The sequence below is a fragment of the Panthera leo genome, chromosome E1 (genome assembly GCF_018350215.1).
Source record: "Panthera leo isolate Ple1 chromosome E1, P.leo_Ple1_pat1.1, whole genome shotgun sequence".
Lineage (NCBI taxonomy): Eukaryota > Metazoa > Chordata > Mammalia > Carnivora > Felidae > Panthera > Panthera leo.
In genome coordinates, this window is record NC_056692.1 from 31999959 (window position 1) to 32072047 (window position 72089).

General features: G+C 38.5%; 1 protein-coding gene, 1 long non-coding RNA gene and 1 other non-coding gene across 3 annotated transcripts; 1 reads left to right on the top strand and 2 right to left on the bottom strand.

Moving 5' to 3' along the window:
- The first annotated feature begins 17072 nt into the window (after positions 1-17072).
- On the top strand, positions 17073-34000 carry LOC122206082. The gene is made up of 3 exons (XR_006196360.1): positions 17073-17188; positions 17397-17464; positions 33914-34000. It is a non-coding gene; the product is annotated as an uncharacterized LOC122206082 (long non-coding RNA).
- LOC122207454 lies at positions 31743-31871 on the bottom strand. The gene has a single exon (XR_006196866.1). It is a non-coding gene; the product is annotated as a small nucleolar RNA SNORA31 (small nucleolar RNA).
- Positions 34001-48996: 14996 nt separating the features above from the next.
- On the bottom strand, positions 48997-51302 carry KIF2B (kinesin family member 2B). Its single transcript, XM_042916956.1, has one exon. The coding sequence runs from the start codon at positions 51172-51174 to the stop codon at positions 49108-49110; it is 2067 nt and encodes a 688-aa protein (XP_042772890.1). The 5' UTR covers positions 51175-51302; the 3' UTR covers positions 48997-49107.
- Between the last annotated feature and the right edge of the window lie 20787 nt (positions 51303-72089).

Consider the following 72089-nt stretch of genomic DNA (forward strand, 5'->3'; position numbering starts at 1 on the left):
GCAACCTTAGATGAACTAAATTAAGCCTCAGTTTCCTTATCTGTAAAGTGGAGACAATAGTATTACTTACCTAAGGTGTTGTGAATTGTTAAGAGAAACAAGATACGTAAAATTACTTTTGCAAACTCTAGATCCTTGGACAAATATAGTGTTACTGTATTTTGTAGTTGTAATCCATGGGCTGGAAGGCTCGCAAAATCACAAATCGAGAACTATAGAATCAGAAAGGACTTGTTGGCAGGCAAGGTTATCTAATACATTCACCTGGAAAAATAATGGACTCTTGAAAAAAAATTTGCCTTGGCACCCACTGGACAAAAAGGTCACCTTCCTACTTAGTTAATTGAATATTCTGGCACACACTGACACCCGTGTCAGCTTCTTGCGGGGGCTACAGTGACAGAGACTTCTATCACAGGCAGAGTTTAATAATAAAAAACTGAGTCATTTAGATTTTTATTTACATTAAGCCTTCAGGCCAAACCAAAATTCTCACTACCTGTCAGCAGTGTCAGTTACACAGAGGAAAATATTCTAACTACAATTGCTATCGTTCATACTATTTTGTTATTTTAAAGAGTCATTCTGGCAGGGATTCAGCCACAAGATAGGAGAAATGCATCTAAAACAATAACCATAAATAAAACATGAAATCTACAAAATAGAGTGTTTGATGCATATCTGACCTGACTACTGCATCAACCTTGAGCGAAACAGCTGGATCACAAAGCATCTTGTTGTCACACAAAATAGAGAAAGGTAAATTGGGGACAGATTACTATTGTTCCCACTTGCAAATTTTTCATTTATATAATTTCTACAGTGCAATTCTGCACAATGCAATTCTGCAAGTCCCAACTAAGTGAATTTTAGAACTTCTCTTCAGGAGAGCTGGTAGCAGATAATCTGATAGAGTTATACCTTTAAAGGAAGAATTCCTATTTTTTAGTTAGTGCATTGCAGTTTAGATTTTATGTTAAATGCATTAAATATAAACATACAAAATATCAAAAATACAAAATATCATAAATGCAATTATATATGAAGAAAAACCACTGCTAAGAGTATATAGGTGATTATCATCAACATTTTTGCGTGTATATTTTTTTTCTGGATCTGTTTTTCTACTTCTCTCAACATTTATGTTATATACTTCAACATGTATGTGTAATATGTATTTTATATATTGTAATATATATATATTGAGAGAGAGAGAAACATACTGACTACATATTGACATATATATACATATGTATATATATATACATAACCTATATTAATACAGTTTAAAAGGTGATTTTCAATGGCTACTTAATATTTTATTGTATAGATCTACAAATTTTAGTCAATTATCTCCTTTTTAAGGCATTCTTTTCTGTACTAATTATTTTATTTTATTATTTTTTAATGTTTATTTTTATTTTTGAGAGAGAGAGAGAGACAGAGCATGAGCAGGGGACAGGCAGAGAGAGAGGGAGACAGAATCCGAATCAGGCTCCAGGCTCTGAGCTGTCAGCACAGAGCCGGATGATGCAGGACTCGAACTGGCAAGCTGTTAGATCCTGACCTGACCCGACTGAGCCACCCAGGTGCCCCTGTACTAATTATTTTAAAAGTGTTTCAAAAAAATATTTTTTACATGGAAACGGAGATTTATTTCCTTAGGTTGAATTTCCTAGTGCTATATATCTTGGGATGAATTCTTTAAGGGTATTTGGTACACAAGCTTTTACTTTTTATATAAAATTATTATAGAATAAAAAGAAAAGGTACTAAAAGTAGATGTGTAATGCCCCCGAGTTCGAATCCGAGAGACCACCAAGGAGCCGATACCGATGCAAACGCACAAGGATTTATTTGCAAACTCGAGCTTGGGCCCAGGTATACCCGACACAGTGAAGCAGGGACTTGGACCCCTAGGTTAAGAGGCAGGCGTAGCAGTTTTATAGGGGCCAGTGGCCAATGAGATTGTAACACACACAGAAAGTTGCATAGTCATGTCAGTCCACACACAGGTGGCCAATTGAATTACAATTTACCCTAGAGTAACTGTTTGAACTAGCCTACACTCTGGTCAGAATTGGCAGGCAAGTTTGGCGGGCAAAAGGCGGGGTTTAAGAATTGGCGCGCAAGTTTAGCGGGCAAAAGGCGGGGTTTTCATTCTTTGGTGGTTAGGGGTTCCATATTCCTATATGAGCCGGTTTCCAGTAAGGGTGTGCTCAGTGGCTTGACTAGGGTGGGGGAGTGTCTTAAGCAATAAGTAGGTCATGTGGGGGTTATACATGAGATGGTGGGTGTAGCACAAAATGGAGTTAGTCTTGCTCTGCTTGTCTGGGGTAGGGGATTTTTGTTAAATTCCTTGGGTCCCACAGATGGAGCCAGGTGAAAAGGAAATAATTTACTTTTGATAAGACAAGTAGGATCAGCTAGATCAATAAGTCAGGAAGGACATTATCAATATTGGGAGAAACATCTGGTCCCATAAGGAAGACACAGAAAAGTTTTTTAAATGTTTTCTTTCCATTTGAGGTAACTGGAATCTGGGCATGCTACTGTCCAGAAGGTCTGCTTTCTAAAGAAGGTCTATGTTCACGTTTCTGATACTTGAAGGCAATAGAAATTTTATGTTTTTAGAGTTTGCTCAAATGAACAAATAGAAAAGTTCACAAATTTCTCAGAGCAAAGTTTACAGAGTCCAGACTTACCAATTCTGAGTATATAGTTGTATTCAATTCTGAATATTTAGTTATCAATTCTGAAGATGTAGTGAAAATATAGTGACATGATCATGGCAGGAAACGTAACATATTTGGAAAAAATTATCGAAAAAGTTTTATTTTTTAAGTTTATTTATTTGTCTTCAGAGAGAGAGAGAGAGAGAATCCCAAGCAGCCTCCATGCTTAGTGTGGACCTGACTTGGGGCTCAATCTCACGATGTGAGCCAATATCAGGAGTCTGACGCTTAACCCACCGAAGCACCCAGGCACCCCTGAAAAAGATTTCGATGAAGTAACGAAGTAACTGTTTCCAGAGTTTTGGCAGAGGCAAGGGAACCAACAAGGCTTTCGAGGAAGCGGCCAGGTATTAGCAAGAGTGGAACTCGTAACTCGGGTTGGGAAAGTTCAGGGGAGGAATCCTGTTGCCTGAGCCCAATTCAGAGCTGTGGCTGCCGTAGGGAAGCTGTTGTCTGAAGATGCAGCTACTGTCAACACCTGAGCTCCAAGAGTGGGACTGGGAAGAGATATGGGAGTGTACCTTGATGTCTCTTCCTTGCCTTCTTATTTCTTGCTTGTCTTTTCTATTGTTGGAATCCAGCTGGAAGCTGAAGTGCAGTCAACACTTATCTTTAGGGGCTCCTGGGTGGCGCAGGTGGTTAAGTGTCCAACTCGGTCTTGGGTCAAGCCATGGTCTCACAGTTTGTGAGTTCGAGCCCCACATCGTGCTGTGCGCTGATGGTGTGGAGCCCGCTTGGGATTCTGTCTCTCCTTCTCTCTGCCCCTCCCCTGCTTGTGCTTTTTCCCTCTCTCTCAAAATAAATAAACTTAAAAAAAAAATACTTATCTTTAGACTTGAGCTGTCTTTTTTTTTTTAATTTTTAACATTTATTCATTTTTGAGAGACAGAGAGAGAGACAGAGCATGAGTTGGGGAGGGGCAGAGAGAGAGAGGGAGACACAGAACCTGAAGCAGGCTCCAGGCTCTGAACTGTCAGCACAGAGCCTGACGTGGGGCTGGAACTCACAAACCGCGAAATCATGACCTGAGCTAAAGTCTGACGCTTAACCAACTGAGCCACCCAGGTGCCCCTAGACTTGAGCTGTCTTGAGCATACACTGGGGCAGAGAAGAGTCAGGAAAAGGATGGGTATGTTGGGAAAGATGTTAGTAAAAATAACAGCACATGAGGAAAAGCAAAAAGGTAATTTATATCAATGCTTCTTAAGCCTTAATGTACATACAGATCAATTTAGAATTCTTTTAATGTGCAGATTCTGATTCCGTAAATCTGCAGTAGGCCTGAGCTTATGCATGCTGACTAATTCCAGGTGATCCTGAGGTTGCTGCTCCTGAGACTACACTTTAAGAAGTAAAGGCTTGTAACATTATCAACATTGCCTCCACTTAGGCATTTTAAATGTAGATTTCAGTAATTTTCCAAGCAATTATCAGAAATCAGGAATGGTGTGATGTGCATTTCATAAAGCATCACAATTTGATCTGTGTAACAATCCCATAAAATGTGGGGATCCTGTCAAGATGCAGGGTCTCTTTTGTAGGGACTATATCCCTTTGGGATGATGGGGCCTACAGATAATATAGACCTCAGTCCACGTCCAGATTCTGAGGTGACTTCTTTGATGGGAGAGCTGCTCACCACACCTTGGGAGCAAGGCTTAAAGACCATATTCCAAGATCAGAGGAGAACACCTACAATAAGGCTTGTAAGAGCCACAACAATATACCCGACTTCCTCTCTGAAAGAGCGCAACTACGCTGACCGACTCCATCTTGTTCTGTGTCCTCCACCTTGAGTGACTAGGGCTCTGACATGGCCCCCTTTCCAGGAAATTTGCAGAAACCTCAGACCACGCCTCCTCCCCTTGAGTAACCTCCGGCTCACCCGTTCAAACTTCCCGATCAAAACATGCCTGGCCACCTGCGTAAGGGGACTCCCACCCTTCCCCAGCCAATCGGCTGAGGCCACGACCCTTCCCCTGCCAATCGGCTAAGGCTACAACCATTACCTCACCAACTGCCCCTAGACCCCTATAAAACCTTTGTGCTTTTGAAACTCGCTGGCTCTCTCCAGCATCTCACCGCTGCGTCGGTGCAGGTAGGGGATTGAGCTCGAGCTAGCTCTAATAAAGCCTCTTTGCTTTTGCATCGGACTCAGCTCCCTGGTGGTCTTTGGGGATCGCGAATTCTGGGCATAACACTCTCCTCATCATTAATAATCCACATTGAAGGACAATCAGCAGAGATTTCATCAGGTGAGATGGGAGAAGCCAAGTTCCTAAAGCAATCTCCATTTACTATTCAGAGAGAAATTTCCAGATAGATTTTGCTTAAGTTTTGCACCAATAAAATTCTTGTGTTCACCTCTGTCAACAGATAAAAGAATATAAAAAGTATGTATATGGTTAACATTATTGTGCCACTGTTAATTTATTGGCTTTGATAAACGTGTCATGTTTATATGGGATGTTAATACTAAGGGAGCTGGTGAATGGAGTATGGGAATACTGGATTAGCTTTATATCTTTCTGTAAATTTAAAATTATTTAAAGGTAAAAATTTAAAGATGATGTAAATACTATATGTCATCCAGAGAAAAGGGAAAGTGAAGTACTCTGTGACAAAAAAGGTAATTTATTCTCCTGTCTCTTTATAAAGAAATGCACCTTGAAAGAGAGGTATGGAAGGTTTGAAAAACAATAATTATGTGCCAAAAATAGACAGTAAAATGGGTAGCTTCTAGAATCAGTGTGCTTGGGTTCAAATCTCAGCTACCCACTGACATATAGACAGGGGGACATATAGACATCCTCATAAACAGTGTTGTAATATAGTGATTTATAATAAGAAGTGTATATTTGATCTCTGTCCCCATTTCTTGATAGAGCTCCTAAAACCACTGGAATCTCTGAAGTAATGCATTTCCTTTTGTTTGTTAATAGACACCTGACTGGTGGCCTGGGGCTGCAGGATAGTCTGGGGATTAAAGCTGGTTGCCAGGGAAATCAGTCAGGTGATTAGAGGGTTGCAACTTTCATTCCCACCTCTGGGGAGGTGAAAGAAGAGGGGCTGGATGAGGAGTTGAGTTAATCACCACCGGCCAATGGCGTAATCCATCATATCTTTATATAACAAAGCCTCCATTAAAATCTCACAAGTGTGGGATTCCCATCTTCCAGGTTGCTGAACAATGAAGGTCCTGGGGGTGGGGCTTAGCATGGCTGGAGGAGACAAGGAAGCTCCACACCCCTTCCCTCATCCTTTGCCCCCTGCTTCTCTTCCATCTAGCCGCTCCTCAGTTACATCCTTTGTAACAAACGGGTGGTCTAGTAAGTGAGCCATTTTCATGAGTTTTGTCAGCCTTTCTAGCAATAGATCAAACTTGAGGGTGTAGTAGGAACCTCTAATTTACAGTCAAAAAGCACAAGTGACAATCTGGACTTGTGGTTGGTGTCTGAAGTAGGGCAGTCTTGTGGGATGGAGAGTTTAGCCACGGTACCTGGCAATAACTCCAGGTAGATAGTGTTAGAACTGAGTGAAATTGGAGGACATCCAGCAGGTGTGTCAGACAGTTGCTTGGTGTAGGAAAACCCACACACATTTGGTGACCAGACGTGAAGTGTGAGTGTTGCATGTAGAGAAGGAAAACCAGAGGTGTTTTCACTTAACTGTGGTATTAAGACTTAATAAAATCACATATTTAAAGCATTCATACTGCCAATAATAATGAGTGTAATAAATCTGCTATTTTTGTTAGTATTAATGTCATGTTTATTCAACTACCTTTTTTCTAAGATCTCTACATCTTAAGTGGAGGATCCAGTAGATGTCCCCTAATCTGGCTAAAAACGCTATTAAAATTTATTAAACACTATTAAAATTTAGCATTATTTTCAGAACTTGACAAATGAGGCAACAGGGAGTGAGGGAGTTGACATTTATTGCTCAAGATTGTCCCCTCCATCAGTACATAGTGGGACAGGACCCCAAACAGGTTGCTCTGACTTTTAGCGCTCTTGCTGTCTTTTTTATAGTGAATTCTTGCCCTTCTTTGCAAAGTGCAGACATATAACCATTCCACATAAAAATATTACCCAATAGCTGCTTGGACCTCCCCATCACTTCCAGACACCTATGTCCTGAGACTCAGCAATTCTCCGGCTATTTACTCAAGAGAACATAGAAATAGCTTCACATTCTCTGCAGAGCCTTAGACAGAGAAAACAGATTACTTCGGAGCTGAAGGGTTTTCTGAATATCAGTGGAGGGGGATATACCTCCTCTCCACTATTCTATTAATGACATGCACAGAGCACAACACCTAGACAAATTAGTCATGCTACAAGACCGGCACCCCACTTTGCTTAATTGTCAGACTATAGTACCCAGGGGAGATGCATAGAGGGCCTTGCTACTTAGCAATCTTGTCATCCAATTGCCAATCACATATTCAAAGCTAACAGAAAAATTCCTCACAGCTGTTCAGATGGCTTGTTCATCGATTGCCAGCAGTCATTGCCACAAAGTGAAGAGCTGAGCTCTAGGGTGTGTTGACCAAATACTGTGTACAACTCTTCAGTTAGAGTGAGGGAAGATTCCCAACCATTCCTTCCACTTGTCTGCCAGATGGTCTCTATATTATTTTTTGTCTGGGTCCCCTCAACCCACTCCTGTTGCCAAGCTTTTATCACTGTCACTTGTAAGTCTCTGTTCATCCTCGTGGAGAGCACTGTTTTGATACTTCTTCACTTTATGATGTGTGTTATGATACTTCTTGGTTATGAGAAATGGGCAGTTGCCTGGTAACTGAGGTGTCTATCAGCATCCTGGAAAGGGGAAGCTTATTAAGTAAGGTACCCATTTTTACAGCATTACAAACAAAGTGGCTACTTTTTTTTCCTAGATGTTTCAGGCAGTGGAGTTCTTTGGAATTAGACCCATATCTTCTGATAAGACCAAAGCAGTGAAATGAAAGTCAGGGAATTATAATATAGTTAACTTTCCAGTGGGTATGTTTTAGTTCATTGATGTTGTAATGCTGGGAAAGAGGAAAAGAAGCCATCTCGGGTACTAAAGTTCCTGTGTCTGAATTCATAACTTGAATTGATGCATTCAGAGTCCCTTAACACCCATGGCTGAGATACATAAAAAACCCAATTTTGCACCAGTTTAATTATGAGACTATTATAGTGATATTCCACTGTTCCAAAAACTGGACATTTGCTTTGACCCCTGCAGCCAAGGACCTGTCTAGTACGAAGTTCCTATAATGCCTCTGGTTTGCAACTCCTACTTTGTGCCTATCTTGATTTAACTAGTTGGGGAATTAAGCAAATGCCAGAAACAGCAGAAGTACTAACATAAAGGAATAAGAAATCACTGTAGATGTATGTGAGTATGTGTATGGGAGGTACATAAATGTATACATATATTCATGTAATTTTATATCTATACATCTATTCATTAGTTTATTCAACATCTTATTGACTGCATACTGTGTATGTTAAGTCTAAAAAACATGAGGATTATCAGAATAGAGAGAGGCCAGGCCCACACTGAACTTAAACAGCTAGAGAATGACAAGATAAGTAGAGAGGCAAATATTATATGCTATAATAAATACTGACGGGGAAAAGAGGAAAAAGAGTCTGATGGCTCAGACTGCAGACTTGAGCAGTTGGGAAATGCTTCTCATTTGGCCACTTAACCTGAGACCAAAAGATGAGGAGGGGAGTAACTAGAAGAGAGGAATGTTGGGTAAGATTTCCAGAAAGCAGGGAGAGAGAGAGAGAGACTATAAAACATTTCTAGGCAGCATTGAGAAATCTCTTATAAGTCCTAAGTTGACTGTGTGATTTTCTGCTGAAAATTTTATAGCCTGAATACATAAATTGGGAAGAACTTTGCCCTTGGTATATGCTCTGTGGAGATGCTTTCCTGTTTTCTCTGTTAGACCTTTTTATCTTCTTCCAAGTACTTTGTCCTGTAGGAAGCTTTTCCTAATACTACTGGCTGGTTCTTGTCTTTCTTGGAACTCCTGCAGAATCCATGTTGCAATGAAGTATCAGTGTATGTGTCCGTCTCCCTATGAATCTGTGAACCCTTTGAGGGCAGGACTACACTAACACCAGAGCACAGTTCTTGAAAATCAACATCGATCTGAAGAGTAGCTCCTTAGGTCATCAGGACTCTTCAACTCCTGCAGATGCCTTAGATCCTCATCCAAGATTTTCCCACTGGGGTAATGGGAGTCTGAAACATACTTCTTGTCAGGAGATCCACCCAAGCAGTTGACCACTCTGCACTCAGATGCAAGTTCCTTCTGAGCTGAAGCCAATGATTAGTCAATCTTTCTTAACCAGACAAGCTTAGACTAATGATGACCTACTTGCTTCTTCCCTGACGAATGACTTTACTAGATAACTGTGAGGGCAGAGTTCGTATCTGGGGCCAAGCAAACCTTTTAACAATAACAAAAATGGAGAAAGATAACTGAAAATAACTCTTGAATAAACATTGACTTAGGATAACTCTGAGTAGGAACAATTTTTAAATTCATGTCTGAAGTTAGTGAAACTGAGGTTCAGAGATGTAAAATCAACTGAAGTGAATTCAGTATTGGGCTGGTCACAGATGAATAGCTGTCTGACTCCAAAGCTTGATCTTCTTCTACTCTGATAGACCACACTTCCTCCCAAATCAATTAGCTCAGCCACCTGCTCTGTAATGAACAGCTTTATCATTGCAGCCTGATTGTGTTAAGCTTGGGCCTTGGCAGGCCACAGAACAGGAAATCTCCAGAAATCCTGACCAGAGGAAACTGTGTGTGCACCCACATGTACATGTATTCCTCCGTGTATAAGGGCTTCTGTGAGAGCTGTGGGGTGTTTCACTCTTTTTTGCTTCTTCGGCATATTTTATAAATAAATTTTAAAGAATAAGTTGTGACATTTTCTTTCTTTGTGAGGCTCTCAAGTGTATAAGAGCCACTGCCTGGCTCAAACATATTTGATCCGTATTTGTTGAATAATTAACTAATCTTATGCCCTCTCCTTACTAAATCTCTTTTTTTGATTCTCTTTTTTATTCTGTAGGAAAAATAAAATAGGAGGGAGCCAGCCAAACTGCCATTTATAATGTTCTCTTCAAGACAATTGGAAGAAACCTCTAGGAACAAATTTCAGTAATTTGAGTAAAATTGATATTGACATCAATAAATTAATAGGTAAAGATTACCAGCCTGTAATATTTACTTCCCCCCAAGACAATTGACATTACATAAACTTATGTTGAATATTTCTCTCTTACATGGTACTTATAGGTTATCAGGGAAAGCAAATGCCAATATTTAAGGCTTGAAGTTAAGAATTATCATCTGTGAGATACTAGTGGCAATCCAAGATACCAGTCATTCAATCTTAGACAAGCCCTCGTATATCTTTCTCATCACTATCCTAGGCTGTTAGCATTATAAATAATTAATTGTTAGCACATTGATGGTAAATTAATAAATTGATCAAACTGTTAGAATAGTGAATATGTCTTTTGTAAGATTTTAACCAGTAAGTCTGTACTGAGACTTTAATAGAATTATTAAATATAAATAACCTTATCATATATGTATGGGTCACATATATATGTATGTGTGAGTGTGTGTTATAATTTTTGTATATAGGGAAGGATGTTAAATTACATTTTCTGCATTTCATTTAAGAAAGTACAGAAGAGCTTAAAACATCTGAGCATGGCCTTTAATAAAACAGTTAAACTTTAAATTTTTTTTTTATTTTAGAGAAAGAGAGTGTGCATGATGAGGGGAGAGGGGCAGAGAAAGAGAGACAGAGAGAGAAAGAATCTCAAGCAGGCTCCATACTCAGTGCAGAGCTTAGAGCCTGATGTGGGGCTTGACCCCACAACCCCGGGATCGTGACCTAAGCCAAAATCAAGAGTCTGATGCTCAACCAACTGATCCTCCTAGGTGCCCCTAGGCACCTAGTGGTTAGATTTTAAAATGATACTCAAAAGGAGAGCAATCATGAATGTGAAGAACTCATAAGTTTACATGATGTTACTTCTGTCCTACGATGTAATCATGTTTGCAGGGCTTACTGAGCAATTAAGTAGTATTTTTGTCTTTTAACCAAAATATCTGAGGTTACTATGCTTTTATAGTTTTTCTTCAACATCAATTCCTTCGTAGCTCTTGGTTTATCTTACTACATCCATTCTGCTACCTAATTTTTTCATTTGCTTAAAGGAAGACCTGAGTGTGTTTCCCCTGAAGTTCTTTTATAAATATTTGCTCCTCAGAAAACCTTCAGTCTACTCCCTTGTAAGTTTACAGCTATGCTATTCAGTATTTGTGTTGGTTGAGTTCAGACTTATATGTTAACTACCAATGTGACTATAAATATGTCTTTAATCCCTATCTTTAACTCTCTTGGGCAAATTTGGATTACTCTGCACTAAAAATATTTCTCAACAGGGAAGATCAGTCCAGCACAATGTTTTCTAGCCTTGGCATTGTTGACCTTTGGAGGTTTTTCTTTCATTGTAGTGTCTGTCCTGAGCACTGTAAAATGTTCAGCAGCATCCCCAGCTCTGAACCACTAGATTCCAGTAGCAGTCTTGGAATTAAAATTGCCCAGTTGTGGCAAATAAAAATGTTTCTAGATATTGCCAAGTATGCCTTGACGGGGGTGGGCAGCAAAATCATCCCCAAATAGGAACCACTGAAAATCCTGGAATAAACAAACGTGGGTGTTTTTTTTTTCTTCTTCTAAGTTTTTTAATCTTTATTTATTTTTGAGAGAGAGAAAGAGAGACAAAGTGTGAATGAGGAAAGGGCAAGGAGAGGAAGACACAGAATCTGAAGCCGAATCTGAGCTGATTCTGAATCAGAATCTGAGCTGTCAGCACAAAACCTGATGTGGGGCTAGAACTCACGAACTGCGAGATAATGATCTGAGCTGAAGTCGTACGCGCAACCAACTGAGCCACCCAAGCACCCCCTAAACAAACGTTTTATGATGAGTTATTTGCCTGAGACTTGTACCTTTGAAAGTGAGTTGCTTTCATCATGAATCAAACATCAGTACATGGTCATGTAAACTGTTATTAATTTTCCAGAATTCTATTTTATGTTTAAAGGTACTGTTTTCTTTACATTTCTGCCCAGCTCTTGACATTTGGCTTGCCTTCTATCTTCCATCCCTGTAACTGAAAGTCTCAAGTTTCTTTAACAATATTGATTTATTGCACTGATGGTGTGAATTCTTGGCTTTCCTAAATCTGGTCTTCACAATGTGACTTTACATCTCCCCCGACAAGAAGTCAAGTCTATGTTCTCCTCTCTTAAATCTGGATTGGATATGTGACTTGTCTGGTCTACAGAATGTGGCAGAATTCATAGTGTGCCAATTCTGAATTTAGGCCCCAAGACGCTTTACCTACTCTGCTTTCTCGTGAATCCCCAAGCCTGTCATTTGGACATATCTGGACTTACCTGCTGGAGGGACGGGAGGTGTCATAAGACAAGCCATCTAAGCAGAGGCCATCAGACACGATCTCACTTTGAGCCAACAAGCGTGCTGACTGCAAAATCATGAGCGAGTTCAGTTGAGATCTTTCAAATCCACATCAGAGGAATCACTCACCCAACCCAGAGAGACTCAGGAGCTAGATAAATGCTAATCATTTGAAGCCACTAAGTTTTGAGGTGGTTATTATGTAGAATTATTGATCAATTGATATATCTACTTATCTTGATTTCTCAGAGTATCTCTAAAACTTTGGACCAGTTTTATTCCTTTTACTCATTCAGCTGTAGCCTTTCTAGGTAAGATCAACTACTCATCCAGCTTTCATCCTCAACTGTAGCCCAGACCCACTTAGTGGGACCCTTTCCTAAGCCCTAAAAGGGACAGTGTGGTCCAGTAATGGACTTTACTTTTCATATTCTTCAAAATAGCTTATCTTGGTTCATAATAACTATAGTTTTGATTAATGCCACAATCTGAAAAGGCCTTTAGAATATCTAGTAATGATACTTATATAGACATGTCCAATTTCAAATAAATAAATCATTAAATTCATAGTTGTGACCTGGCCAGACTTTCCAAGATTTAATTTTTTAATTAAATTTTTATTTTGTAATTTTTTAATTAAAATTTACATTTATTTATTTATTTATTTATTTATTTATTTATTTATTTATTTTTAGAGGGAGGGAGAGAGCCATGCAAGCAGGGTAGAGGGGCAGAGGGAGAGAGAGAGAGAATCCTAAGCGGGCTCCACACTCAGTGCACAGCCTGATCCCATGACCCTGGGATCATGACATGAGCTGAAATCAAGAGTTGGTCACTCAATTGACTGAGCCACCCAGGTACCCCTCAAGAAGATTTAAAACTTGTGGCCCTTTTCAGTTTAATGCATGGAAAACTTTGGGGAATTATTCATACGCTCCAACCATTTTGGCATTGTTTGGGTCTTGTACTGTAAATCGAAAGTTCAGATATGTTAGGCTTACTGGTGTCTTCAGTACTTTGTTCTATCTGATTAAATTTCCTGAGTACCCTAGTATTATCGCGCCCCCCCCCCCCCCCACCTACTGCCTCCTCAGGTTAAAAATAGGTTAGTTTCTGGAATTTGTTTTTTGGGTTTTTATTATTATTATTATTATTATTAGAGAGAGACAGAGTGCAATCGGGGGGGGGGGGGCAGAGAGAGAGAGAGGGAGAGAGAGAGACATAATCCAAAGCAGGCTCCTGGCTCCAGCTGTCAGCACAGAGCCCGATGCGGGGCTCGAACTCAAAAACCGTGAAGTCATGACCTGAGCCAAAGTCACTTAAACGATGGAGACACCCAGGCACCCCTTAGATTATGTAATTTGGCAGATGAATAGCCCACAGAGGTGCAGGATACAAGCAAGTGTGGAACATCCTCTGGGACTAATTTCAGAAACTGATCTCTTTGGGGATCTATGAGTCAATTAAATGTCCATTTTATTCATTATTTATATCCACTTATGCTATTTAAAGACTACTTAATATCCAGTTAACTAGTATTAGAAGAAATGCACTCACTTTTTTTTTTTTTTTTAACTTTTGGACACTTGCTTAATTAAAACATGAATACAGGTTTTTCCCAACACCTGAAAGTAGAGTATTCCTATGAAACATGTCATAAGCCCAGATGGCATAAAGCAAAGAAACAATTGCCAATAATTTATATGAAAATTTTTTGGGTGTTCTCACATGCAAAAACTAACCTCCGTTAGGCTTTTCTGACACTTCAGGACACATCTTAGTAATGGATGTACAAAATAAAGCGAGACAAAACACAAACGCTCACAGACACAGTCCCAAGTTAGGACAGCTTGATGCTGACATGTGATGTAGCTCCTGGGGAAGGAGCTCATGGGGCCTCTTGCTGGCTGTCTGGGGTGCACACTGTCTCCAGAAGGGCTCGCTGCAATACAAGTGCTGAATGCTATTTTTGCTTTTCACGTTTTTTTGTAGAAGCAAAAATCCTCTTTGGACTTGTTTTGGCTTGCGAAAGCAGGTACCGATGTAGGTCTTTCTTAAAAGTAAACTGGCATAATGCAAACTTTTGAAAAGCAGAACATACCTGTATATCCAAGAAGATGAGAAAAGGGAAACACGTGGGTCCTCAGGACTGAGACATGTGCATGAGTCCTGTGCATTAAATAATTATCAGAGGTGATTGTCCGAGGACCATAAAAGAAACTTTCTTTGGTGGAAAACAGAGAAGTTGCTAATCATATAATCAGAGAATCCACTAATGATGTAACTGTGAATTTCAACAGTGAGTGTAATGATAGTTCTATTACATAACCATCTACTGGAAGACAGGAGATGTGTTTTCTAGTTCTGTTTCTGACATGCAGTGTGTAAACTAGGACTGTATACTGAAGGTCTCTGGGTCCCATGTACCCTCTGTGGCTTCTCTAGGTTCTAAATTCTACCATCTGTGTCTTCTTCAATAATCTATACTGTGTAATGATCAGAGGATTAATGCAGCCCTAAAATTCAACTCTAAGATTATTTTAGAAAATAAGCACATTGCAATATATCTGATCAGAGTAATAATCACAAACCAGCAAACTGTGGCCAACAGTTTGAATACTCTGCTAATAAACTGCCAGGTGACATGATATAATTGTTCTATTTAGTGGGATCATTAAGTCAATAAATACACACTTGGAAATATAAGCACTTCAAAATAAAGTCAATTTCTGGTAAATGGTGTGGTCTTTCAGTACTTTATTCAGAAATCGTATTTATTTCTTGTTCTATAAAACTCTGAAAGGGAGTATTGTAGCTTAATTTCTCATCAGGAAAATTCAACACCCCCAATAGAGATTTAAAATTTACTTGGGCATAGTCTCCTTTTGTACTTTTGTCTGCCTGTTACTTCTATTTTGTAGTTTTCCCTGCCCTCCTAGTAACAACATCCCTTCTTAAGTAACATACTATCTCAACTGTTTCAGTTTCTTTTGGGAGGAAACATGTACCTTTAATTGGAATGTACTACAACAGAAATCACACATTTTATTCCTAAGTAATGGTTTAACCATAAGATGATGGCTCAAATCCATGCCTCTAAACCATTTTTTTTTCCTGCCAATTTTCCAGACTTTTGTATTCACCTACCCACTGGGCTTTCCACCTGGAAATCTGATGGACACTTCAACCCATTCACGTTTAAATTTGTCCACCTACCCCTTCTCTTCATTATTCTCGATATATTTTTGGCATGTTACTATGGGCATCAAACCCAGAAACCAGGAACTAATGGATGCATTTATCCCTACCCCCATCCCCCATTCTCCCTTATCTGTCCTTTTCCCAAATCTTATTAATCCTACTTTTTTTAAAAAATCTAGCTCATTTATTTCTACCCCACTACCATTGCCTCCTTAAAAGCTTTACATATTGGGGTTCCTGGGTGGCTCAGTCCGCTAAGTGTCAGACTTCTGCTCAAGTCATGATCTTGAGGTTTGTGAGTTCGAGCCCACATCAGGGTGTCTGCTCTCAGCCCAGAGTCTGCTTTGGATCCTCTGTCTCCCTCTCACTCTGCCCCTCCCTGATTCACATTCTCTCTCTCTCTCTCTCTCTCTCCCTCCCTCAAAAGTAAACATTAAAAAAACAAAACTTTATGTATCAGTGCTTTGAGAGTGTCATCGTCCAGCCTTCTGTCCCATTCTAGACCATTTACTATATTTCTTCTAGTGATTTTTTTTAAAGCCATACACGGAATTCCCTTGTTTAAGTATTTTTCATTTAGGGTGAAACAGGGTGGCAGATGCCTACTTAGTTCAACCAGGTAAAAAATGTAATGAAAAAAGCAAGCAGATTTTGGCCACCTGGAAAGCATATGTTCCACCTCAAGAGGGCAGTAATTACTCAGCTCCAGACAATTGTCATATAGAAACATGGGCCTGGTGTGGCCAGATGGTCTGATATTTCAAGAGAAGCCAGAAATTTCTGTGAAGTCTCCCCATATTTAAATGATTGCAGTGAATTAATTTCTTAATGTGTCTGGCCTAAAGGGCAAAGTTAGAAATCTCCAGCACGTTAACAAGAACCTCTGTGATGTGGTATAACTCTCCAATTTCCCCTTTCAGCACCACCTTCACAACTTTCTTTAGTTAACCAGCGCCATTTGTTGGTGCCAGATAGTTCCAGGCAATTTTGTGTTTCCTTGAGCACCGTCATCCCTTTCAGTTGTTCAGCCATGTGTGTGTGTCTTTATACTCCGATGGGACCACTTCTTGTCAGCCCCTTGAATATTTACCACTCCCTAACATGTAGCTTTTATCTCTATATCTTTTATTGTCACATGTGCAGTCCCATAATTGAAGTGATATATTTGCATTTCTATCTTCCTACGGCAGATCTTTGGAGAGAGAAACTGGGTCTTCCTCTTCTTTGTATCTCCAGCTTTAACACAGTTACTGACACTGAATGGATGTTGAGTAAATAAACTGTCAAAATGAATAATGTAAATATGTTCTAGACACTGTTGAGAAAATAATGTTTTTAGGGAAGAATTTTAAAAAAATGGATCTCAAATATTTTTGTAGTATAGTCCTATTGAGAGACAAAACCCATAGCAATTATTTGAGCAGGTATAAGGTTGTTAACTAGGTATCCGAAGAGATAAAAAGAAAACCATAAAGTGTCACAATGGCAGCATTGTCAGGAAGCAGCTACCACTCCCAAGGCTGTAGAACCAAAGGGAAGAGGTTGGAATTATCAAAGTGTGGCAGCTTGGATGAGAAGGGGTCCCAAGCAGTGAAACCCAGACATTTGAGGGGAGGGTTTGGCAGAACTGAGGCTGGTGTCTCTGAGCTGGAGGAAGGTCCCTGGGACCTGGGACCTAGACCTCAGAAGGGGAAGAAGGTTCCAGACTGCAGCTGGTGCATGCAGGTGGGTCAGGGGGAGGCCTGGGTCCGTGAGATTTAGGAACCTCATAATCTGGATTCAACTCTTGCTTCTGTGAAGAGTTGCCACAGCAGAGTGAAGAAGAGAGAGTGAGGAGGGCTACCAGGAATGGGGGAATGGAGGAAAGAGGCAAGAGCGGCCCCTTTTGCTTCCTCCAGCTTGAGAGTCTCCCTTTTGTGCCTCGTTTTGGCAGAAACAAACATGGGGTCAACTGGCAGAGGAGAAATATGGTTGGCAGAGTCCTAGTCCCAGCATCAAAATGTGAGTGTACCAGTGAATGTGTGAAGCTAAGATGACTGACTGGCATAAATTCTTTTAAAAATGCTAGAAACAACTGAGATGAAGAAATCAAGAGGGGCACCTGGGTGGCTCAGTCCGTTAAGTGTATGACTTTGGCTCAGGTCATGATCTCACGATTCGTGGTTTTGAGCCCTGCGTCAGGCTCTGTGCTGATAGCTCAGAGCCTGGAGCCTGGTTCGGATTCTGTGTCTCCCTCTCTTTCTGCCCCTGCCCTGCTCACACTCTGCCTCTCTCTGTCTCTGTCAAAAATAAATAAAGGTTCAAATAAATAAATAAATAAATGACTGACTTTCTGCTTTACTCATACAGTTTCCTTTTCTAGACTTAACCTATAGCTCTGTATGTCAAATTGAAACTTATTTTCAAGTTCAATATCTACCTCTTTCATGACACTCTTTTTTAGGACTGTAAGAAAAAAGTAATATTACCCTGCTTTGAATTCCATTGAAGTTTCTAATGTGTTAAGTTATCAAAAATTAATTGGTAATATTGCTTCCTTTGGGATCTTGGCTCTCTAGAAAGAAGCAGAATAATATATATAAAGTAGGATCCAGTTATGTACAACACAGAATCAGACTGAAAAGTCAATCAGTGCAATCCACCTGTTCTTAGACTAAAGAGGAAAAATCACATCATGGTATCAACTGATTCAGAAGAATTACTTGACATGATTCAAGACCCTTCCATGATAAAAAAAAAAAAAAAGAGGATAATTTCCTCAATTTGCTAAAAGCAATCTACAAAAAAACTACAGTTAACATTGTATTTAATGGTGAACAACTGAATGCTCTCCTCTTGTCCCAAGAATGAAGCAAAGCCCGGAAGTACACTATTACTACTGATGAAGTTCTAGCCAGGGCAAGAAGTCAGGAGAAGAGAATAAATGACATACAGATTGGAAAGGAGGAAATAAAACTGTCACTATTTATAGTTGACAGGAATGTCTATGCAAAAAAAAATATTACAGATAATCCATCAGAAATAAAAAATATCTGGAACTAATCGCTAAGTTAAGCAAGGTTGCGAAAATCAATTATATTTCTGTATACTAGCAATGAATACATAGGCACAGAAATTAAAATACAGTATAATTCATAATGGCTCAGAAAGTGAAATACTTTGATGTAAATCTAACAAAACGTACTTAGGATTTGTATGCTGATAACTATGAAGTAATGATTAAAAAAATCAAAGAATACCTAAATACCCAAATAAATGGAGAAATATTCTGTGTTCATGGATAGGAATGCTTAATGTAACATTGATGCCAATTTTCCCCAAATTGATATAAAGGGCTAATCCAACTTCTAGAAAATCTCAGCAAAAAATTTTGGTTCAGATATAGACAAAACTATAATATTATATGACAAGGTAAAGGAATTGGCTATAATGATAGCTAAAACAGTTTTATAGGGGCGCCTGGGTGGCTCAATTGGTTGAGCTTCTGACTTCAGCTCAGGTCATGATCTCATGGCTCGTAAGTTCAAGCCCCAAAATGTGCTCTGTGCTGACAGCTCAGACCCTGGAGCCTGCTTCAGATTCTGTGTCTCCCTCTCTCTCTGCCCCTCCCTCGCTTACGCTCTGTCTCTCTGTCTCTGTCTCTCTCAAAAATAAATAAATATTTAAAAAAATATTTAAACAGTTTTATAAAGGAGAAGGGGGGAGAATCACTGTACCCAATTTAGAGATTTATATAGCTATGGTAATTAAGACTTGTATTGGTGGAAGGATAGACACATAGATAATGAAACAAAATACAGAACCCAGAAATAAAATCACAAAATTCAACCTATTTCTCACCATTTTGCAAAGCAATTTAATGGAGGAAAGATAGCTTTTTCAACAAATCCATAGGCAAAACAACAAAATCAAACAAAGAAACAAAAAACCCTTTGATCTAATCTTACAATTTATATAAAAATGAACTGAAAATGTAAAGTGTAAAGCTATAAAACTTTTAGGGAAAAAATAGGAGAAAATCTTTAGGATCTAGGGTTGGAAAAGAGTAGACTTAACACTGAATATATGATTCATAAAACTGACAAATTAGACATTACTAAAACTAAAAACAAACAAACAACCCAAAACTTATTCCATGAAAAATTTCTTTAAGAGGATGAAAAGATAAGTTATGTAGTGGAGAAAATATTTGCAAACTACATATGTGGCCAAGGACTAGTATTTTTTTTTTAAAGAAAGCTCTCAAAACTCAACAGCTGAAAAGCAACCAGATTGGAAAATGAGAGAAAGAATGGAAAGACATTTCACCAAAGATGATGTATGGATAGCAGATAACCACATGAAAATGTGTTAAACATTATTAACTACTAGGAATTGCAAATTAATACCTGAATTAGCTATCACTATCAGAATGCCTAAAATAAGTACAAATAATGAGACCACAAATGTTTGCAAGGATGTGAAGAAGTTGGATGGCTCATAGGAAGCTGATGGGAATAAAAAGTGGTACGGCCCCCTTGAAAACATACTGGTGTGTCTTTAAAAGCTAACCATGCGACTACTATATGACCCAGCAATTGCTCTTGTGGGTATGTATGTATACCAGAGAAATGAAGCCTACGTGAAAACCTGTACACAAAAGCTTACAACACTTTTATTTGTAACGGCTGCAAACTGGAAACAACTTAGATATTTTTCAACTGGTGAATGCTTAAACTGCGGTCCATCCAAATCATGGAATATACTAAGCAATAAAAATGAACAAACCACTGATGCATGCAACAACAACTTGGATGAATCTCCAGAGAATTAAGCTGAGTGAAATAACTCATTCCCAAAAGGTACATATGGTATGATTCCTTGCATATATCATTTTTGAAAAGCTAAAACTAGAGAAATGGAGAAGAGATTAATGGTTGCCAGGAATTAAAAGAGGGGCAATATAGGCAATATGAGAATTCTTGTGGTATATCTCAATTTGAGTAGTGTCAATACTGTGGTATTTTAGTATAGTTTTGCAAGCTCTTACCATTTGGGGAACAGGTAAAGCATACATAGAAACTCTCTGTAATATTCCCCACAAGTGCATAATATCTCAAAATAAAAAGTTTAATTACCAAAAAAAGCTTCTTACTCCGTGATTCCAATGTGAAGACAAGGTTAAAAACCACTGCAAATTCAACATAATCTTTACCAATTCCGATTGTTTACTCAACTCTGAAGTAGGCAGTACTGCCAGTTGCCCTTCATCGTCAAGTTTGTGCTGTTGTTTACCTCAAAGTAACATTATCAGCAAGTAAAATGATCACCTTTCCCTGAAATGCATTTTCAAGCTGATCTTTGAAAGCATTAAATTTTGTAAAGTCTTGTCTAGCCACGTGGTGTGTGTGCATGTAAAGTGCTGGTAAATTTAGAATTAAAATGCTTCCATAAGCTTTTGGAATGGATAAGAAGAAGGAATCAAAGGGAGCATATAGTTCTGAAGGACACCAAGATAACAGCATAGACCAGATGAAAGAAAGAAAGAAAGAAAGAAAGAAAGAAAGAAAGAAAGAAAGAAAACAGTAATGTTAAAATAAGGATGAAAACACATCACTTGAAAATTTTCTAGGCTTAGGTATCAATGAAGTTATTTGTGTGTTAGAGTGACATATTTATATTTGGAAAGAGTACGATAGCTAATAATACTTTTAATCAGAATAAAGGGATGGATGGATGGATGGATGGATGGATGGATGGAAGGATGGTAGAGACTTAGATAAAATGACACATAGACAGGTCTGTAGACTTGTAGTTATGTAGGTAGGTGGATACCTAATGAGCTTGCTATTCCAAATTAATTGTGCAAAGGCCTCTTATGATGGTTTGATAGGTGAGCTCACCAGTTGTTTGCGCTATGAATTATTTTTTTTGGAAAGAGAGAGAGAGAGCACATGAGCAGGGGAGGTGCAGAGGGAGAAGGAGAGAGAATCTTAAGCAGGCTCCACGCATAGCATGGAGCCTAATGTGGGGTTGTATCTCACAATCATGAATCATGACCTAAGCGGAAATCATGAGTCAGAGCTTAACCAACTGAGCCTCCCGGGTGCCCCTGGGCTATGACTTTTAAAAGTAGCTATCTGGAGAAGTCCATTGTTTGCTGCAGTGAAGTTACCTAACCTGTTTAAACTTAAATTCTTTTTTTTTTGTTTGTTTGTTTATTTATTTTTGACCTAGAGAGAGAGAGAGAGAGAGAGAGAGAGAGAGAGACAGAGCATGAATGGGGGAGGGGCAGAGAGACAGGGAGACACAGAATCCGAAACAGGCTCCAGGCTCCGAGCTATCAGCACAGAGCCCGACTCGGGGCTCGAACTCACAGACTGCAAGATCATGACCTGAGCTGAAGGCGGAGGCTCAACCGACTGAGCCACCCAGGCGCCCCTAAAGATAAAGAATTTAAGTTTAGGGGCGCCTGGGTGGCTCAGTCGGTTGAGCCTCCGCCTTCAGCTCAGGTCATGATCTCATGGCTCGTGTGTTCGAGCCCCACGTGGGGCTGTGTGCTGGCACCTCAGAGCCTGGAGCCTGCTTCGGATTCTGTGTCTCCCTCTCTCTCTGCCTCTCCCCTGCTCATGCTCTGTCTGTGTCTCTCTCTCTCTCTCTCTCTCTGTCAAAAATAAATAAACATTAAAAATTTTTTTTTAATTCTTTAACTTTAAAACTGGAATAATATTGGGACACCTGGGTGGCTCAGTCGGTTAAGCGTCCAACTTCGGCTTAGATCATGATCTTATGGTCTGTGAGTTCGAGCCTCGCCTCGGGCTCTGTGCTGACAGCTCAGAGCCTGGAGCCTGTTTCAGATTCTGTGTCTCCTTCTCTCTCTGACCCTCCCCACTCATGCTCTGTCTCTCTCTGTCTCAAAAATAAATAAATAAACGTTAAAAAAAAAACCCGGAATAATATTAGGATTAGTAGTAATTTGTAATGATTGGATGAGATAATGAACGTTTCACTTACCACTGTGCCTGGAGTCTAATAAGCACTCAGTAAGCATGGCTGCTACTACTAATATTAAGGCCACTGAGATTATTATCTTGAATGATTTGTTTTGCTTATAATAGAAAATTATATTTTAGATCTCAATAATTCACTTTATTTTTCCTAGACATAGAGCAAAGATCAGAAAACAATCCAGGGGCATGGGTGAAAATACCATCTGTTCAGGCCCTGACTCCCTAGTTTACAGCAGGCAGAAGCATACAGGAACAGGGTCTGGAATGGGATCAGAACCAAGGTATAGCTTTTTATGCATTAGGTTCAAGTGGGGAACACTAGGAGGTACTAAATGCCTACAAAATACCAGGTATGTACTTGATTATTTTATTATTTTATTTTATTTTATTTTATTTTACTGTCACAAATTCCATAATAAGAAGAAGAGGAAGAGGAAGAAGGAGGAGGAGGAAAAGGAAGAAGGATGAAGAGGAGAAGAAGAATGTATTATTATTATTCTTACTCTTCTTCTTACTAATATAATTTATGGGTGCAGAAACTAAGGACAAGAGATGTTTCCCTGGCATCATTGTGTTAATAGGTGATGGGAGTCTGAATTTGAAATCAGACCTCTTTTATTCCCAAATTCACACTCTTGATGCTAAAGATGGATCTTCAGGAACTATGTGTATGCTTTGCGCCAAAAGATTAGACCCGAGTGTGTTTTATTCCTACAGATGTTAGAGAAGTCAGAGTGAGTGGGGGCAGGCTGCTTCCACAAGCTACTAGTCTAAAGAATTACACTGGCACCGGAAATACAGTTGCGATTATAAATCAGCACCTAGTACCTTGGGAGAAGTGGAATTTGAAGTTTGATGTATTTTCTCTGGACAGTTCCAATAAACTGTGTGATCTGTTTATTGAAGACCTAAGTAGTACTGTAGCACAAAACAAGGACAAGATAATTAACACCTACACTCTTCTGTTAGCCTTCTGTGTTTACTAATAATTTAACACTCATCTCAGGGTGTAGCAACTACCTGTTTACAGGCTTGCCTCTTTAGTTTTGACTATGACTTCTACTAGGGTAGGAATTGTGCATATTCCTCTGCTAGTCCTAGTCCAAAGCCCAAATCCTTTTTTTTTTCTAAAGTTTATTTATTTACCTTGAAAGAGACAGAGCATGGACAGAGGAGGAGGGACAGATAGAGGGATAGAGAGAATCCCCAGCAAGCTCTGCAGGGTCAGTGCAGAGCCTGGTGCAGGGCTTGAACTCATGAAACCGTGAGATCATGACCTGAGCTGAAATCAAGAGTTGGACGCTTAACCAACTGAGCCACCCAGACACGCCTAAACTTAATTCCTTAAACATATGAAATCAATTACTGTTTGTTGAACAAGTGTGCAAAAGCACTACAATGTCATCATACAAATGTAATAAGATAATGTCTATAAAAATGCTTTCTGACCTTCAGATAGCTATTAAGTCAGAGGTTCCCAGACTACAGCCAAATCAGATCCAGTGCCTGTTTTTGTGAATAGTTATTATTGGAACTCAGGACAAATTGCCAATTCATTTACCTACTGGCTATAGCTAAGTTTGCATTATAATAGCATAATTGAGTAGTAGCCAAAGAGAAAATATGGAACACAAAGCTGGAAAGAATTACTATGTGACTCTTAAAAGAGAAAGGTTGTCTATCCTTGTATTCGACACAAGTTGTTTAGGGGCAATGTATTTGGTAGTTTTATTGTTGGATGCTGAAAAAGGGGGAAGTTGAGATGAAGGAATTTCTACAATAGTTCAAATAAAAGGTAATGATCACTTATTTCCATCAGAGCTGAATGAAAAGAAATATTATGTTTATTCATTTAAAAATAGTTATTCAGTACCTACAGTGTTCTGATTACTATTTCAGGCATTCAACAAGTTTATTTAATAATATTTAGTGAGTAGCTACTATGCCCAAGCACCATTTCTGCCTTCTTTAGAGTTTCTGTTCATTCCCGTGAAGAAAGAAATGCCACTTGAAGGAAGAGTAGCCAGGGGCGCCTGGGTGGCTCGGTCACTTAAGTGTCCGACTTCAGCTCAGGTCATGATCTCGCTGTTCGTGGGTTCGAGCCCCGCGTTGGGCTCTGTGCTGACAGCTCAGAGCCTGGAGCCTGCTTTGGATTCTGTGTCTCCCTCTCTCTCTGCCCCTCCCCTGCTCATGCTCTGTCTCTCTCTGTCTCAAAAATAAATAAAAACATTAAAAAAAATTTTTTGAAGGAAGAATAGCCAGAATCAGATGACAGATAAGATACAGGGATTAAAGGACTGGGGAAGTCTTATATATTTCTATCAGCATGTAACATATTAGGCTTGTATTGTATCACATGTATTTGCATGCCTGACTTTTTCTATTTTGTTGTAGGATCCCTGAGGACAGTCGTCTACATATTTGTTATTATAGTTTCAAACTTGGGGCAATATCTGGCAAAATATTTATATAAGTATTGAAATGAAAAAAACGGTTGAGAAACTAGAGATAAAATTCAGCTCAGAAAGGAAGATTATGAGGTTTATTTAGGACATGTTGCTTAAGACAGTAATGTAATATATCCAAGATAAAATGCCCTCTGTACAAGGGTAGACCGAGAAGAGAAGGTGAAGACTCAAATCAAGAGACAGAAGAGCCCCTACTTTCTGATGCCCAGATCAGCACTCAGACTTTACCACGCATTAACCCAATGAGCATCAGTCAGCGCAAATGCATACTTCTAAATGAATGGGAAGCCCTGCTAAGTTCTCATTAGCATAAAAGGTATAATCATTACAGTTGCATTATTTAGAGAACGGGGAGTTATGAGGTATTGGCTTCAACTTCCCCAATCTTCTCTGTCCTTACAACCCAGTCTGCAGATTTTAATGGTTCACTGCCAACATCTTGAGTGGCTTTCCTTTGCCTTTGATAATGAAGGGAAACACAACTGTCAGTGAAAGTCACTCTAGAGAAATTTTATTCAAAAATTGTATGCACTTCAACACTAAAATCAACATTATCACAACACACAACTTGTTAAGGCAAAGACATTCTTTTTTTCAGTCCAATCGAGTTTCGCTGAATATCACTAGGGTAATGGCTATAGCAGTTTTTTGCCAATTAACATACATTTCTTCCGCTGGAATTCACACCATTTTTCTTAATTAATCCTGACCTTTCATCCTGCATTTTATAAGCTTCTTAAGAAGTTAGAAATAAATAATTCAGTCCACATATTTTCAGAAAAGAGACAAGCTGTTTTACTCTATCCTCAGAGAATAAATTAGATAGCTATTCAGATTAAGCTCATGGGAAATTGGATAAACAAATGCAAAAGTCATATATCTTTCTGCATGAAACATAGATGGAAACTTTCTGCTGCTGAAGGAAGCCAAGAAAATTTCCAGAGATTCTGGAGAAAGTGTTCTGGGAGGTATTTGCCTGTTTCCTTGGTTGAGGAGGGCATGTAGGATTTGTGAGCTTTAAAGTTCATGGTCAGGGGCACCTGCATGGCTTAGTCAGTGGAGTGTCCGACTTCGGCTCAGGTCATGATCTTGCAGTTTGTTAAGTTTCAGCCCCCGCATCGGGCTCTGTGCTGACAGCTCAGGGCCTAGAGCCTGCTTCAGATTCTGTGTTTCCCTCTCTCTCTGCCGCTAGCCTGCTCTCTACTCTCTCTCTCTCTCTGTCAAAAATAAACATTAAAAAAATTAAGTTCATAGTCAGTGTTAGAAATTTAAATCACACCCTTGTGTTCTCTCACATTTTCTTGATGTTACCCTCAGTAAAGGGAATATGAAAGATATGTGTCACTAAATCTTGTGCAGTTTTTCACCATATTACACATATGTCTGTCTTCTTCCCCATCATGATTGCATGGTCCCTTAATGATACTAAGTTTTTAGAGTAGTGTCAAAAACCTACAGTTCTCTCCACATTACTCTCACACGTTTAAATATTCAGAGGTTTCCAATTGCCACTAAATGATTTTATCATACCTCACCTTTTCAGTCTTAGACCATATTATCTCCATCTATATATTCGGTCTTCAAGGAAATATGTAAATTCCTACTATTTACGGAGATATTACCTTTCCTAGGGCTATTCTCTCTGACAGAAAGCTCTTCTATCGTGTAATAATTTCTCTGTATTCCCCTCCCCATGCAAACATCTCTCCGTCTGGTGAAATATTATCCATTCTTCAAGGTCTAAGTCCTCAGGAAAGCCTTAGATAATCCTTTCAGTGACATGTGTTCCGTTCTACTCCTGTGCATAGATTTCTCATGGCATTTAACCTATACTGCCCTGCTTTATAAATTTCATGCATATACAATCTGTATAGTATTTACCTGATAAGAGCTCTTTCAAGGACTTGGGTATGTTTCCCCAGTGGTTAGCAAAATACCCATAATATTAGATGAGCTTGGTAAAAGTTAGTTCGATGATTAAGAGAATCTCTGCCTGTGTTAGGAGAATATTTTCTAGAAAAGAAATGAGAATTTTATGTATCTAAACATTAGTTCTTTACTATTTCATATAAATCTTAAGAAAACCCCTTTAAATAATATTTTTGAATGAATATAATACTCTTCTGATGAATTAAAGGGGATACGGTTACAAATACTTCGCTTACATAATTTTTAGTACCTATAAAGTGTTATGGGCTAAAAATGGTTAAAATAATTAAATCCATTTGGAGACTAGAAGTACTAAATGACTTGCTTACAACTGCATGTGTCAGAGATTGAGTATGGATTAGAACCTTGACCTTTGAGTTTCTCATTTAATTTCTAAGAATCATCAGCCAACCGTCTTGTCAAAGGCATATATTTTGATCGTTAAATCTGAGGAAGGACAAGAAATAAAATGGGAAACCTATATACTAGATATATGGGAAAACATTTGCTCATGTACTTAAATTTATGTTCTAACATCAAACTCTTTACTTACTGTATTTCCTCAGTAAACTCATAATCTGAAGATTTCAGCCTCGTTTCAAATGGCTATACAATTTATTTGGTCAAATTCATGTCTTTGATGTTCTATGATTATCTTTTGTCCTCCCTTAGCTACTAATACTTTTCTTGTGATTTTGTTTCAACAAGGTTTTTTTTTTAATATGAAATTTATTGTCAAATTGGTTTCCATACAACACCCAGTGCTCATCCCAACAGGTGCCCTTCTCAATCAATAAGGTTTGTTTTTTACTAGCAATGCGATTTGAGAATATATCCATGTCTCTCCCTATGGCATTTAGGAAGATATAAGAAATTAGTTTTTTTCCTTTTTCAATGTTTTTGTGTAATCTTATTGACTTTTGATGAAAATAATTCTATTACTATTTTAAAACCAGAGTCTTGCTTTAAATTTTCCAGACCCCATCATGATGCTATTATGTTTCAGGAAGATATTTTTTGCTATTAGCTCAAGATTCCTTAATAGAAATATGACTTAAAATAGATATTTATTGAACGCTTCTCTTATAAACAATGTATCAGAGCCTGTGACCTGGCATTGTTTAGTCCTGTGTTCACACATACATTGATGATGTCATTATCATTGGGTAATCTCTTCAAGACTTTAAAATCAGAGACCCTTTTCTCTAAAATCCACCTATACCACTAAATCATCCTAGTTTCAGCTAAAGAGGATATTTGGTGATCTCTGGATCAAAGAAAGTGGTACCTGCCAAAGCTATGCATGAATGTGTTTGAATAGGAGAAAGGAGTTGACTTAATTCCTCTTGACCTTTTACTGCAACCACATATGTTGCAAAGATTGTTTCAGTTTACTGTTTTGTCAACCTGAAGTGAATAACAGAGTTTTACTCTTTGCTTAGGGATGGCCAACCTTGGCTAATGCTGATTTCAAGATTTCACTTCCTCTCAGGTACCATGTTAGCTGTCATTTGAAAAAAAAAAAAGTGAGGTCTATTTTATTTGACTCATTCAACACTTTTTGTTAGTTTAATCATCTGACTTCTGTCTTCATGATAAGTCTTAGAACATTTGCTCTGAAGAGGAAAGTACTGCTCCTTAAGCAATAATTTAGTGCCTCTGGAAGACTCTGGGTTGTCACAATAATTGGGAAACTGCACCAATATTTAGTAGGTAAGAACAAAGGATGCTAGAAACTTTTTAATACAGGAGATAATAAGCATAATGAAGCATTCTCTCATGTAATGTATAACTTTCAAATGTCCTAATGGTTATCCACGTGAACTAAAAATGTTTTAGTAACTATCTGAACCCAGAACCTAACTCATTTTACACATAAATCCAGGTATTTTTATGTACATTGCATTTCCCACTCAACAGTTATGAACATCAAGAGAAGAATATGCTTTATTAATATTTTTGGAAACTTATACCAAGAATTATTTGCTGTTTTGGAAAAAATTTTACTGAGAACAAAGTATTTTTGTAATTGGGATCACACCCAGAATTTTATTGGTCTTCATTTGTAGTTGACATATGAATTTATACATATTTTAATACAAATATATTTTATATATAGGTACAAGCATCAGCAATTTAATTAAATCTTCTAGTTGTGTCCAAACGTTTAGACATAGAAATACATGCTATTAATTGTAGCTTGGCTTTCTCTTCTTTCCTCTTTATGTTATGGTTAGGGCTTTATACTGATTTCATTAAAACTTATATTAGTGTTTGATAGTATCTTTTGAATTTTATTCTGAAAAAGTAGAGGTACAGGAAAATGTTACCAAAGGGGACATTGGGTATCATGAGGTTAAGAGTTACTGCCTTAGTCACAGTGACCTCACTTTGACAGAATTTAGAACAATGTTAAAGGGTTTTGAGATCTCCTCTTGCTTTTTTTGTGGTTCACACTGAGACTCAAAGCCAAAAATACCTCATGTGAAAAGAAACTTTTTAAAAATAAAGTTGATTGAATTGCATAAGATTTACAGTTCATGGAAGCATTGGCTTCATTTAGGGATCCTGAGCTCAAGCACACAAATTAAACCCTTTTCTCTATATATTTTGGTTTGGCAAGAATTATAGCTCAAAAATGTTTAATTTGAATAACCTAGATGAGGCACATACTTTAACCTGCACAGAAACATGGCTTTTTGTGACTTAGGAAAAAAGTTGCCAGTATCTAGAAACTAGGAGACTGTATGTGAAATGTCTTGATTTCTGGCCAAACTTAGGAAAAATGGAAGAGCAGCAACACTGGATCTTTATTCCCCCGTGGCAACAATAATCTGGGGCTAAGAGGTGGCAGCTCTCCAGGGGGGCACAGTTCTTTATTGTCTCTGTCATCTGTCCTGATTCACTGATTTATATTATCTGCCAGAACCTTATGTTTGTGACCTCTGGCTTAATTAAGCATATAAAACTACATACATGAACAAAAGTAAAATATTCAAAGTAATCAGAAATGTGTAGAGTGCTATAAAATATCAGGTCATATTTTATTATAAGGTTATATGTTAATTACAAAACTAAATAACATTATAATATAATACGAGGTAATGGGGGGGAGGGGATGGGGAACCAGCCAGAGCCACACAGGATTTACAATCAGGGTCTTATATCATCTGTTCTACACCTTCACCTGTATATGGTGATAGATAAATCTTATTTCCTTTCTAAACATCAGTTTTTCATCTTGTAACGTGAGCTGGTAAAACCTGACTGTGGTGTTTAGTGTTTGTGTTCCACTCAGATCTCTTTGGATTACTTTTTAAAATACTGTTTGCTGTATCCCTCCCTACTCCTAACTTCTGTGTGTTTTTGCTTCCAACAGCAAACAAAGGATGGCCTTTGGGCTATTGAAACCTATTTTGCTTGCAAATGGTATGAGACAGGGTTACCTGGAAAAAACATGTCCCCATTGGAAATGCTTAGCCAGTGTCTGAAGACAGTGGGCATATGGAAGCTTAGATCCCTATCTCAGATCAGTAAAATTCTGAAACATAACTTGTACTCTAAAATTTCCATGCACGTGAGATTAAGTTACACTCTATCCATTTTTTTTTTTTTTTTCTGATAAAAGGGCAGCCTTACTCAGGATTCCTTTACTTCTTTGGGATCTTTTCCTTACTATATCTTTTGCATATAAAACCTCATTTCAGAGTCTGATTCCAGGGAAGCCCAACTAAAACTCTTATTAGTCAACCTTGCAGTACTAGTGTGAGATATAATATGATGTATGAAAATGCAATGTAAAATATAAAATGCTTTTCTTAAAATTCTAGTACAATTTGCAAGGCAAAATAACAATCTTTTCTCATGCCCAGAACTTAGTAAGAGAATTAACCTAAAGAAAATATGAAAATAATCTGTTCAGTCTATCCATATCTTTCACATAATGAGAAAGTCAGAAAATCAATAGAAGTCAAGAAGTAGGGGTGCCTGAGTGGCTCAGACAGTTGAGCATCTGACTTTGGCTCAGGTCATGATCTCACAGTTTGTGAGTTCAAGCCCCCTGTTGGGCTCTGTGCTGACAGCTCAGATCCTGGAGCCTGCTTTGGCTTCTGTGTCTCCCCCCTTCTCACTTCCTCTTCCCCACTGTCTCTCTCTCTCTCTCAAAAAAAATAAACATTACATTTTTTTTTTAAAAAAGTAAAGAAGTAATGTTTTGATGACAGATACATCACTTCTGTAACCAGTTCTATTGGACTCTATAGCAACAATGAGGAATAACATGGCATTATGGTTTTCTTTTCCCTATATATGTATATATATCATATGTTACATTATATATTACATATAATATATATCATAAGTAATGTATGTTATATTATATTATATATCATATGCATATATATTATATGTAATATATATTATATGCAACATATAATATGTATTATATACATATATTACATATAACACATGTTATAACACATGTTATATGTAATATATGTTATATTATATGATATATAATATATTTTATATATAACAGTAATATATTGTTAATGTATATAATAATATATAATATATAATTATTTAATTCAAGTTTTATATTATTATATAAATAATATATAATAAATTAATAGCTGTAATATAGAATAAATTATATATATTATATTATATAAATATAAGTATTATATAGTATAGTTTAGTATATGATAGTACATTATATACAATAGTGAAATATTATATAAATATATATTATTAATATTATATGATTATATATTTAACTCAAATTTTATATATTTTTTGTAGTAAAGGAGGCTCTTCACGTTTCACTTTTTCAAAGGTTATTTCTGAGTTGCAAAAATTATCTCTCCATATTTTTCCCTGTATTACCATGATTTGTTCTGTATTCTCCCCTTCAATCTTGGCTGCCACAACCTCACAGAAAGCATGAGGACCCTTTTTTCTTGCATCTATGTGAAAACTGTAGCAGCAGACAGTAACTGCCTCAGGTCTGTCAAATAGATGCAGGCTATAACTCTGAATGTATTTTATGTATTCGACATACTCAATATTGTCTTCTGATGATGCTCTTGCTATTACCCTGTGACAATTGCTTTGTTTTGTTCTGCAATCTAACTATCCTCAAAGTTCAAGTCTACTTTCCTTGACAAAACCTGAGAACTAAACTTTGAGTTCTCCAGCAGCAGCAAATGTAAGTGGGCCAAAAAGAGATACATTAAGCCTGAACTAACATTTGCAGCTGTTTTGTTAATTTGATTGTTATGATGGTCAGTCAGTGTGTGTTTAATCACTCGAAAACAGGCAATTAAAATATAAAGCACTCAGTTGAAAAACCACTTGTTTTCACACTAAATTTTTTTTTTAGTCCATTAAATGAGTTACTTGATTTAAAAACATAGTTTCAATATAGAAGATTGGTTTGAAACATGGCCCTTCTTCTGTTTTGTGCACAATAGGGAACAAACTGGAAAGAAACACTACAGCCATCAAGTTTAACATGTTTCTGTGTTGGCTCCAGAAGTTGATTGACTTAAAGCAAAGTTCTTGTTTTAATTCTTTTAGTCTCAGACTTGATGTACTTATGAATAAAAAACACTCCCAATTATTCATCTTTGTGGGAGACAAGCATACATATCTTCAGTTATTTATGAGAAAGATAATGTATACAATGATTTGGGAGCCGCCTAGCTGACTACATGGACAGAGATATCAGAATATGAAAATTTATGGCAGAAACTCTAACAGTTATGCTCAATCTAAAAATTTACCATAATCTGAAGTATAACTCTGTTATAAAAATTCAGTTACTTCTTTTCTTGTCGGTAGCTGTGGAAAATTTAAATATTTGTGTTTTACTAGCTTTGAATTGGAGACTATATGTAGAAATCCTAATCATAAAAGATGCATATGTAAGTATTTGTGCCCTCAGAAAAAGGCAAATATGTAATCAAAAGTTGCAAATATTTGAAGATATGGCCCCTATACTCCAATGTAGGGTCTAGTTCTATAGTGAGGCTATGAACAGAAAAGAAAACTACAGAGTAAAAAGTGTTTTGATATACATGATGCTGTAAGAACATATATGAGGGTCACTAATTCAGATTTGGGAACACAGAGAAGAATGTGCATAAGTCATACATGTGGAGATTTCCCTGAGAGTTTTCCAGAGGAGCAGATATGGGAAAGTCCAGGTGAAGAGATTGTGCACACCTTTGAGAGAGAGGGAGAGACTCAGAGAGAAAGAGAGAGAGAGAGAGAGAGAGAGAGAGAGGAAGGGAGGGTGAAGGATAGAGAAGAGAAGGAGAGAGAGAGAGAGAACAGAAGAGGGGAAAAAAGGAGATGGATGGAGGGGGAGAGATGGAAATTGATATTTTGGAAGTGGAAAGAAAGTCAATACAACATGAACTTGTGTGAAGGAGGGAAGGAAGAAGTATGAGGTAGTTGTGAGATAAATTAGATTGAAGAGGAAAGCAGGAGTCAATTGGGCAGGTCTATTAGGATCAAGAGTTTATCCTTTGTCTCAGAGGAGATGAGGGAAATGGGGAGCCTTCCAAAAGCTTCAAGCAAGTGACTTTCTGGCTGAGATGAAAATTTTAAAGAGTTGACTCTTCTTCTAAGGAGGGAAAATGGGTGGTAGGTGTGGGGCAGGCAATACAGGAGGCAAGAGAACCAGTCAGAAGGCTATTGCAGTCAGACATGAGAGAGAAGATTTTCATGGGCACCAAAGGAGTGGCAGTGGGAATAGGTGAGTTTGTGACATAGTTAAAGGCAAGAGACAGGAGGATGATGTCTGGTGATGTCTTCACGATGAATGAATGGTGGTGATGTAACAGGGACAGAACAGCAAAAAGGCAGGGAGTTTTTCAACTGAGTAATCAGGACACACACTATATGTCTTTTACTGAGTGTTTCTAGGAGAAGCAGACACTAATATGCCAGGTTTCGATTAATGGTCAGATTTGCAAATAAATTATTTAAACTAAAAAGTGATTTTAAACTTCTGCATGTTGGCAATATGTCTTCCTCTAAAATACACCTCTTAATTTTAGATTGGTCTACTGCCTTAAGAAGCCTACTGCAGAAGGTAGGCTGTGTTCAACTCCTGGAATGGATGCCTCTAAACTATGTGACTTAGGGTAAATCACTAAACTTCTCTGAAATCCTTTTTTTTTTAAATCTGCTTACTTTGGGTATTACCATCTAACTTCCTGAGTTGTTTTGAAAATTCCATAACATAATGTATGTAAAGGACCAGACAACTAAGCAAGTAAGGGTTACCTCTCAACTCATATCTTCACTTTATGTTGATGCCATTACTATTTTTAAATCTACACCAAAAGATGGCCACAACTCAAACCTGTGGATATGCCACTTCGCATGGTGAAACTCTGCAGATGTGATTCAGGTTAACGACTCTGAAATAGAAATATTATCCTGCATTGTCTGGATTGGTCCAGTGTAATCACACGAATCCTTAAAAGTTGTAATCAGAGAGAAAGAGGTGATGATAGAGGAGAGATCAGGGAGATGCAACTTTGCCAGCTTTCAGGATGGAGGAAAGAGGCCACGAGCCAAGGAATATGGCTAAACTCCAGGAGCTGGAAAATGCAAAGGAATGAATTCTCCCTTAGAAAGAAATACAGTTCTGCCAACATTTTGATTTTAGCCCAGTGACAGTAGACTTCTGACCTGCAGAACGATAAGTGTATGCTACCTTTTAAGCCACCAAGTTTATAGTGATTCCTTATGTCAGAAATAGAAAGTTTATATATATTTTATTAATATTAATACAATTAACATGTTTAATATGAATAAAAGTGAATGGTAACTTTTAAAAATAGGGGGCAAGGAGATATTTAGAGATAGCAGGATAAGAGACCCCAAACTACCTACAACCTATATGCTTTAAATGGATAGTGTTGCCCAACTTCTTACCTCTTTACCCACATGAGCATGTCCATGGGGACTTGACAATTGACCACTGAGTTTCTATGTCTTTTTGTAGTCTGTGCCATGACATATTCCCTCAGCAAAGTGTGAGGAGATGTCATGAGATCATGAGATGCTTCCTCCATATTAACCCAGACCAGAAAATAGTAGCCATGGCACAGGTTTTCAAATTTGTATGTGAGTAGAAAGCAACAACCAGCCTTCCTACTTGAATACAGGGCTGGAGAGAGGAAGTGACAGTGAAGAGACTTGAAATGAAGGGTACAAGGTAGGCTGGGAGGAGAACTCTGGAAGTGATATATGTGCCTCTTGTCCTATTCTGTTAGGACCCAGCTTGGATTGCATGTCCTCTCTGGACTCCTCCAACTTACTCTGCACATAAATAAACCTCAGTAACCCCCATGACATTTATCTAAGAAGGCTATGAGAAGTCAATGAACACTCAACTGAGTGTTGTCATGTAATATAAGCTCAAAAATATTAATTGAAAACAATGACTATAGAGGTTGCATACGTCTTAAGAGAGAGAGCTTTCAGACTGCTAGGTGTCTAAACAAAACAAAAGCCCATTCATTGTTATTCTCCAAAATTACACTTTTTAAGTCTTACATCTTCAAAGGCTGATCATTTTTCCAAAATATGATGATCAGTTTGATCATTTTTTTTATTATTTTAGAAATTTATTTTAAAATAAAATATTCTGATAACAGAAGAATATACTATTCTCAGGGGCCAAGACCCCAGGTAACAATGGGCAGTCTCCAATTTTTCCCTCTCCATTAGCGGTATCTAGAGCTTCTGGCAAATGGAACGTCTTGCAATCAGAGTGAACCACTGCTCAGAAGCTCTTTGAAGTCACATTAGGGTTCTTGTAGCCGTGTTTTGAAACATTATCTACCATGTCATGTACTGAAAAATGCTTATAGTCTCATGTTTAGGTTTCTTTAAAGGGCCATGTGTTGAGGCTCTTATTTCTTTTGTTGCTGGTTGGTAAATGTCATATTCACACATGACCACAAATATAATCATTTTCAGTGAATTGGCCGATCATTTTTTAAAAAACCATATCATGTTTATTACATGTTTTCTCATAAAATTAAACTCTTTTATTCCCCTGCATCATCTCAATTATTTATTTTGGCTCTCATCAGAAAGAAACTCATTTAGCTAGAGACTCACTTTTCTATATGATCTCAACCTAGTATTTTAATGCCATTTGTAACAAAGTTATCAAAGGTTTCAAACATGCTAAAAAGTATAATTTTTGTATATGAATCAATGCACCCACCATTCATTTATAACAACTTCTAATTTTGCCTTATTTTGCTTCTGATTTGTTACCTATTTTTCAATAAGGAAAACATTTAAGATTCCATGTAATTACGTGCCCATTTTTTACTACATTCACTGGCTTTTATTTCCAGAGGTGAACATTCTCCTGAAAGGGGTATTTATTATCTTCATGATCGTTGTATACTTTTTTACATATGATGTGTCCATATAAATGAATAGAATATTATGCAGGTCTTTTACATGATACATAAGATCACTTGGCACATATCATTCTGGAACTTGTTTCTTTTATTAATATTGTTTGACTGAGATTTACCTATGTTGATAGACTCTAATTCAACCGTTGTATGTTTTAAAGTATATCAATAGATATATGTGCAAGATTTTATCTACTCTCTTATAATAGATAGTTTATTACAACATTTTCAACATTACATTGTTGTATTTCTTGAAAATATATCCTTGTATATATGTGTGAAAATTCTTTCTGGAGTGCTTACCAAATGGAAATGGTGGATGATGGGATATGTCCATCTTAAAATTTACAAGATATTGTCAAATTGCTTTGAAAAGGGAGTGTAGTGATTTATGCTTTTACAAGCAGTGTTTGAGAATTCTGATTCCTCATGGCCTCGGTATTGTCAACTTTAAAAAATTTTGCTTAATTGAATGGTTGTGAATGACATCTTAGAGAAAAGCAAGAGCTAGAAGGAAATTGATCATCTTCGGGTCAAGCCCCGTTCTCTTCTAAACAATAAACTATAGCCAAGACGGTAAACAACTTTTATAGTTCATAGATTTACCTAACAACAGGGGCAAGATGGAAAAAGAAACTTGCCTTGAACTCAGAATTCAGTTTGGGCATTCACAAATTTCATTTGTATGTATTTGAGTGATTTGTGAAGAGAAAAACACATCTGTTGTAAAATGCAGCTAACTTTAAGAATCACATCCCATATTTTTATTGCCTTATTTCTCCCTCCCTATTTTTTAGCAACTAGACAGATCCTGGGGCTTTTGAATAGTGAGTAAATGTTCATATTCCTAAATAATCAGCTGGATTTGATTTCATATTAAAAATGAATGTTTAGGTATTACCTATTAGTTTTAAGAGAGCTATTATTCTGAAACGAATGCTTCAGATCTTTGCTTTTGATCTTTAAATTCTATTTTATATAACATTGAACAATAGATGTCACTGTTTTGCCGATAAAAATAAATACGAAATTACTTCATTTGATGACTTTTCTTCATAAACAATTCTTGGGCGAACAGATAAGTTGCAGCGTTCTGGTAGAAAAATCTCAGAGTGGCGGCATCTTTTAAATATTAATACCTGCCAGTGTCCCTAAAAAAAGAATATACTCAATTCATTACTTTCTGAATCATTTATATATAACTAATCTAATAAAACTGCTATTTTATGCCTCATATTAACGTTTTGACAATTAGATGTCATTACAAGGAGATTAAGAATAAGGATTTTTGAGAAGTAGGGGCTCAGAGCAGAGAAAGAAACCTCTCAGAGTATGATTAATAATAGTTTAAGTCTGTGTTGCATGTGGCAAGCTGACTTGATTGACAAGGAATCTATACAAGATGGAAACCAGAGATAAACGAGGCAAGAAAGAAGAGGGATTGAAACGAACGCAATCCGGTCCAGTTCTGAGGGATGGCCAAGTGGTAGACTATGTTCCAAATCTCATGGCTGCAGTCAAGGCCATATTTAAATGTGTATCAATTTTGCCCGAACAAATCAGAAGTTTTCATGAAGCTAAGCTAAAGCTGCTAAACTTTTGGCATCAGGGAGATGACCTGGCACTAACGGTGGGGACTATTCGGAGATTGTTTAATGATAGTGTGCTTTTTTACACGTGGGACATATATGGAAGATTAGGTTAAGGTCCAAGAAGACTGTTAAAATTTAAGGACATCTGTTTCCTTAAGTTCTCCATTGATTGCAACATAGTCTGCTAAAGTCTTAGGAAGTGTATGCCCGAAGACAAAATAAATAAATAAAATAAAATAAAATAAAATAAAATAAAATAAAATAAAATAAAAATAAAAGCTGAATTCAGAAAGTTTGGTGAATGAGCAATAGCCAGACCCTGAAACTAACCAGCTGTGTATCCTAATTGTATTTGTAAAGGGGTTCAGAATTTATGAAGCACTTTCACATTCATTACCCAGACTGTTCTCTGCCTCTTCAACCCCTTGCAAAATGACCTCTGGACCAACCATTTCATTCAGGCTGAGATCTCAGATGTTATTAATGACCTATACATTGTCAGAAACCACCGACCTACTCTTGTTTATTTTATTCAATCTGTGGTTTTATTTTTTTTAACATTGTAAACTATTCTCTCCTTAAATTCTCTTCTCCAGTGTTTTCTGTGCCAATTTCCCACCCTCCCCTGCCCCCACTGGTTTTTCTTTTACTTTTCTGACCTCTCCTTCTCATCTTTCTTCACTGATAATTTTCCACTATCTTTATAAATATTCTTTTAAATATTCATGTTCTCAGATTTCTATCTCTTGCCCTTTAATCCCTGAATGTTTTTCTGAATGATTGCATTGGTGGGAAATCTTTGAGACACCTTATGTACAATTCATCATTTAACATTTATTTTCATTTATGTACCAGGTGCTGTTTTAGGTGCTGGGGACACAGGAGTCAATAAGAATAACATCATCTCTTCTCTTGGTCCTTTGTTTCTTATGAGGAAGAGGGCAGGTGTGTGAATATAATGAATTATTGACTGATGTAGCTCCCCCTTTTCTTTCATTGGCCTCATCTTTGAAACACACTTCCTTGTACTCTCACTCCTTACCCTAGCAGCTAGGAAATTATAGGATCACACCTTTTAGGAGAGGGTTGTTAACATAGAATTTAATGTCAATATTCTATTTCTGGATATTAAAATCGACTTTTGGAATGGACATTAGAGACAATGGTCTTGCGAGAAAACGCTTTCAGAAGTGCAAGGGGGAGAGTCTTTTGTTTTCTAAAATATGGACCTATAGGACTCATGCTATAAAGTTTATTCTTTAAGCAACAGTTTTTCCTACCTGCTTGCCCAAATAAGATTCCACGAGGTATTGAATGGGAGAGAACATGAGAGGGATAATAGAGGCAGAAGTATGTTGTGTATCATCTTCTCTTTGAAACATACCCTAAAAGGTGGTGGTCAAACCCTACAATGATTTAAGGACCCAAGGAGTCCTATGTTCAGATTCCTGGTTGGGTTTTAAGACGTTTATGAGTCCCTTGCAAGTGTAGAGAGAACTGCATGTGGCCAAGCAGTGGCTGAATCCACGCCTCCAGGGCCTCAGGGTGCATCTCTGGTAGGTGGCAGCTAAGAACCAAATGTTTTCCTGTAGGGCTGACTGTGGCAGAGATGGGACAGTGGATGCCAAAGGACCTAGAGGAGCCCTGTGGCTAAGACAGATGACTAGCATTAGCAGGTGTTCCATGGAGCTGCTTGCTAGATGTCAGGTTGGAGAGCTGAGGCCAGGTAGGGGCCAATGTGAGGATATGACTCCTTCTTTAGACTGTTTGTCAGATAAGCAAAGGCTAAAGACAAGACATTCACTTGTGGCAACTGCCCATGCAAAGATTTTACTTTCTGCTACTAGACAGAATAATTTCTCAAAGTATATTGATTTTTTTTAAAACAAAGATCTATACTTTTCCGTCAACCCTAGCTAGGTGAAACTGACAGAAAATACAAATATCCCCACATGAGTGTTGAGTTTCTATAGTGTCAGGGATCATGTGAGATGCTAAAAATATAAACCAAGTAATATATTGTCCCTGCTCTCAAAGAGCCTACATTTTATTGAGAATGATGGTGTTGAGCCAGCTTTTGGCTGGTTTTCCTTTCCTAATACCAAAGAATTCAGCCTACTTACTGCTTTGAATATCTATTCTTTCATTTCACTTTATTTTATTTTATTATTTTATTTATTTTTTTAATGTTTATTTATTTTTGAGAGGGACACAGGGTGTGAGCAGGGGAGGGGCAGAGTGAGAGGGAGACACAGAATCCAAAGCAGGCTCCAGGCTCTGAGCTGTCAGCACAGAGCCCAACGCGGGGCCCAGTGCGGGGCTTGAATCCACGAACCATGAGATCATGACCTGAACTGAAGTCAGACGCTTAACTGACTGAGCCACCCAGGTGGCCCTTTTATTTTATTAAAAAAAGTTTATTTATTTTTGAGAGAGAGAGAGAAAGAGAGAACAAGCAGGGGAAGGGTATAAAGGGATGGAGACAGAGAATCCCAAGCAGGTTCTGTGCTGACAGCAGAGAGCCTGATGTGGGGCTCAAACTCATGAACCATGAGATCATGACTTTAGTTGAAGTCAGGCATTTAACTGACTAAGCCAGCCAGGCACCCCCATTTTTTCATTTTAGATCTACCAGTTTCTTCCTTCATCATTCCAGACTCAGGAGTGGATCATTTTGGAAGTTTTCCAATACCCCTTTGGCTAAATTAACCATCAACTTCTGTTGTCCCATAGTACCTTTTATACCAGGATAACACATTTTTTAAATGTATTTCTCAGTTGTGCAAGGCTTTGTCTCCTCATTTAAATGATAAGTTCCTTAAAGGCAGAGATAATTATATGCCCATGTTTCTATCTTTAGCATCCCAGAAGATTATCAATAAAATCTTTTACTGAACATTTTAATGTTGATTTTCCAATATCACTCTGTGAAATTAGTGTTGCATTTCTAGACTTTAAAAAAAAAGATTTAAGAATAATGAAGAATACAGAAAGTCAAATTACTTGTCTGAAGTCACATAGCTACTCAATGGCAAAGCTTGAAATTATATACAATGGAATACTACTTGGTAATGAGAAAGAATGAAATCTGGCCATTTGCAGCAACGTGGGTGGGACTGGAAGGTATTGTGCTAAGTGAAGTAAGTCAGTCAGAGAAAGATATCATGTTTTCACTCATAGGTGGATCTTGAGAAACTTAACAGAAGACCATGGGGGAGGGGAAAGGGAAAAAAAAAAAAACGTTCTAAAGAGGGAAGGAGGCAATCCATAAGAGACTCTTGGATACTGAGAACAAACTGAGGGTTGATGGGGGGTGGTGGGGAAGGGGGGGGGGAAGTGGGTGATGGGCAGGGAGGAAGGCACTGGGTGTTGTATGGAGACCAATCTGACAATAAATTATATAAATAAATAAATAAATAACTTAAAATATAAAAAAAGGGGGGGGTGAAGAAATTATACGCAGTTTCTGACTCTAAATCTGGCATTGTTGCTCACTTAGCTCATTTGGTTTCAATCTCAGCATTTAGAATCGTGTAATGAGAGTTAGTATAAGATTGACAATTTAGAGTCGCTGTGGTCCAGTACGGTTTTCTCTTTTTTTGTCCTCACAAACCTCATGGCAAACATAAGCCTGAGCGTAGTATATTAACTGGAACCATGTCGTTAACTTTTATTTTCAATTAGTTCAGGGTAAAACCCTTTGTACTTGTTGCTTTGATGATTTCTCCCATTTTTCTTCCTCCCAATTATTCCATTTGTTTCCTCTGTGACCATTCAAGCCCTTGTATTCTAGCTCTGCCTGGGAGACAGCTTCATTCAAGTTGAGGGTCACCTCAAACACACAAATAGAGAAGGCTGCCTGGGTCTGTCCGATTTTTATCCCCAATCATTGATTTGGTTCCATATCTTCTTTAAGCCATTAAAATCCTCTTTTTTTTTTCTTTTTAATTACTGAGATTACTTTTATTTAAGATTAGAAAGGAAATGGCCTGAATAGGAAGAAACAATCACACTTCAGGAAAATGATGCCTTAAGGTTTTCTCTCAGCAGTTGCTCTTTTGGAGAATAAAAGGAATCACACAAATTCTTCATCAATGACAAGTTTGCTTTGAAGATAATATTCTACACTTTGAGTAACAGATAATTTTGACATTTTTAAAAGAAACACATACTAGACACTGTGTTTCTGCTACTTGGTATTTTAAATCAGTAATCGAACTTCAAAGAAAAGATAACTCACTTATTCATTGAACCAACACATAAATATTTATCTAGGACTCTCATACCGTTTTATTATGTAGATCGTTGAAAATAATTTCCCTGAGAAAAAGTAATAGAATGATCCTGTAAAACGTTACTACCATAGATTAACTGTGGGAAGGAGGATTTGAAATTATGAAACCTTAAGTTCAGTATCTTAAAAGCAGTTTTATTAATTGCAAGATTATGCAGCAATTCAAAATAAGTTTGTCCACTACAGGAATGTAGAAAAGCTCCTTTAATTAACAGATGCAAGCTTGTAATTAGCGTGTCAACTTTCTGTGTGCCAATGGATGTTTCCAAAGTACTGAGAGTATTTTATTTTTCTCACTTTAGGAGCTCTGCCATTTTCCAAACAATCTTGTTAAGGCATTAATTTACTTTACAACCCTCCTCTTTAACTTCAGGACATCTGTTTGAACAGCCAGCAAGTCTCTTTTTAGTGGACCCCAATTAATTTTCTGAGGTTTTTTTTTTTTCATTTACATAATGTCTTGTTTTCTGATGTTCATGTTCAATTCTATGCTACATGTTTTGAGATCATTTCAAGGACCACATGTATTCTCAGGAAAAAATTAGCAATGGTGGAGACATTAATGTGTACTTGTTAAGGAATAATGGCAACTCAGTAGAGGCCAATACACTAAAACCAGTTAGCAAGACTGCAATTTGTGTTTTTTTGTTTGTTTTTTGTTTTTTAGTTTTTGTTTTGTTTGTTTTGTCTTTTGTTTTACTAAAGGAGAGCTTTTGTGTTCTACAGATGTGAATGTAACAATCCAGGGGAAAATATCTAACTATATAAGTAAAACTGTGTGTGTATATATACACATACATAAATAAGTTTGTTTACACAGCTGTTGCTAAGGAAGGTTAAGATCTGTGGATGAATTGCACTCAGGAATTTCTTCCATTTTCCCTTAATTTCTTTTTTTTTTTTTAATTTTTTGGCGTTTACTCATTTTTTTGAGAGACAGAGAGTGAGTAGGGGAGGGGCAGAGACACACACACACACACAGAATCCGAAGCAGGCTCCAGGCTCTGAGCTGTCAGCACAGAGCCCGATGCGGGTCGAACTCACGAACCAAGAGATCATGACCTGAGCCTAAGATGGCCACTTAACCAACTGAGCCATCCAGGCACGCCCCCTTAATTTCCAAACCTACAATGAGTAAGCAAAAAACCAGATAAAAGCTCATTAATAATTAACATATATCTCTCTAGGTGGCAAACGACAAACTCAACATTGTCCTGTATCCACTTTCCAACAATGGGTGCCATTAGTTACCTATCTTGATATGCGGCTCTCCCTTACTTGCTAAGTTTCAACATAGAATGGAAATTTTCATTTGGTTGAGATTGATTAGAACTTATTGTAAAAAATGCTGTTAAAAATATGTAGTTTGTCTACAATGTCATGTATAAAATGCATAATTATTTATGTCATCAAATATAGTGTCATCAAGATAGAATAACAAGCTATCCTACCAAGGGCACAGTAAAGTTGAATACAATAATGAAAGGACAAGGCAGGACAAAAAGGGTCAAAATTGCAGAGAGCCACAAGGACAGAAAGTACATTAGTGACTGCCTGGGGCTGGGGATATGGGAATTAAGGGGTGATGCATGAGGGGTACAAGGTTTCTTTTGGCAGTGATGAAATGTTTGAAATTTGTGGTAAGGGATGCATAACTCTGTGAATAGACTAAAAGCCAAAGCTATAAAAAAAAAATAAAATCACAAAGACAACTACATTGAGATAGCCATTACATTCACTGCTGCTGTCTTTTCCCCTTGAGGCATTTGCTGATTCTTGAATGAAAACAGTAAGACCAAATGAGTGTTAGCCAAGTAAATATTGCTGCAGCCTCACAGGGACCAAGTCTCATAGGAGGCTGAGATGGAAGTTCAGGCCTACAAGCCAACAGGAATGATTTTGGAGAAAAGGGGAGCATAGAGGAATGAGACATACACTTCCTGTGCAAATTCTCCTTCAGCTATTTGCTGAATCCAAAGCTGTGCATACATAGATCAATATTCAAAAGGGAAAAACAGAAAACAGTTGAAAAGTGACTTAAAAACTCAGTAGATAATTTAGCAAGCTCATAGTTTTCGGAAGGCAAGTTTCCATGATGGTGAATTTCAGTGAAGATGTGATGCATGCTATCCTCTAAATTTAAGGGCAAATCAGAACTATGGATCAATGTGACATGCCCTTACTCTATGTAGATAAATCAGTATGTAGGGGAAATTTATAATATTAAAAGCCCCAAAAAAGCTGACACATTAATGGTCTAAGTATTGAGCTCAAAAAGGTGAAAAAAAGTGGAAATTATACAAAGGAGGAAAAATGGAATCAACAAAATGGAAAGATATAACAGTAGAGAAAATAAAGTGGCCAGAAGTTGTTCCTTTGAAAAGACTGATATAACTTATAAATATATGACAAGTCTGACTAAGAAAAAAAAAGGTACAATATCAGGAATGAAAAATTTGGAACCAATAATATGACCATTAAAGATTATGAGTATACTATAGTTCTATGATAATAAATTAATACAACCTATTAAAACTGTGTAAGAAAAAATATTAAATCTAAATCATATTCTATCCACTAAATACATTGAATCAGTAAAGTCTTCCCCTAAAGAGAACTCTGGGTGAGATAAGACTCATAGGGTGAGCAAGATGGGAGAATAGAAAGTCCCCAGCTCCTGTGCTTTTATTTTCTTTTTTAATGTTTTATTTATTTTTGAGAGAGAGAGAGAGAGAACAAGTGGGGCAGGGGCAGAGAGAGAGACACAGAATTTGAAGCAGGCTCCAGGCTCTGAGCTGTCAGCACAGAGCCTGATATGGGGCTCGAACCCACGAACCATGAGATCATGACCTGAGCTGCAGTCAAATGTTTAGCCTTCTGAGCCACCCAGGCGTTCCTGTCCTTTTCAATAAACAGTGATATATCAACCATCCACAGACAAAAAATGCCTTTTTGGGGAACTTTGGGATCCAGGTCAGAAGTTATGAAATTTCAGTGAAACCTATGACTGAGGAGAGTTGCTTTGAGAAGGCGAGTCCATGTCTTCATGGCAGATTTGCCAAACGTGGTCCCAGATGAAGACCCAAGGGCATCTCATACCCTATGCATGGAGTCTCAGTTGGCTCTGGTCCTGCAACTAACTCCTTCTGCTGCTGCCTTGGAGGCAGATGAGCAGGCACTGGCTCCAGTCAGAGACCAGACCATAAGTTTTAGAAGACAACTAAAGAAAATACTTTCATGATTTGGGGTAGAGACTTCCTAAATAGGGCTTAACCATTAAATTTTAAAAATTGACAAATTGAACATTAAATCTATAAGCTTCTGATCATTAAAAAATGTCATTAAGAGGGTGAATTGGCATTCCTCAGACTGGTAGAAGATATTTCCAATGCATATATCTAAAGAAGAATTTGCATCCAGAATGCATATATTGAACAGGAGACAATGGCTAAATAGCCAGTAAACATACATAAAGATATTCAACTTTAATTATCAGGGGGGAAAAAAAACGTAAGGAGATACATTTCCATACACGTCAGATAGTATAAAATTCGAATTTTATAAAATAACAGTACTAAGTGCAGGCAAGCATATGGAGGACCCATCATTCTTATAAAATGCTGGTGGTTGTGTAACACTGGTCCAAGTTCTTTGGAAAACTCCTTGGCATGACCTATGTTTGTTTTATTTATTTATTTATTTATTTATTTATTTATTTATTTATTTATTTTTAAACTTTTTTTAATGTTTTTATTATTTTTGAGAGACACAGGGAGGCAGAACATGAGCAGGGGAGGGGCAGAGAGCGAGGGAGACACCGCATCCAAAGCAGACTCCAGGCTCTGAGCTGTGAGCACAGAGCCCAATGCGGGGCTCGAACTCACAAACCACTAGATCATGACCTGAGCTGAAGTCGGACGCTTAACTGACTGAGCTACCCAGGCGCATGACCTATTATGCTGAATACACACATACTATGGATCCAAGAATTCCGTTCCAAGGCATACTTCACATATAAATGTGCACCAAACGACGTGTGTAAGAATGTTCATAGCATCATTAGTAATGGTTTAAAACAGAAACAACTCAATTTCCCATCAAGAGTAAAATTTGTAAATTATGAGGTATTTTTGCAGTGAAACAATGTAGAACAATGTAAAAAGGCCGGTCATAGATAATTGAAATAAGAGATGCAAGAGGATCTAGTTTATGAGCCCATAAATATGGGGGGGGGGGGGAAGGCAAACTTATATTTGATGATTTTTGTCAGAAGAATCCTTATCTTTGGTGCAGGGTAGTACAGAGTGAAATGAGGCAGGAATGACGTTTCCGGGACATTATGTTCTATAAGTGGTGTTGATATAGTGGTGTTCACTTTGTAAACATTCATGGAGCCACATAGATAAGATTTGTGCACTCCACTGTATGTTACATGTCATTGAAAAAATGGATGTTATTGATATCAGGTGCTGAAACTCCCAGTAGGCTCCCCAAACTTGTGTTGCAGGAGTGGTGGTGGGGGGAGGGGTGGGGTGGAGTTGAAGATGATAGTAGAAAAAGGACAATGACAACAACAAGAACAATGATAGGCACTAGTCACTGGCATAAAAGATGGGGACAGGGAGGGAGAAAATAAAGCCACCCTCCAATCTTTTGAAGTAGGTGCTATAATTACCCTGGTTCATATAAAAGAAAGAAGTTCAGTGGGACTAAGTGACTTGCCAAAATTGACAGATATTTATATAATAAAACTGAAACTGGAACCCAGGCCAGATGCTTAACTCCATACTTTTTCATTGCATACAAAAATAATTTATGTTAAAAAAAAAATCTCATTTTGAAGGAAAGCTCATCTAGTATTAAACTAGGACAGGCCTCCAAAGTTTTATTTGGTTTAACAATAGTATAGAGACTCCTGGGTGTCTCAGTCCGTTAAGCATTTGACTTTATCTCAGGTCATGATCTCGCATCCCTGAGTTTGAGCCCTGCATTGGGCTCTGTACTGACAGCTCAGAACCTGGAACCTGCTTCCGATCCTCTGTCTCCCTCTCTCTCTCTGTCCCTCCCCCACTCATGCTCTGTCTCTCTCTGTCTCTCAAAAATGAATAAATGTTAAAAAATTTTTTTAAATAGTATACAACTCCACCCCTGCAGATAAAGCAGCAGAGGAGAAAATTATTTAAAGACCATAATATTGCCTCGTTACTGAAGACCAGATGTTCCTGATGACTCTAATTGTTTTATACTGATAGTTTTTTGCTCGGACATTACTATTTTACTCTATAGTAGTTTTGTGTCAGTTTTCCCTAGTGCCAGTGAAGTCTTTGCAACTTAAGAGGAAAAATTTTGAAAACAGTAAGTCATGTCTGCCAAAGGTAGTAACAGAATTTGGACACTCATTTTCTGTCCCCAAGTTTCCCCAGCCTACCAGGCACTCTCTTTGCAAATCATCCCAATTTATTCTTTAAAAAAGGAGTTCGGGGGCACCTAGGTGGCTCAGTCAGTTAAGCATCTGACTCTTGGTTTCACCTCAGGTCATGATTACGGTTCGTGAGTTCAAGCCCTGCGTTGGACTCTGAGCTGACAGTGCGGAACCTCCTTGGAATTCTCTCTCTCTCTCTCTCTCTCTCTCTCTTTCTCTCTCTCTCTCTCCCACCCTCTTCCTCTCCCCTGCCTGCTCTCTATCTCTCTCTCTGTCAAAATAAATAAAAATAAACTTTAAAAAATTTAAAGAAAAGAATGTGGAACTGGGAGACTTGGAAGCAAAAGATCCTTAATGATTTTATTATAGCATTTTATAGATATGTTTGCTGAAGGTAGATATGTATTAGAGTACTTATTATATTTATATTTGCAGATTAGTTTCTATCTCTTTTAATTTTTTTCCCAAAAGGATGGACTTAGTGATCACTGAATCAGGAATTCTTTTCCTTATTCAGTTGATTTAAGGCCTTGGTATCTCCCACATTACCTGTGAGGCCTTCATGGGATGTTTCCTGTTTCAGGCCAGAACCTTTATACCACTTTGTTGACTTGCTGCTTACCCTAATTTGATGGAGGAAAGCTTTTTATGTGAATTATGTAGGCACACAATTTGGCAAAGAGTAAGAGGAAAAAAAGCTTAAAGACACCATAGTCAACAAAGCCAATGCTAAACACACACACACACACACACACACACACACACACACACTTTATTTTATCACTCTCAGGAAGCACAGTACTTTGCAACTTCAACTCAAAGATTGAAAATAAAAATCTCTCTCACGCAGAGTCACTTAAAGAAAATCCCTCCCTTTCCCACTCCCCATTATGACTAGAGCTTAGAAATCATTTGAATCTACACATCAGTGCAACAGAAAGAGATTCATGAGTCGATATCATTAGATTTACCCCATTGTGTACCCCTTGGTGTGTTCCAATTCTACTCCCTTTAATCTACAATGGGATGCCTTCCCAGTCAGCCATTTAGGGTATCTGGTTTCATCACAGCTAGGCTCTTTCTACAGCAGGGCCTCCCAGGCCTCCCTGGACCTATTGATATTTTCAACCAGATAATTATTTGTTATGGGAGGCTGTCTGGTACATCGTAGGATGTTTAATAGCGACCCCGGCCTTCTACTCACTCTATGCCAGTATCACTACCCTGCCTCAAACTCAGTTTTGACAACTGAAAATGTTTCCAGACATTGCCAAATGTCCCTGGGGAGGCAAGTGGTTCCTAGTTGAACTCCAACATCCCACAAAATGTAAACGAGTCACAGAAATACAGAGGAAGAGGAAAGAGGACATATCTGACAAGCATATTTTAAGATGTTTTAAGCCTTCCAGGAGGATCTTTATATCTAGATAATTTAGACATTTTTTCTTTTATAAGAGAGGTAGGGGCCACAGCAGTGTATCCATCGTTTCAGATCTTATCTCTTGCCATTACTTTGCAGATCTGACCTCTTGCCATTGGCTCCACTACACTGGGTCTTCTTTTGGAGGTCAGCTTGTAATAATTTCAGTTTCTTTTGGATCTCAGTCAGAATACCTATTTTCTGATCCAAAATGGACAATAACTGGGCAATGCAAAAATCAACATCATAGTTTACCCCACCAGCTGTCTCCTGGATGTTGGTCCCTGGCGGTTGTCTTGATTCCCTCCACGAAGTCCTTGTATCCTCCCCTAATGGAGTGAACAGTGTTTCAGTGTGCTTAGCCTGTTCTTCCTCCTCACTCTGGATACAAGGTATTTTAATGACTCCATCCCTTTGAAGGGATGTTTTTGAATTTCTAACGTGAGTCTCCAACATCCTTGGCACCTCAGGTCCAACCGGATAGAAACAAAGATGGTGGGGCCTTAAATCCAGAGTTAATTCTTTTACTCTGTTTGCATATCTTAAAGTGTTGAGGGTGTTTTCACAAGAGGCCATCCCTGGAGAGATAGTGGCAATCATACAAGTGGAGGAGTTCTGGCCTATGAAGGAGTCCCGAAGCACCTGCGTGAGTTTGCTGGCTCTGAACGGGGTATGGGACTTGTTCTGACCCAAAGCCCGGATGCATTCTTTGAGCGCCAGGAGACTTTTATTAATCTCCGCCCCTTCCAGCTGCCGTTTCCGGTTGGCTTTGGCAGTATCCGCTCCCCTTTCGTTCCCAGCCAAGTCAACGAGGGAAAACTTGCCATGCAGTTTCCCTCCTGACTTTAGGATGATCTGGAACACCGCATGGCTCCTGGAAGAGTGGGCATTGACTGATGTCTGTCCCGAAGTCCGGCAGCTGTTCCCTAGCTCCACGAGGTTCAGCACGTCCTCCACACAACATACCTCCTGCTCCTGAAGTCCGACCACCTGGACTTGCTGATTGCCATCCTCAAGGACTTGCAGCTTCTTCTTCAAGTTTAACAGATCATACACCTTGCCCCCATAAATCTCAAAAAATGTCCCGTAGACTTTGAGGCCCAGCTTCTCATAAGCTGCAGTTTGGAGCAGGAGGAAGACATCCCGCGCCACCAGGGCATAAATGCCTTTGGAACAATCCTGGTCCCTTCCCGAAAAGGCCCCGCCCATGGTGTGCGTTTTCCCACTGCCTGTCTGCCCATAGGCAAAGCAGGTGGCCATGCCCTTGCGGAAGATGGACTCCACCAGCGGCTGGGCGGTGAACTGGTACACTAACTCGTTGGAGGCGGTGTCATCGAAGGCATGGTCGAAGCAGAAGGTCTGGTTCTCCAGGTAGCGAGTGAGGTCCACCTTTTGCTTGGACTCATGCACCATGACCACGTTGTCCGAGGGGATGGTGATGATGTCCAGGTCCTTCATGGTGGTCTCTCGCTGGTTGAGAGGACGCTTCCGCACGCAGACGCAGATCCGATGGTCTTCCCGGGGCTCCAGGCTGGACACCTTGCTGCCGTCCAGGTGCCTGCGGTACTCTTCGATCATGTGCATGATCTCGTAGTTGGGGTTTCCCGTGTTGACATTGAGGGCGCGTTGGGCTCGGATCTGCAGCTGCAGCCGCCTGCGCTTCTCCCGCTGCTTTTGTAGCTTCTCGATTTCCTGTAGGCAGGGAGACTTTTTCCGCTTCATCAGGCAGGGATTGCTGGGGACTCTCAGAGCCGGGCTGTCCCCTGAGGGCGTTTCGTTTTTCTGGGGGATGGTCGCAATCCACCTCGTGGCCGTGCACTGGTCCCCGATGGCCGAAGGGGGCGCTAGAGACAAGGGCAGCAGTGAGGACGGCGTGGGGTGCTGAGCGGAGGCCAGCGCGGGATTCAGCAGGAATATGGTCTCCAGGTCAACCTTCTTGCCCTTCTTGACTCCCTTTTCGACCCACTCCACCGTGACCCAAGCGTTTTCTCTTTTGATCTCTGTGACCACAGCGAGGTGGATGCGCCCGTCACTGCGCTGGATCGCCACGCAGATGCCCACTTGGACGTCTCCCGCCTGCGGCATCAAGGGTTTCAAGTTTGTGAGACGAGGGGCGACGGGGAGGCATAACTGGCTGGCCATGGTGAAGGATAGAGGTGTCAGGGCTCGCCTTTGGGGGGCCCTTGGGGTTGGAGCGGCAGGACCTGAGCCCAGGCCAGCCTGAAGCGCCCGGAGCACTGACGCACCTGTGGTTTTCACCTGCCTTTGTGAGTGGAGCACTAGGGCGCTTCCTGGGGCCACTGGCGTCACAAAGGGTTGGAGACAAGAGGCAGCAGAGCCTAGGGCCTCTAGATGAAAGCTGGGGGTGGGAGGGGCGGTGGCGGTGGAGGGCGCGTTGGTGATTCTAGGTGCAGAAACAATAGAAAAAAATGTTCTCTTACCGCTGAGGACATAGGGATCGGAGTTGGGAGTGGGCTAAGAGTTCTATGGACGCTTGAGCCTAAGCTTTAGGAACGTCCCTTCTCCCCTGCAGCCTCAAAGCTAAGGGCTTCGGTTTGAGAACCAGTGAACGTGCCCTTCAACTTCAACTCTCCAGTGATCAGCGGGGACAAGTGAAGGCAGAGCCTGCTGCAGATCACGGGCTTCTAAGGACAGGGTCCCGGAGAAAGGCCCTCAAACCTGCCATCCTTCTTCGCTCCTGCACCCCCTTCGAAACTCATTGGCCGCCACAATTTATAGTCGTCTTTAATGGGATTTCTCATTACAAAATCAAAATGAGTTCCATGTAGTGCGTTCTTGTGGTAGTTTGCTAATAGGGCATTTCCTTAGGCGCATCTGGGTTTGCAAACACGAGGTGTTTATCACGTTTCAGGAGGCTCTGATAGCTGTAACGTGAGTGTTGCTGCTCTGGTAGTCACCACCATTTGGGGGATTATTTCAGTAATTACCTTTCTACATTCCTTCAGTCATTACCCTTTTGGCCTCATTATCCATAATTTGGAGAGGAAAGAGGGACTTTTGGTGGAAACAGAGAATTCATCTTAATACCTGCTCCTTACCCCTGTGTGTGTCCTTTAGAAGTTGTGGAGGTGTGGCCAGAGGGAGGGCTCGGGAGAGGGGTGGTGGTGCAGGGGAAATGGAGAGGAAGCTGAGAGGATCAGAGGCAAACATATATTTTGACAAGATTGTAATTATTTTTTTCCTGTAGGATGATTTGCTTGAAAACAACAAAAAATGACATCAACTGCCAGATAGGCCAGTTGAGGATTAAGGTGGGGGGGGGGGGCAGAGAGAGAGGCAGACACAGAATCGGGAGCAGGCTCCAGGCTCCGAGCTGTCAGTGCAGAGCCCAACACGGGGCTCGAACCCGTTCCTGGATGACCTGAGCCGAAGTCCGACACTCAACCAACTGAGCCACCCAGGTGCCTCTACCCACTGGTTAATACAGGCTTTTGTGTGTCTTCTCCCTCCTCCTCAGCCCATCCTAATGTGGAGTTAGACTGTCCTTTCCCTGCCTCTAGAAATCTTCTATAACCGTGACATCGTTAAATCTCCCAACCAATTATAACCCTATTTCCTTGGCCAGCCTCATCCAGTCAGGGACTCTGTCTATTTCTCATGCTGCTCCTAGAGTTATTCTGACAGCTAATTCCTTAGTAATTCCCCGCTTACAAACATTTCAGTAGCTCTCCATCATCCTAATTGATACAGCACAAATTCCATACAAGGGCACATGGTGCACATTGCCATCTTGCCTGCCTTTACATCCTCAAGCTTTAACCACTGTCCACATTTAGTCTAAAGTTGAGCCATACTGAAGAATTTGAGGTCCTTCACACAAAGTATGTTTTCAAATTACTAATTTCTGGCCCAGATGGTTCTCAATATTAGGGTACATGAAATTGACCTATAGAGCTTGTTAAAACAGATTGCTGGTCCTGCCCCCGAGATTCTGATTCAGGAAGTATGGAGTCAAGAATCTGCATGTCTAACAAGTTCCCAGGTGATGCTGATGCTGCTGGCTCTGGGAACACAGGCCTTGGGAATCACTATTTGAGCTCTCAGACTAGAATAGCCTCTCTGTACCTCCTCATTTGTTGACAGTTCTTAGGATCTCAAACTGCATTTGCAGCAGTATCGTTTTCATCTACTGAAACAAAATTCAGAATTCAGTAACCATCTCCATACCCTTCTCATTTTGTGGAATTTATTCTGAGGAAACAGTCCATCTAAGAAAACACTGTGGGTTTTTACTAATGAGGTAAATATAGCATTTGTCAAACCGTAAAGGCCTAGATACAAGTTACGGTGTCATTTTTGGCCAAGACCTGAATGACCATTTGGTAGATGAACAGTTTCTCCAGATTAGAGACTGAAGATTGGAGACGTTGTATTTTTTGACTGAATATAACCAAGCAATCTATTTATATGAAATGCTTACCACATGCTACTTCCTATTCCAAAAGATTCCTACCCTCAAGGAGCTTACCATTTCTACTTTTTGTTCTATATACCTGTTAGAAGCCTATGCCTGACAAGCAACTGGGTATATTCTCTTTATTTCAAATCCCCTTTTTCTCAGAAGCCTAACAAGTATCAGGTGTAGCCCCCTCAAGAGAAGGTACTATGAAAGGAAGTAAGTATAGGAAATGAGCTTAGTAATTTTCATTTATTAATTACATACCTGCTCCCAGGTTGGGCCTGTCAGAGTTACTTTACAGGACAGAATGTGATTTCTAGCTTCATTTTAGATACAAACCTCCCAGGAGAAATGCATCAAATGAGCGCCTTTCGAGCACTGTTTTAATGGACATCTAGCAGCTGTTCAGTTTGTTTGATCACCTTGGGGGTCTGTATTTTTCCAGTATATGGATGCAACCTGAGGTTGATTTCGTTCTTCAGAGGAGCTCAGTAAATTTTCACAAATCTCTTTGAAGAAATGGAATTTATCACTTCCAGTTTAAAAGTTGTATGTGTGTGTTTTAAGAGTAGACAGGTAACTTATTAGGTATATGCCTTCAGAAAACAAGGGGAAAATTAACTTTTAGAATGAGAATAGTATTTTACCATTGCAGCAGGTACCTCTGTCTTTTGACATGGTCTCATTTTTCCCATGCACTGCACTTAACCAGAAGTGATAAGTCCACATTTTTCTAGCCCTCTCACTGATTTAATAGGCAATTGTTTCTATGACAACGACGTCAACTCAGAGCTATCTTTTCCCAGCTTATTAAACAGCATTGGTTACCTGGGGATATTTACATGATTCCTATATATCTGTTGATTGCGGAAGTTAATCTATGATGTTAGCCGAGATGGTTAAACTAATAATTGTCGGTGTCTCCTTTTAAACCCATTTGTTGTTCAGCTTCCAAGTTTCAATTTTACTCCACATGCTGAGGGGAGAGGCTTGGGTTTTGCTTATAGTGTACATATCAGTATCATTTGCTTGTAACTCAACCTACAACTACAGAAATCAGGTTACTCATGAACAAAGTAGGTGCCTTTGGAGTTTAGTTACAGATCTTTAACCTGAGAGCCATGTGCTGTATTCCTTGTCCTTAGAGGCTTAAGTTTTACAATTCAGGATATTGAAGTTAATTTGCCGTGGAACAAAAAAACAATAAGGGATATATAATACTTTTGTGGGAAATAATCATCGGAACTTGGATATTTGTCCTAGAGAAGGGTTGAGAACAGACCTCTCTATATATACTTAAAAAGAAGAGGAACACAATTTGTTCTCTTTGAGATAAGGTGTGTGAACATTCAATTATGAAATTGACTTACCTCAGCATCACTTCTCTTGAAAAGCATTTCTTGACATCCATTGCTTCCTTTTCTCTACCCCAGTCACAATGAGATTATTTGCCTCTCAATTCCCACCTTTATTCCATACTTATTTTTCATGTTTTTGGTTAAAAAATCATTTTTTACCATTTTTGGTTAAAAGTATCTGCATCTTTCTCTCTAGGTAAATACAGTAATTAAGACCCTGGAGAGAAGGGAAGAGAATGCTTCACTTGTGTTTGTATACCTGGTGTCTGGAACGGGGACTTACCAAGTTTCCTGGAACTATAAATACTAGCACAATAGGTGGATGTTTCTGAGAGGGAGACCTCAGGTCAAACTAATGAAGGACCTCATTCAATCAGGTATACATTCAACATATCTTAACAACAATGTCAAGGTCTGAGCTAAGTGATAGAAATACTGAAGAAAATTGCCCTTCACTCTGCCCTCATGGGGCTTACAGCCCCGTTTTGGAGACACATATTAACAAATAATTTAGGTGCACACACACATATACATATACGCACAGTTATATGTGTGTATTATATATACATTTTGCAGATTTATGGATAGCCTTCTGATAATTGCAGCTGTCTAAGAGTCAGGGTCCTATCCTGGTGTATATCCAAGTAGAAAGTAAATGATAAATGACAGTTTGTTTGGAAAGATAGTGCAGACCAGATTTAAATAACCGATCCATCAGGAGTTGGGCTAGATTTGTGTCCTCAAATCTGGCTGTATATCAGAATCATCTGGGAATCTTTGACAAAGTACAGATTGCCTGGCTCCACCCAGACCTGCTGAATCAAACTCTAGTAGACAGAGCCTAGGAATCTATGTTACTAAAAAGCCCCCGAGGTGATTCTTATATTACTGTGAACCCAGAAAGCATTGGACTACATGCCCTCTAGGTCTCTTTCTGTTCAGAAATTTTATGATCCCATGGTTCTGTGAATAAAAAAAAAATCCTTTGATATACCTGTAGCAGGGTCTATTGAAATTCATTCCTTTCTCTCTTCCTTCCTTTTTTTCTTTCTTTTTTTCTTTCTTCTTTCTTTCTTTCTTTCTTTCTTTCTTTCTTTCTTTTTTTGATGTTTTGAATGTTTGATGATATTCCTGCTTCAACAAATGCAACCCAATGCAGTTTTACTGGGAAAGCTACTTTTAAGTTTCTGCAAAAGACTTGTTGCAAAATCTAATCTTTGGGATTATTGTCTAATAACATGAATAAAATTGCATGCTACCAAAACCTCATGTCAACAAAAGTTTGTAAGCATGAAGGCATACCATTTATGTTTGTATCTCTGACAGTGCTTTAGAATAGCACCTAGTACATAGTAGATATATAATAAATATGAAATTGAACTGTTGTGTACCATGAAGTAAATATGTGATTTATACATGCTTTTTGATCGCTTTTGCCTTTTGGCTAAGTGTATAAGGTGAAAGTTATACCAAGATTGAAAATCTTTAGCTTTATACTATGTCTCAGTGTGATTTCTGTAGGTTACATTTTTTTAAATTTCTTGATGTTTTATTTATTTTTGAGAGACAGTGTGTGTGCAAGCAGGGGAGGGGCAGAGGGAGACAGAGACAGAGAACCCGAAGCAGGCTCCAGGCTCCAAGCCGCAGAGCCCTACACGGGGCCCTAGCCCACAAACTGCGAGATCATGACCTGAGCCAAAGTCAGGCACTCAACTGATGAGCCACCCAGGCGTACCTCTGTAGGTTACATGATAAGCACTACTTATCACTGTTGGAGCCTAGTATCTGCCTGTCAGAGTAACATATGTTTACCATTTTGAAACGGTTTTCATATTCATACCTGGAAATAAAAAAGATCACTAAGATTCTAAGGCATAGAGCATGATGTCAAAATAACCAGTTGATTCAGGAAAAATACTTTCTTTAAACAACTGGTTGGTTAAATAGAAATAACCACTAGATTGGTTTATATTTTGAGGACATGTATCTCGTATTATACAAGGTGATAAGGTTTCAGCAAGTGTTGGGAAACCTCTAGATATAACCATTTGCTATTAGTGAATGTATGTTTGATCTGGTAAATAAGAGATATTGCGTGCGGCAAATATTGGGTAAGGCTGTATGCTAAACTCAGCACTTAGCAATTAGTTGTTAAGTAAATGAATGAATGGATATGTGAATGAACACACGATTGTTAAATCTCAACAAACATGGAGTTTTCAGCCAGAGTGAACAAATGTAATTCAGATCATGTTACAAACTGGTTTTTAAAAAATCTTCAGTGGTTTTCCATTTCACTGCTTAAAAACTCAACTTTTTGTGCCAGGCATCAAGAAGACCCTGCATACTTTGCCCTTATCTTGTGTCATTCTTCTCCTTTTTAAAAATAATATTCCGGCCACACCAGTCTTCGTTCAGTTTTTTGACCCACCCAGCTTTTTCAAGAATCAAGGACTTGCATACTTTGCTTTTCCTGGGACTGGATCCTCGTCATTCTGTTCCTTCCCATAACAGATGTGTGTCTTTGTCTCTTCTTGATTTGAACCCTGACTCCACTGCTTCCTAGTTCCATGACTATAAGTAAACAAGTTATGTAATCTCTCTGTGCCTCAGGTTTTTTTTCATCTACAAAAGTTATCAACAGTATCTGCCTCACAGGGGTGCTGGGAGGAATGTGTACAAGTTAAATGAAAACAAACAAACAAACAACTAAGAACAAGTCCTGGAACACAGTAAGAACTTCGTATATGTTGCTTTTTATTACCACACTCTGTAATTAATGTGTTTGCTTCTTCTATTGTTTATTCTGTTTCTCCTATCAGGCTGTCATGAGTGTGGTTAAGAGGACCAGCAAGCCACAGAACTTTAATAAGAGAGCTTTCGGCATGCAGAAAAGAGACCTGGGCTTGTCAGCTTAGGCATTGGTTCTTATTTGATCTGGAGCAAGAAACACCACTTTTCTGAAATTCCATTTCCTCATCTGGAAGAAGAAGAAGAAGGAGAAGAAGGAGGAGGAGGAGGAGGAGAAGGAAGAGAGGGAGGAGGAGGAGGAAGAGGAGGAGGAAAGAGTTAAACCAAATCTCTCAATTCTCTGGCTATTAAGTAAAAATATTTCTAATTTGCAAACAGTTAAGCTTCATTCAAAAGGTGATAAAGTTATTTCCACTTTGTAAAAGATTCTTGAATGCATTTTAGTTAATTGGTAAATAATGAGAACTCTGTGTTGGATTATGATACAGAAACAATGATGAAATGTAGTTGGAGAAAATGTTTGGGTTAAATGGATGCCTACAGATGCCTCCATATACTTACAAGTGTAAAGGGCACTGGAGATCAATGTATGGTCTGCACAAAACAGATTAGGTGTTTGGTCCTCACTCTGGACTTCAGCCTTTTGGCACATTTTAATTTCTCCAAGGTGAGTGTGTTACCTTACCTATAAGGCATTTTATTTTTAATCTGAATAAGAAACTTGTGTACAAAATTCAGTTTTCATCCAGATTTGACTCAGTATAGGTATGCATGAATATCTGCAATTTATTCTTATAGCCTTCTTTTATCTGAGTGTTAGTAGCATGATGTATGGTCACAACTATTAGAGAAACACAGGTGATTCATTAAATGTTTCTAATGAGGGGCGCCTGGGTGGCTCAGTCGGTTGAGCGCCCGACTTCGGCTCAGGTCATGATCTTGTCTGTGAGTTCGAGCCCCGCGTCGGGCTCTGTGCTGACAGCTCAGAGCCTGGAGCCTGTTTCAGATTCTGTGTCTCCCTCTCTCTCTGACCCTCCCCCGTTCAAGCTCTGTCTCTCTCTGTCTCAAAAATAAATAAACGTTAAAAAATTAAATGTTTCTAATGAATTCTGATGTCATTTCACTGAAAATTTATCTTCTGTGAGGGAGAATATTTGAAGGTGAAAAATGCATTCAATGGCAGAAAGTTGTCCTAGAATATTTCTACATTGTGAATGGGACCTTTGAGATGGGCCTTGTTACCTACATCATTAAAACATAATAGTATATAAAAGAGCTATCTCAAAGAGAATGGGAGAAAACATTATCAATTTTGTCAGGTTTTATTTTGAGTTGTAATTACTGGTCTCATTAATTATATAGATAAATTTTATCAAACCAATAAAAATTAGCCATTATGGTGATTTACCAAAAACTGGAAGTATTATATTAATCTATTTGATGGTTTAATGAGGCACAATCAATTTTTATTAATTTTATATGTAAGAAAACTGTTAAAATATTACTAGGAGAAAGCTTGTATTTAATATTACCGCTACTAATTCTTAATCATGCAGAGATTCTATTAATTCAGATTATAGTTTAGTGTTAACTTCTATCTGCAAGCTAATAACACTGTCACTGTTCCACCCATATGTAAGTATTTCTTTATTATTAACAAAGTGCTTATACAAATCATATACAAACATACCCAGCCAACTTTTGAAGTAAACAGGGTAGACGTTATTTATCCCATCTTACTAATAAGAAAGCTGGAATTTGGAGAAAATCTTTACAAATTGATATTTATAAAAAGTGACTTGAATTGGAACAAGCACATAGATACTTATGATAATTTTAATATATGTCAGAGCACATTAAAAAATGACAAGAATCATGGTTATCAAATATGAACACTGGGAAAGTTATTATCTCTTTCTCAGTTTTGTTTTGTTTTTTTTTTTTAATTTGTCATATATGGGCAGTAACTGATGTCAATGGTGCGGTGGTGAAGACTGTGTGATAATGTATGTGACACGCTGCGTAGGACCTAACAGTAAGAATTCAATAAGCCATATCTTAATGGAAGATGTTGAGGACTGATAAAAGGTGAACGTGTTAGGTAGCATTTTGAATCTTTCTGCTTTATATGACCCACAACTTGTGATTTATCTATATGACATCTATAGGCTTTATCTACAGAGTGTCTTTAGAGTTTCCTTCTTTCCAGATTCACTAATGAAAAAATGATTTTGTGCTGTTATATGTCCAGAGGGACACATGATTCTTGATACTCCTCATAGTGGAATTACAGAACTTTAGGTTTGTGAAGAGGACTTAATAATTCACATTGTCTTTCACTTTGTCCTGCTTTTTAATACTCTACAGACAAGTACCAATCAATTTGACTTTTCTGGTTGAAAGCAGATAGATTTTGAGAACTACCTGGTCAAGCAGAACTCAGAGCCAGCATTCTTTCGGTGTGCATTTACTGAGTATATATTATGTACCAGGCACACACCAGGCATACCATTAATGTTATATGCACTTTGCCTGGAAAAAGTGTTTATTTGAAAAACATTAAAATTAATATGTATGTATATATATTCAATTTAAATTCCAGTTAGCTAGCATACAGTGTAATATTAGTTTCAAGTGTGCAATATAGTGATTCATCAATGCCACACATCACCCAGTGCTCATCACAACAAGTGTCCTACTTATTTCCCATCACCTATTTTCTCCCTCCCCCCTCACCTCCCTTCTGTAATTATCAGTTTGTTCTTTATAGTTAAAAGCCTATTTCTTGGTTTTCCTCTCTTTTTTCCCTTTTTTCCTCTTTTTTTCCTGATTTGTTTTGTTTCTTAAATTCCACATATGAGAGAAATCACATGATATTTGTCTTCCTCTGATTGACTTCGCTTAGCATAATATCGTCTAGCTCCATCTATGTGGTTGCAACTGTCAAGATTTCATTCTTTTGCATGGCTGAGTAATAGTCCATTGTAAATATATACCACATCCTCTTTATCCATTCATCAGTCAGTGGACATGTGGGCTGTTTCCATAGTTCAGCTAGTATAAATAATGCTGTTGTAAATATCAGGGTGCACGTATCCCTTTGAATTAGTGTTTTCATATTATTTGAGTAAGTACCCAGTAGTGTGATTCCTGGGTCATAAAGCATCTCTATTTTTAAATTCTTGAGCAAACTCCACACTATTTTCCAGAGTGGCTGCACCAATTTGCATACCCTCCAAAAGTGCACGAGGTTTCCATTTCCTCAACATCTTCACCAACACCTGTTGTTTCTTGTGTTACTGATTTTAGTCGTTCTGACAGGTGTGAGGTGATATCTCATTGTTATTTTGAAATGCATTTTCCTGATAAGTGATATCATATGGATATCTTTTTAAAACTAGGAATATTTTTTCTTGTGTGGGGAACATTTGTGCCATAAAATGACAATGATTAGATTATTACTTTACTGATTAGTTTAAAAGATCCCTGTATAAGGACTTTTCTTGGCTGGGAGAATAGTGGAAATTATAATTCATATCTGTATTTGATACAATGTTGAATGGTGAAACTAGAACCAGGCTGTACATAATAGTAGCTTCAGAAAGGCAAAAAGAACCAGAAACAGAGTGAGAGGGGAAAAAATCTGTTATGTACTAAATGGCCCTAATATACTAAGCACTTTGCCTCTTACATAGTTTCGACTTTGAAAGTTGTTTCTCCTGTTTTCCCTATCTCAGTGAATCTACCCTGTTTCTCAGGCTCAAAACCTAGCTCTTCTCTTACTTCCTATTCCCCTTATTTAATTATTGCTTATTTTCTTTCAAACTCCTGGGTCTGTCCACAAATTACTGTTACTTCTTTCACTGTCTTACTTTGAACCACCATTATCTCTTACATCGCTTACTGCAAAAACCTTCTAAATGGACCTCTTCCTCCGGATTTGTCTCCAATCCAGCCAATTCCATGCACCAAACCATACAATGACTTTGCTAAACCACACTTCTAAGACACTTCCTCCCCTTCCATAAAGTCCGATCAGCAGTGCCATTCAAGCCACTGGTGCCTCCCCCTTTTCTTTTTCACCTTCTGCTTTTACCACCTGTCCAACGTGATGCTCTAATCCCATGATGTGCTAGTCCCAAATATGCCATGGCATCTGGGGAGATAGCCCATGCATCAGAGTCAGATAGAGAGAGTATCAGCTCTATAATTATAGGTTGCTGAGGTTGAGGTTTAAATGAGATACGCAAATTGCTTAGTGTGGCGCGTGACCCATAGAACACACTCTAAAAAGTCTGTTTGTTGTTTTCTTTGACTCAGTGTCTCCTCCACATAGAAATTCATACCTCCCTCATCTTACCTGTTTCTCTTGGTTGCCTCTTTTGTGCGCTTCAGGTATTTCATAAGTTACATGTCATTTTACATAAGAAGATTTCCCTTAGCTCTTAAGTTTGCATTGGATAATTCTCCCATGCACTTCGTTGTTTCTCTGTTAGATGCGCTATTCTAAATTTGCCACTTGCGTGTTTTGAACACTACAAAATAAACTCCTTGAGTGCAGTGACCTGTCATACAGGTGCCACTCAAAAATGTTTGTGAAGGAACAATGAATAAATGCATGCTAAAACTAATAATGATAGATGCTACTTACGGAATTTTTATTATGTGCTAGACCCTGGGCTAGGTTCTTAAATATCTTTCTCACTTCCTCTGTCTCTTCAGGCATTTATGAACAGGTGACCTTTGAACAAGGTGGAGGGTTGGAACACCAACCTCCTGTGCAGTTGAAAACCTATGTATAACTTTTGACTCCCCCAAAACTTAACTACGAATAGCCTACTATTAATTGAAAACCTTATCAATAACGTAAGTTGATCAACATGTTTATGATATACTGTGCGTATGTATGATATTCTGTATTCTTATAATAATGTTAGAGAAAATTCTATTAAGAAAGTCATAAAGAAGAGAAAATGCATTTACAGTACTCTACTGTATTTACTGGAAAAAAAATTGGCATTTAAGTGGACCTGCAAAGTTTAAACCTGGGTTGTTCAAGAATCAACTGTACCTCTCTCTCTCTCATACATACATATATATGTGTACATATATACATAAATATGTATGTAAAATGTAAAATTTTGTATATACCATATATTATGTATATCTATATGTATTTAATTCAGTTTAATTCTTTTTTTAAATTTCTTTAATGTTTATTTTTTTGAGAGAGAGACAGAGCGTGAGCTGGGGAGGGGCAGAGAGAGAGGGAGACACAGAATCTGAAACAGGCTCCAGGCTCTGAGCTGTCAGCACAGAGCCCGATGCAGGGCTCGAACTCACAGACTGCGAGATCATGACCTGAGCCGAAGTTGGACACTTAACCTACTGAGCCACTTGGGCGCCCCACAGTTCTGTTTAATTTTTAAAACAACTTTATAATTCTCTGAGGCATTACTATCTTCATTTAACGATGAGAAACTTGAGGCTCAGACACGATAATTTTCCACCGCAGCATAGAGACTGGCTGGGATTTAGGCTTACACACAACTCTAAAATCCGTGTATTTTGGATTTTGTCATACCATCCTGTGTCCACTTCACAGCCTAAGTGGTGTGAAAGACATTTCTGTTTTGAAAAGGAATGGGAAAAAATGAATGGAGTATACCCTGACACATTTAGAAGGTCACAGCAGAAAGATAGTTTACTGGGGTCTCATAACTGTTCCATACTGTCGGCCTCTGGTATTTTTAATTCATAGAAAAGAAAGGTGGGACTTGTGTTGTTTTACTTGAGGCTATGCAGTTCCTAGATGGGATCTCACATGGCAGCCTTCTCTGTTCCATCTTCCTCTTCACACACTTTCCATGGTCCCTCCTGGTTTCCTGCCTTTTCTTGCTTGTAGCTAATGTGTTTTTATATCTACTCTCACAGAGATGTTACTGAAGTCTCTGAGCAAAACACTGCTGAAGAACACAGGCATTGGTGCTGGAAGTGCGTTCTCCAGCTGTGGGATGTTTCACTCATCTGAAACAAAATTAACCTTTTTGTTGTGAGTGCAGCCAGCTCTCATTCTGCAGTGGGAGGTGTGGCTCCGGGTGGAACTAAGGCTGCAAGGCCGCCTCTGTTCTTGCCTAGATTTTGATCTTTCTCCCTTCTGAATTGGTAAACAAAACCTCCTCTCTAGGCCTGAAATTTTTTACAGTGAGTCTCCGGCCAAAAGAAAACGATTCTTCCAAAGCGTGGAGAAAAATTGGCCAGGTTTGAGCCTGTTTTGCATTAAAAGTGGCAACGATGTGCCAAAATCGTAAAGAACATGCACATCCCCTCTGCTTATACTCATTTGTACATAAATTACTGATCCTGGGGCGGTGAATCAGTTGTACAGAAAGTAAGGCACAGCTTCTCTCTCACTCTGTGGAAGACACTAGCTGCTCATTTTCTGGCGGCTGGATTTTACACATGAGAATTTCCCCTCACGTTTGACAATTTATCTGCAGCATTTTACATGTCAAAACACACCATCGTTTTGAAGCCATTCCATATCAACACTAACAAGAGTTCTTTGTTTCTTACACTGGAAGTTTAAGCTCCCATAATAAGATTCATTGAACTGATTGATCCTTTATCAAGGTAAAAAGTGAGAATAGTTTCAATTTCTAATACAATATTCTCACTAATAAGAACACCCCCACTTTTCTTCAGTAAAAAAAAAGTAATAATAATAACCATCAAATCTTACAAAAAATAATAATCCTGTTGTTCTTTTGTGTTATATTTATACAGTGCCTTCCAAATGTGTAAAACTCAGTTACAGTTATTAGCTCTTGTTTAATTAACAATATGGAAAAAAAAATTGAGTATCTGCTTTTTAGTAATCATTGGATTGGGTTCATGGAATCTTCATTGCAATTGTGTGAGGTAGGCTGTATTATATCTTGTTCTGAGAAGAGGAAACTGAGGCTCAGAGAAGTTAAATTATATGACAAAGGCACACACAGCTTATCACCGTTAGAAACTGGGCTTGAAGATCTTTTTAGCCAAAACTTGATTCCTGTTTCATGACATTTTGCCTCTATTCTACAACTAGACATAACGCCCTCAGAAATTAATGCCAGTCTTAGCTACAGCCAAATTATTTAGTAACACTACCAAAAATAATCACCCCTGAGTAGATCTAAGGATTTCCCAAAATGAGCTATTTGAAAAATTTCCAAATTATTTCTAACTGCTGTATATTAGGCAATAAAAGAAATTGCTTTCTTGTACTTTTCCCCCTTTGTGTTTGTGTACCTGCTCACAAAAATCATCTCATACATAATGCAAGGTAATAAACTACAGCTTGTAATGGCTGTAAAGCCTGGCCCATGTGGAAATAGAACTGGAAATCCATAACTAGTGATGTACCTTTCAAATGCAATTCAAGTTTGACAAACATTAAGCAATTTGGGCAGGCACTTGCAACCAATGTTTCCTCTGAGTGTTTTTTAGGTGTCTCATCATCAGGCTATTATTTCAAAGTGCTGGGAAGAATTAATGATTTCCTTCAGGTAAATCACAGTGGATTGAAATGCCACACAGGAGTAAGCATTGCCCATTTTCTTGGGACAGGAGGTAGGGTAATGGGAGCTCCCTGTTAACATGCTGTTCTTTTAAAATGCTGGTTCTCGGGGCGCCTGGGTGGCGCAGTCGGTTGAGCGTCCGACTTCAGCCAGGTCACGATCTCGCGGTCCGTGAGTTCGAGCCCCGTGTCAGGTTCTGGGCTGATGGCTCGGAGCCTGGAGCCTGTTTCCGATTCTGTGTCTCCCTCTCTCTCTGCCCCCCCCCCGATCATGCTCTGTCTCTCTCTGTCCCAAAAATAAATAAAAAACGTTGAAAAAAAAATTAAAAAAAAATAAATAAAATGCTGGTTCTCTTGAAATTCTATTTTCTTTGTGGCTTCTAAAGCTATGTTGCCATCTGATTATAATTTCAAACACAATTGGTATTTCCTCGACAAAATAAGTACATTTGCTTATGAAAACATGAATATAACTGATCAGTGGCTTTGTTCCCTTGGGTATATGAAACAAAATAGTTTGCAGTTACCAAAAGATTAGAGATTTCTTTTACCAAGGAAAATCCCGTTTAACTAACTAAAGTGCCTTGCTCACATAGACCAGTTTTATGCATATTAAGAGGCATTCTTTAGAAGAATCTAAACACATCTGTTTTTGAAGTTTTCTTTTGCTATTTTGGAGGGGGGAAGAGGTTCTTAGAATTTACTGTTTATTTATTTATATTTTAGGAAAAAGAAAACTTCATAATTTACACATTTTTATCTTTGAAATGCACACTGAAAGGCATTAGTTTTTGCCACTGTGTTATCATAGTGAGATGGAAAATTTTGACCTGCGCATAGGGCGTAAATTAGGAGATTCAGGCAAAGGAACATGATCTTCTCAAAAGATTCGAAAGCTAAGGACCACATGTTCTTAACCACATACACCCCTGTTGGGTGAGAAGAAATTCTCTGCTCTTTTGTCCCCTCCTCTCCCTTCCCTTCCCTTCCCTTCCCTTCCCTTCCCTTCCCTTCCCTTCCCTTCTGTCTCTTTCTTTGATTCCTGTTTGCTTGTTATTATAGAAAAAGTAAAACAGCTTCAAGAGTAGAGACAATAGGATAATGTACTACATACTCATCATCCACAACAATTTATTTCATCTATATTCCTCCCTGCTGCCCTTGACCATCCTTAGATTATTTGGAACAATCTCGCTTCATTCCTAAATATTTTGGTGTGTATTTATACAATATAATAACATTTTGAAAACCATAACCATAATACCATTGTCACAACTAACAAAATTAACACTGCCTAGATTATTGTTTAAATCTGCCGAATAGTTTCTTTCCACTTGGTTTCTTCAAATACATCGCATTTATCTGAGATTTCTGTTAATGTCTGTGAATCTGTATGTTTCTTCTCCGATGTTTTATTTTTTCCATGTATTTATACAACAAAAAGATTCGTTGCTCTGCAGTAATTTTTACATTCTAGATTTTGCCAATTGCTTCCTTGTGATGCGGTTTAACATCTTCCTCTGCCCCTTTATTTCCTGTAGATTGATAATTTGATAAGAGTCTTGATTGGACTACTTCAGAGACTGGGTTGCATACTTCTCATTTGATGAAATCAGGAGGCTTATAATGTCTTGTCTCTCGTGTGTGTGTGTGTGTGTGTGTGTGTGATTTTGCAGTATATTCTATTACTGTTCAACAAATAATTTCCTTCTCCTTCTCATGCTTCCTTCTCACCATCCTTCAAAAGAGGAATATACCTCTCCACTCCATTGGTGATAAGCTTAGCCATTACCTTGCTTTAGCCTCTGGAATGTGAGTGAATATCCCACACACCACATCTACACCAAGGCTCAAGTGTGCATGCTACAGTTTAGTCTTCTAGAACTTCTGCCTTCTGCCATGAGCATCATGGGACTTCTTTCGTCTTGGGTCATAGATTGTAAAGGCTGAAGTAGACCTGAAACCAACTCAAATTTGGAGTTAAGCACAGCTTAACATCACCTGACCCACAGACCCAATTAATTGTTTCATAACCAAGAAATAAATGTTTGTTGTTGTATGCTACTGAGTTTTGTGATTATTTTTTGAACGTTATTGTAGCAAAAGTTTAATAATATAGACATAATATGGACCAGTGGATTAAGGTGTTATCAGATTGCTTCATCCTCTTTCTAATAGTTAAAAGCCTTTCTTAATGTTTTTGGCAACTGTTGATTATTGTTGCCTAGAGCCTTTATTTTATAATGGTTTGCAAAGTGGTGATGGTCTAAGTCTGTCATTCCTCACCCATGTATTACTCTCAGAAGAGTACCTGAGTAGGTACTCTGAGATATTTATAAAGGAGTGTTAGGGTAATTTTTTGGTGTGTACTTTCACTTAATTTGCTGTTTTTAAGAATTATGAATTGGTGGGGCACCTGGGTGGGTCGATAGGTTAAGCATCCAGCTCTTGGTTTCAGCTCAGGATCTCATGGTTCATGAGATCGACCCCCACCTTGGGCACTGTGCCAACAGTGAGCAGCCTGCTCGGAATTCTCTCTCTCTCCCTCTCTCTCTCTCTGCTCCTCCCCCTCTCGCACTCTCTCAAAATAAACAAACTTAAAAAAAAAAAAGAATAATGACTTGGTTCTCTAGCATCCTCCAAATGACGCTAATCAGATTTTATTTTATTCTATTTTGTAAGTATTATGTACACATGCATTTCATCATTATAAAAAACAAACATATTTGATGTATTTTCACCAATTGCTGGTACTAATTTCTTTGATGCTCATATTTTCTAATTTTAAAATGTTATTTCTAACTAAACCCAATATCGATAAGTTTCTTGAGCTCTAGAATTGGAGCCTTCCGCTTTTATTTTTTGAGTAGAGCTACTTTTCCTTTCTCTAAAAACTGAAAATCACTACTAGGATTTTTGGAAGAAGAAAAATTGCTGACAGTAAAATTCCTTAATGGAGTGAGTCAAAAGCAGTGGTCTTTGGCTGTTAGAAAATCCCCAGAGAGGGTGCAGTATACTAGCTAATCATTGGGAGATATACCATCTAAAATTTAGGGACCTTACAATTCATGAAGTGTCTTTGGTAAGGGATCCCTGACATAAAGATAGCATCCCAGTTAAGTGATCTTCAGTAAATGACAAATAAAGGATTAACTGCCTGGAGCATTAGTCCCACTAATTCAGTATTTATAGGTATTCAAGTTATTAGCTTTTTAATTAACACTGAAAGATCTGAAAGTACCTAATTGTATTCCATTGTAATTATATTAAATTATGCACATGAAAATTAAAATTCTGGTTTTCTAATATTCTCTTTAAGAATGTGCAAACACAGTTGATGTTTTCTTAATAAATGTCTCTCAACTGTTATTATGTTTCTAAACAGAACAGAAAAAAATACAAGTTAATAGTGCTCATTTAAGTATGTTGTATCCAGTTGGGATTATAGAATTAAAGCAGGATTTACACTAGGGTATTAGAGATATACTACGTCCATTTATTTAATTTACTGTAATAATAATCTGCTCATTGAATTATTTAACACATCTTTTTATAAAGTACTTTGTGCATTCAGGTTTGAATGTGGGTAGATTAGATTGTTACATTTACTTCCTTTAAGACAAAATCAACTGGAAGATCTATTTCAGAACCCACAGAATAGAAATGAAATAAAGGAAAGCAAATACAAATTTGAGGGAAAGTGTAAAATTCTACTTCTGACTCCCTAATTGTTCACTTGGGCTCAACTTTAATGATGCTGGCTTAGGTATCTTTTCTTAAAATATTTTTAATGTATTATTATTATTATTATTTTGAAAGAGAGAGAGAGCGACCCTGAATGTGCACAAGCAGGGGAGGGGCGGAGGGAGAGGGAGGGAGAGAGTCTTAAGTCTCACCACTGTGAGATCAAGACCTGAGCCAAAATCAAGAATCTGATGCTTAACCGACTAAGCCACCCAGACACCTTAATTAGGAATCTTAATGAGTGAAGCCTCTACTACTGAAATTTTTCAGTTATTTTACTGGAATACCAAAAAAAGTTTTTTTTTAAATACTTTATTTTACACTTTAAGGATACATGCTGTCTGCGGTTGGTAGTATAATGTAATGAATACTTGATATAATGATTCAAATATAGGATCAACTCTAGTGTTTAAGAACTGGGGGCAGATTTCTGTTTTGGAATGGTTTGTGAGGCCAAGAGGATTTGGTTTGACATGTGTCTGATCTGAAGAGATGTGGCAGGATGATATATACAGTGTTGATATTGCCCTGTCACACCCAGACCTTAAAATTAAAAAAAAAATTTTTTAAATGTTTATTCATTTTTTTTGAGAAACAAAGACAGAGCATGAGCCGGGAGGGGCAGAGAGAGAGAGGGAGACACAGAATCCAAAGCAGACTCCAGGGCCTGTGAGCACAGAGCCCAGTGAGGGGCTTGAACTCATGAACCACGAGATCATGACCTGAGACAAAGTTGGACGGTTAACCAACTGAGCCATCCAGGCACCTCTTTATTTTTATTTTTTATTCTTGAGAGAGAGACAGAGACAGAGCATGAGTGGGGGAGGGACAGAGAGAGAGAGAGAGAGAGGGAGACACAGAATCTGAAGCAGGCTCCAGGCTCTGAGCTGTCAGCACAGAGCCCAACGCGGGGCTCAGACTCACAGACCGCAAGATCATGACCTGAGCTGAAGTCAGAAGCTCCACCAACTGAGCCACCCAGGTTCCCTGGAGACCTTAAAATTTTTACCATCCTCCACCCCCATCTGAGATATGGTATAGGAAGTCTGCATTTCTCCATGGCCAGTAAAAATAACAGTCCCAAAATTAGAGAAAAAATAATTCCTGTTTTACAATTCAAAATCTTCATTCTGATGAAAGATAGAACTGGGAAGAATACATGCTGAGGCAGCCACCCCGACCCTCTCTTCAGCTACTTCCACCTCTTGCAAGTTGAAAAGCAGAAAATGAGATAGAGGCAGGAGTCTTAAAACCCTGTCTGTCATTTAAAGAGGGCCCTATACCTCACCTTCCTCACCCAGTTAAGTATGTCTTAATTGTCTTAATTACACCCCAAATCAGCAGCCTAACACAACAATTGAGTTATCATCAATAATTCCTCATGATTCTATATGTCACCTGGGTTCATCTGGGTAGTTCTGAGGCACCGTATACTGGGGCTGCAGTTATCTAGGGGTTCAACTGGACTAAAGTATCCAAGATGGTTCACTCACATGATTGACGTGCTGATGTCAGCCAGAAGACTGGGCTGGGCTAGGCAAGGGCACTGGGATCACTAAGTATCTCTCTCTCTCTTTCTAGGTAGTGTCAGGTCCTCTTCCTCTTTATGCTCCTACAATTTGTTTTCTCCAGCAGGTTAGCTGGGCTTCTAACATGGCAACCCAAGGCTTCCAGGAGGACAAAGACAGAGGCTTCCAGTCCTTCCAGGCACAGTGATACTTGTCTTACATTCCCTGCACAGATTCAGCTTTGAAGGGAACATCCACAGGAACATGGATTCTACAGGATACTGGGGGTCAACTCTGAAGAGTAGCTACCATGAGAGTGGAAAACTCCTTTACACTTACAGATCTGAGAATAGAAAGGATATTGCCCACTTTTACCTGGTTGCCCTGGAAGGTGGCAGTTACCACACTTTCCCAACATCTCACAGCCTGGGAATGTACAACACAGCTCCATTGATTTACTAGGTATATGGAGCTGAGAGAACACCTGAGTTTGGCCTCAAAGGGAGTCGAACCAGGAACCAGGAGAGGCTTGTAATCTTGGGGAAGGGATGTAGGGTGCTGTACCTGACAAGTAGGGATTTTTACAAGAAGTAACTTACTCCTTTATAGAAAATTTATAGATTGTAAAAGCCCATGAAAAGCCATGTGTTCTGTCTCTCTCTCGAAACAGAATCATTCTTATCACTGATAATTGAGAACCCAGGGTTCTATAACTTGAGCTGTAAGGTTGATCACAATTTTAGGTAACATAACGTTTTTTCGATTTCAGCGTGCTGAAGCAATGGAATCATTAAGACTTTTCCATCATTCATGGAATGAATTCATTTATTCATCCAACAAATAGTTATGGAGAACTTGAACGGTTTTAGGAGACACAGCAAAGCCAACAGTTCACGAAAGACCTGCTTTCATTAGGCTTTTGTTCTGATGTTAGAGAGGAGACAGATAATACAAAAAATAGAATATACACTGTGTGTGATATGTAATATTAAGAAAATTATAGCAGAAAAGGCATTTCAGTGTGTGTTTATGGAAAACAAGAAGTAGAGACAGTAGGGTGTGCCTTGCTGAGAATATGCCCTTATAAGCCTGCAGCAGGGAGGGGAGCAGACCATGCAGGTATCTAGGGGAAGACCATTCTTAATAGAGGGAAAAACAACTGAAAATACCCTATGGTGAGAGCATGTCAAATTTGCCTGTAGAATCTCAAGATAGCTCGTAAGCTTAGACTAGGATGAAGAAGGAGGAAAAAACCCCACAAAACAAAACAAAACAAAACAAAACAAAAAACAAACAACAACAAAGAAAAACCCAGAAGATGTTAGGAGAGGTAGAAGAGAGCATATGTTGGTCGAAGAGGAAATAGTCTGGAAACCTTTTTCAGCTGTACAAGAGAAATAAACCACATAAAAATGATTTGAGTGACGTTTTCTTATCCACTGTTTGTACCATGGTGCAGAGCTAGTCCCATCCCCAATGCATACAAAATAACTCATTCATGACATTCAATGCATGCCTTAGAACATCAGGGCTCAGTTCATTCAGAGAATGCTTCAATTAATTTCAGAGAAAGGTTGGCTTTCTAGGCCATTACAAGGTCTTGGATTTTGTTGTGAGTTCTAGGGAGAGAAGAGTGAGGTTGTTTAATGCGTATTTTTAAAGGATCAATGTGGGTGCTTGGTAAGGTAAAACATTTTCCCAAACTTCTAGTCATG

Coding starts and splice junctions, on each gene's coding strand:
- KIF2B (XM_042916956.1), bottom strand. CDS start 51,174: ATGGCCAGCCAGTTATGCCTCCCCGTCGCCCCTCGTCTCACAAACTTG.